The 70,310-nt window shown below is 49.2% G+C and overlaps 7 protein-coding genes across 7 annotated transcripts; 3 read left to right on the plus strand and 4 right to left on the minus strand.

Moving 5' to 3' along the window:
• Positions 1–555: 555 nt before the first annotated feature.
• PtA15_16A198 (uncharacterized protein) lies at positions 556–6,433 on the plus strand (the record flags this gene model as incomplete). The annotated part of the gene is made up of 11 exons (XM_053163864.1): positions 556–726; positions 1,018–1,277; positions 1,356–1,657; positions 1,748–1,967; positions 2,070–2,087; positions 2,162–2,262; positions 2,329–4,424; positions 4,493–5,276; positions 5,373–5,925; positions 6,007–6,133; positions 6,278–6,433. 11 exons carry the CDS (start codon positions 556–558, stop codon positions 6,431–6,433), a joined length of 4,788 nt encoding a protein of 1,595 aa, XP_053027847.1.
• Positions 6,434–27,485: 21,052 nt separating this feature from the next.
• PtA15_16A199 (uncharacterized protein) lies at positions 27,486–29,938 on the plus strand (the record flags this gene model as incomplete). The annotated part of the gene is made up of 10 exons (XM_053163865.1): positions 27,486–27,512; positions 27,675–27,780; positions 27,875–28,130; positions 28,197–28,438; positions 28,515–28,596; positions 28,660–28,975; positions 29,040–29,145; positions 29,226–29,451; positions 29,521–29,773; positions 29,849–29,938. 10 exons carry the CDS (start codon positions 27,486–27,488, stop codon positions 29,936–29,938), a joined length of 1,704 nt encoding a protein of 567 aa, XP_053027848.1.
• A 7,560-nt stretch (positions 29,939–37,498) lies between these two features.
• On the minus strand, positions 37,499–39,583 carry PtA15_16A200 (uncharacterized protein; the record flags this gene model as incomplete). Its single annotated transcript, XM_053163868.1, has 5 exons — positions 37,499–37,796; positions 37,884–38,203; positions 38,296–39,170; positions 39,241–39,475; positions 39,572–39,583. 5 exons carry the CDS (start codon positions 39,581–39,583, stop codon positions 37,499–37,501), a joined length of 1,740 nt encoding a protein of 579 aa, XP_053027849.1.
• A 360-nt stretch (positions 39,584–39,943) lies between these two features.
• Positions 39,944–41,482, minus strand: PtA15_16A201 (uncharacterized protein; the record flags this gene model as incomplete). The annotated part of the gene is made up of 2 exons (XM_053163869.1): positions 39,944–40,967; positions 41,040–41,482. 2 exons carry the CDS (start codon positions 41,480–41,482, stop codon positions 39,944–39,946), a joined length of 1,467 nt encoding a protein of 488 aa, XP_053027850.1.
• Positions 41,483–41,751: 269 nt separating this feature from the next.
• PtA15_16A202 (uncharacterized protein) lies at positions 41,752–45,812 on the minus strand (the record flags this gene model as incomplete). The annotated part of the gene is made up of 21 exons (XM_053163870.1): positions 41,752–42,119; positions 42,190–42,289; positions 42,357–42,659; positions 42,736–42,788; positions 42,860–42,917; positions 42,993–43,074; positions 43,172–43,213; positions 43,301–43,467; positions 43,545–43,682; positions 43,761–43,827; positions 43,921–43,996; positions 44,075–44,229; positions 44,289–44,315; positions 44,382–44,522; positions 44,590–44,759; positions 44,823–44,912; positions 44,994–45,011; positions 45,080–45,316; positions 45,396–45,460; positions 45,544–45,592; positions 45,687–45,812. 21 exons carry the CDS (start codon positions 45,810–45,812, stop codon positions 41,752–41,754), a joined length of 2,532 nt encoding a protein of 843 aa, XP_053027851.1.
• Positions 45,813–46,103: 291 nt separating this feature from the next.
• Positions 46,104–47,158, minus strand: PtA15_16A203 (uncharacterized protein; the record flags this gene model as incomplete). The annotated part of the gene is made up of 2 exons (XM_053163871.1): positions 46,104–46,597; positions 46,678–47,158. The coding sequence occupies 2 exons, from the start codon at positions 47,156–47,158 to the stop codon at positions 46,104–46,106; spliced, it is 975 nt and encodes a 324-aa protein (XP_053027852.1).
• Positions 47,159–47,473: 315 nt separating this feature from the next.
• Positions 47,474–52,587, plus strand: PtA15_16A204 (uncharacterized protein; the record flags this gene model as incomplete). The annotated part of the gene is made up of 13 exons (XM_053163872.1): positions 47,474–47,858; positions 48,168–48,239; positions 48,308–48,598; positions 48,875–49,240; positions 49,361–49,408; positions 49,482–49,736; positions 49,816–49,899; positions 49,989–50,075; positions 50,188–50,295; positions 50,373–50,474; positions 50,563–50,649; positions 50,712–52,313; positions 52,490–52,587. The coding sequence occupies 13 exons, from the start codon at positions 47,474–47,476 to the stop codon at positions 52,585–52,587; spliced, it is 3,585 nt and encodes a 1,194-aa protein (XP_053027853.1).
• Positions 52,588–70,310: the final 17,723 nt, after the last annotated feature.

Raw genomic sequence — 70,310 nt, forward strand, 5'->3', positions numbered from 1 at the left:
TCCCTCAATCGCTCTCTTCTACAACATACACCCAACCCGACGTTCGCATACACTCGCATACACACAGACACCCAGAAACACAAGACGGAAGAGACGAGCTCAAAGTCCAGTTTCAAAGAGAAACATCCAAAAAGCACAGATCAAAAAACAAGACTCCTGGAGCCGAACAGAACAGAACTAGCAGGCTGCAGAAGCCAACCCCGCTCCGACGCGCTCGTCCAGCTCCGAGCCCATTCACACCTCAGCTGGTCACTATCCTCATCTCCACCAGGGTCAGGCGGCCCCGTCGGCTCGGACCCATTCGGCCCCCCCCCCCCCCCACACGCTGTGAGCTCCGAACGCTGTCCTGGCTCTTTTTTTTTTTCCTTTTTCTTAGCAGCTGGCTTACTTGCCCTTTTCAGCCGAAGCTTACTCAGATTCGATAATTAGATTAAACTGCTCAATTAATCCGATCCTCTTCTCCGCACCCAGCGGCCCACGCTAAACTCAATTAGCCCGTCAGCCCCAGGCTGACACTCTGCCTGACGCAGCCCCCACCCTCGCCCCCCACCCGCCATGGTCGTCCTGCTCTCCTCCCAGCCACCCTCGAGCTCGCCCAGCAATCCCGCCCTGCCCAGCACCCCGAGCAGCCAGCTCCTCCTCAAACAGCCCCCGCCCCCGCCACAGCCACCGCCACAGCCGCACCTGTCACAGCAGCTGTCACAGACCCAGCCCAGCAGGCCCTTCGTCTTCGGCTCCAGCCCGCTCCACCCGAGCCCCACCGGCACCCCGAACCCGAGCCTCTCCGCCTCCCCCGAGCCGGCCGACCCGCCGCCGCCGCCGCCACCCGGGCCGCTGCTCCAGCTGCTCAACCGCACCGGCGCCTCCTCCCACACCGGCCGGCACCGGCGCAAGAGCAGCGTCTCCATCAGCCCGCCCTTCTCCCGCAGCCCGTCGCCCATCGACCCGAACCTGCTGCTCATCGCCGCCCGCGCCGACGCCCTCCCGAAACACGCCGGCCTGCCCGGCCTGGTCCAGCCCACCCAGATCGAGCAGGATATCCTCAGCCGGCCGCGCGCGGTTCCCTGTGCATCCCTCTACGCGACCAACTTCAAGCTGGAGCCGCCCAGCCCCCACGAGGCCGCCGCCCCGCCCCAGCTCCACTTCCAGTCCCTCCTCGCCGGCCACCCGGACGGCAGCCAGGCCGACCAGCCCACTCTCAGCAGACGCTCCAGCGCAGACTCGCTCTCCCACTCTCGCCTCCAGCTCCTCAGCCTCACCCGCCAGCGCTCGCTCTCGCCCTCCATCTCCTCCACCTCCTCCTCCTCCTCCTCCGCCTCCTCCGCCTCCTCCTCCTCTTCTTCTTCCTCGCACAGAGTCAGCCCAGACCAGGAGGACCATCCAGCCGATGCCCCGAACCACCGCGACCATCCTCTGGGTCTAGAACTCGACCCGGCCCACCATCCCCCCCTCCAAGTCCCCGCCCTCATCGTCCCGCCCCAGTCTTCACTCTCCAGCCATCGCACCCGCATGCGTTCCCGCTCGATCTCCTCCAACCAATCTCCCTGGCCGATTGATCTCGCACTCTCCACTCCTGAGCATCCCCACCAAGATGGCGCCCTATCGGCACTCAAGCCGCCAAGCAAGAAACCTATCCCCCCTCCACTCGATCTCACCCGCTCAATCCAACCGCCAGCCTCATCAACCACCACCACCACAAGCACAAGCACGGCCGATACTGCACGACCCGGAACCCCTCTGTCCGCAGAGTTCGCAACCACCTCTCTCGACCCCGCCACCCAACTAGCGCCCCCAGACAGACCCACCTCGCCCTCCTCACCCATCGAGAGTGCCCTGAAGCCCAGCAGTCCGCTCATCAAGCCCGAGCAAGACCTGGTCATCGAAGACGAGGAACGGAAAGCAGCAGAATGGATGGACACCTGCTCGACGTTGGGCGGAAATCCAAACGAGGATCATCATGCCCATCCGTCCTTTAGTCCTCTCCAGCTGATCGGCGATAACGATCAAGAGGATGACGATGAGGATGACAGATTGAGCACAATGGAGAAGATCTTCTTGTTTGCAAACAGCGAAAACGCTTATCACCGGTCAGTCGCACCCTCATACCATCCACACACCCACACATACACAGTCCAAGAAACTGAAATCCTCATCTCAACAGCATCATCGTCTCTCAACGGCTGCCTGAACTCTTGGAAGAAGTGGATATCTCCGAGGCTGTTGAATATGTTTTGCCGCTTCTGAGCGGACTAGCACAAGATGGTATTTTATTTATCATTTTCACCCCGCAAGTCCTTCCAGTACTGATCCGGCCGGTTTGACATACAGATGAAGCAATTCGTGAAGCTCTTGGCCCATCACTATGCAACATCATGTGGTACTACTTCAGCAAATGTCCATTAGTAGAGACTGAAGAGCCACCCGTGAATGACGTCCAGCACCGCCCAGCCACTAGTTCATCTTCCAGGGCTGATGCGTCGAGTTGCAGCTCGGAATGGCCTACTGAGGAACGGCGCAAGCGACCCCAGATATCCATCGGTTCTTTCACCGTCTCACTGATCAACCTGCTCACTGATACCAACCGATCAATAGGACTGCTCTCACGCTACGGCTTGCTAGCCTTTCTTTGCCGACTCTTGGATTGTCCTTTGCCTGAGTGGTCCGAAGACATCAGGTTGGTTGCCGGCGAACCCTACCTGCCGACCGAGTATCACGGAATCGATCGCGAAGACCATTACGAAGGATATCTGTTCAGTGACTCGATCCGAAGACGCATCGCCTACGAGCTTGTCAGCTTGGTCATTCATGAGCTCTGTCAGCCCTCGAAGCCTGATCCTGCCCTTCTGCGACGCGACCGAAGCGAGGCAAGCGAATCAGACGAATGGGATACTGTCCCTCTAGGCGGCGATGAAGCTGAGCAATCAACCAGACAGGGCTACTATGCTCTCGATCCATCCAATCCTTCTTCCAATCTGCCTGGAGGATCCAATTCCCCCTCCAACTCATCTTCAGCTCTGAATCTGCCTCCCGTCGACAACTTCTTTTCCCGACACCTCTCATCACAATACTCGAGCGAGAGCCTGAACCCCAATGAGTCTCTCGACTGCATCCATCGGCAGCAAGTCGGCCTGGTGGTCATCGAGTCAATAGCCCAAGCCCGATGCCTCGACGCCGGTTTTATGCACCGTAAATTGTTGCGACAGGTGCTGGATTTGACCCGCGATGAAGACTGTCGAGCGCTGCGACAGCAGGCTGCCTCAACCTTGACCACATTGATGATCAGTCTACCGTCCTCACTCTCAACCAGCACTTCGACCTCCCCCCCGGATACGTTTGTTGAAATGGATGAAGACACGGAGAACCTCCTGATCAATGCATACCGCTCTTTTGCTTCCGACATGGACCCCGAAGTTCGAAAGCAGATCTGTCTAGGTTTACCCGCCCTGCTAAAACTGGTCCAACATCGACCACGAGCTGAACTCTCCCTCGATCTGATCCAACACTTCAGTCGTGATGATAATCGGGAAGTGCGGATCGTCGGATATCAGATCTTGGGTGAACTGATCTACGTATTCCATCTAGAGAAGTCCGCGGTTCCCAAAGAAATTGTACACTACTTTCTCAGTGGGTTTGAGCCCCATCACCAATCGATGTCCGAGGCCCTCGGAGACCGAATGTCAGATCGAATGCGATCGTTTGGCTGCTCGATGGATTTCGATGACCCGCCTTCACTGATGCTAGGCCCATTTGACCAACTCAACGATCGTTGTCAAGATCAACTCCCGCAGACCAGTTCGTCCTTCGGAACATCTGCAATCACGGTCGAGGACACCGAGCGAGCCATGTGTTGCTCCTACAACTTCCCCGCAGTCTTACTCACCTTGGGCGTTGGAAGATGGCAGGATCTGAGAAGCTTGTTTCTGAAGCTGGCGATGGACGTCTCGTATCCACCGAGGATTCGGCGCTCGCTAGCTCGCTCGATGCACGAACTCATCAAGCTCATCCGGGCCCCCGTCAAGCAAACCTGCTCGGTGGTCGTCCATGATTCAATCGAGAATTCGACTTCACTGGCCACCGAAGACTGGCTCCGCGTGCTCAAGTTCTTCTTATTTGAGGACCCCGTTATCAGTAACACTGAGTCAGTCTTGGAGACGCTCGAGACCAGTCTCGGCGACATCGACGTCGAGGGAGAGTTGAGCTCGATCATCTGCAAATTGACCGAGTATTTCTGCGCTCCTGATTCCGACTCGCTCAGAACTGTCGGCTGGACCGTCAGGGAACGTGTGATCCTGTTGCTGCCAAAATTGTTTGATCACTTGAGTGATTACTTCATCGAAAGAGAATGCGATGGCTGTTTGAAGACCCTCCTTTTTGCTGGACTTAATGATCCCGCTGCGGCTGTAAGAGAAGCGGCCCTCCAGTTTGTACGTATACTTCTTACGATTTTGTTGGGCCCATCTGTCTAACGAGTGTTTATTTTTGGCGAACACAGGTTCCAATCCTGTACAACTCCGGACGAAATCCTGATAATCGGAATTTCCAATTGAGGCTGTTGAGCTCATTGAAAAGACTCAGCCAAGACGCGAATTATCGAGTTCGAATGATCTACCCACGAGCAATTTTCAACTTGGTAAAGCTACAGCTGCCTATTGACGTCCTCGAGTCGGTTGTTTTAGAAGGCAGCAGCTTGACGGAAATCAGCCAGGATCGAGTTGGTGGAGTCCGGATAGGCTTGAGTCGGTTGGTTCATGAACTGTGTACCTCGAATGACTACTACGGCTGTGAAAGTGGTCGACGGATCCCCAGACTGCTGAGAAGAGTGATCGAGAAACTTTCCAAGGATCCGGAATCGGTGGTCTGTTCGTTCATTGATGATCTGGCCAAAGTTCGAAACCCGGACAATGAGCCTCTACAAGACACCGAGCCAGCCGCGTTAGCCCATGCTCAGAGAAGCAGTTCGACTGACAGAACAGTATCCCACCTTGGTCGCTCCTGGGATGGCAGATCGAATGTGGACGATAGCAGTGGGAGCGTTCGTATGGAATGCCTGGAGGAGGACTCCGAGGATGACTTGTCGGGCTCAGGGATCCAAGTGGACGAAAGCCGGCTGAGCGAGGACGAGGGAGTGAAGATCAGCATCCACGAGGATCATAGTGATGACGACGAAAGCACAACACCGCTTGGAGAGCGGCAGGCCCCTCTCCAAACGAGTATCGATGTCGCCGATGAAAGCTTCGACTCTCCTAATCTCTCACTCTCCTCGGTCTCTACCGACGGCGAAGAACTCAAAATCCTCGACCATCAGCAGCAGCATCATCACCATCATCAAAATTCACATGCGCCATTTGTGAAACTGAATTCCAGAAAACTAGCAAATCTTGGATCCTCTGAAGAGGACGATGAAGAGGAAGAAGACCGTCTGGTTGAACAACTTTGTGGACTTCGCTGCGACGACATGGACCGGTATCATGCCACAGCTTCCTCCTCCTTTACTTCGTTTCCTTCTCCCCCGCTGCAATCTTCCTCATGTCTCGACGAACATCCGGAGATGATCGAAGAAAGGTTTCAGAACTCGACTTCTGACGAAGCCGACGTGCCAACCCAGCTCGGTAGGAAAAAAGGTCCAGCCGGGGTCCGGTCCGAGCGCTCTTCGTCCCGGAGGAGCGGCCCGATCCGCCGAAGCGTCTCCGAGCCTGTCGGCCGCTTCCTGACCGCCTCCTCGTTCTCTTCTTCGCCTCCCCCTCAACCTCAGTCAGTGTGGTACTTGAACCCGAACCCATCTTCCGCCCACCAACTCTCCTCTTCCGGCTCATCATCGTCTCCCAAAACATCTACGCCGAAAAATGCGGCTGCTCGGTCCCGCAACGGCTCGCCTACTACTCCCACGACCCAGTCGCGATCTTCTCGCGGCAAAAAAGCGAGCCCGTCCATTGGGCTGCGGCCGAACGGCTTCAGCACCCATCATCCGGAGGAGGATGTGGAGGAGGAGGAGGAGGACCATTCAAGAGCCGTCAACGGGCGCCGGTCTGACGGCACAAATCGCTACGGCGCAGGCCTCGGCTCGTCGTTCCCTCTCCGTCCGGACCACCCCGATCCGGATCACCAGTCGGCCCAGAAGAGCACGCGCCGGAGCGTCAGCCACCATGACGCGCTCTCCTGTCGTCAACAACAGCAACAGGAGGACTGCATCCTCTCGCCCTCCCCGATCCCCCCTGCGTCCCGATTCTTCGCCTACCACCATCACCACCACCACCACCGGCTCTCCCATCCGGGTCAGACTGATCCTGCGTCATCTGCTCGGTTCTCCTTCATCAACTCGGCTTCTAACGCCCATTCGTCGATCGCTGCTGCTGATGGGGCTGGCGCACCCGTGGGTGAACAGCTCTGGATGCGCGAAACTGACGGCGGGTTCGTCGAGGTCGGCGAATACTGAAAAACTTTGATCCTTTCTCTCTTTTTGCTCTATAATCGTCTAATACGTTTTTTCTTTTCTCTTCTTCTTTCTTTCTTTCTTTTTTTTTCTTCTCTTTCTTTCTTCTTCTTTTCTTTCTTTCTTCTTTTTTTTTCTTTTTGGTTATGTTATATACGTCTGTCTTTTTTATCTTTTTGTACCACCAATGGTCTCATTACGTACATTATCTTTATCATTGGTCTGTTTACTTGGTGGCTCTTATAAACTATACACATCTAATTATCTTATATATTTCTTTTTTCCTCGCTGCCTAAATCACTTCTGCATTGGCTGTTTGAGCCTCTGCTGAGAGGCGCAGCCGTGTAGAGAGGCTTTGGTCAAGCAGCAGCTGCCCGATGACCCTGGTTTTCACAGGCCCTGCGTTGCAATGAGGAGGTGAACACCATCGCATCTACGTGATCTCGCTGAGGGAGTCGAGAAAGTTGGAACAAGCTTCGCAGTCAAAGAGCCAAGTACAAGAACGAAGCTTCCCCAGAAGCAGTACAATGAATCTGTTGAGTCATGTAGCGGAGCTAACTTAACTAAGTCCCTCTCTATGTGGAGGGGGGACTCCGTCCCGCAGGGACCTTCGGAGGTCGCTTCGCTCCCCCGAGGAGGGAAATTAGCTAAGTTAGGTAGCGGAGACTGTACCAAGCGAAGTCGGGCACGGCATGGGTGTTTCGAATTCAACCCCCTCAAAACAGGTAGGGACATCGTTATATGAGGATTGGCCCGACATGAGTGGTGCATGCAGTATAGACGTTTGCGTGCTTGTTCGAGGTTTATCGAAGTCAACGAGGTTAGAACGACTCAATCAGACTGGAGGCATGGATACAACTTGTAGGAAAAGAACAGCAGACAAGTCTGCTGCAAGTTGATTCTCCCCCCACCTCTCGTTAAGATCTAACCAACTAAAAGCTCAGAGAGTGAGCTGGCCTTTTGCACTTACCGAAATTAGTTAGACCTCATTGTTGTTGCACACTTCTTCCTAGTGGCTCATTTCCACCTCATTTATTTTTATTCCAGCTCCAAGAAGCACACAACACACATAAATACTTGGGCTGATGATGTTTTTTCATCCCGGGGCGCTGGTTGTCTGTGGCGTACTTGTGGCGCTCCTTCCGGAACCAACATGCCAATATCCGTCCATGGAATTGACAAAGCGGATGCTCGGCCCCAAGCTTACGGTTGAGCAGGGCCCAGGGACTGAGTGAGTTTTCCCAAAAGACAGTGATCCAGAAATTTTTATCTGACCTTTAAATTTCCTCTGACATGGTGGATTCTTTTCCAATCAGATGCACAGCGTATGTAAATCTTTTCCACAACAGAGGATAGCAGCAGCTAAGATTGCAATTTTTTAAAATATATAGTGATTCACTTGCGGACATAGCAGTGCATCAGCAACCCATGTAAGCTTTCTTGATTCCTTGGTTTCAAATCAAATCAGATTGCTGATCCCCATTCTGCTTTCATCTGATAAGAGGATCAAATGCATTGGCAGGTCAAGACAGTGGATTGGGATTGTAAGTGAATTCCAGCTTTTAATATCTCTGCCAATTATTCAGGAATTGAACCACCTTGTGATCCTTTTCTGATTGCAATAGTCAGACAGCCAATGGGTTTAGCACACAAGAGAAGAAGATATATGAGCATGATCCATTCAATATTCCTAAGGATCCAAAATCACATGATCCTGGAATGTGTGTTGACTGAATAAAATGAATACATCATTCCATAAAATGCTTTATAACTGACATGACAAAATTTAATTGTAGCTCATTGATGCAATTCCGTGCGGTTGGAATACGGAAGGGTTTGGTTCCTCATGAGACTTCAATGGATGCCTTTGTTGACCATTTCATGTGGGTTGACCTTCAAGTCCCAAAAATGTGGAATTCATGCTAATTCCTACATAGATTACTATACTGATTTGGCCCTGGTTTCAGAGAAAACATTTACAAAGATGAATTCAAACATAAGAGTTTTTCTTATACAGATCTGCTTTCCAAACACCTCAAGCGGATTGGGCAGTGGAGAAAAAGGTGTGCCCTTTCTTCTTCCTTACTTTTCTGAGTGCTCTTTATGTTATTTGAATCTTGAAACAGATTTTATTCCCTGTTGATAGTATTTATGGGGAAAGAGAATTTGCAGAGGAAAAAACATTGAAGAATATATTAGGGGCCCACATAGAGTATGATCAAAGAATGTGTGTATATTATCACCACTGCAAGTAGGAAGAATTGGATGCTCATTTGAATTACTTGTTGTTTCAATTTGGAATCAAAGAATCCTCATGTAAGTTTCCCAAATAAAATAAATGAATCTGGTTTTACTCTGAGAATTGAACTAATTTAAAGTTGTTAAAATCACCTAATTTCAGTAGAATGGAAGAATATTTTCAAGTTGTTGGAAGAATATTTAAAAACCATTACTTACTTCAACTAGATTTGCGGGAAGCATTTTATGAGTGGGCTTTGTGAGTGTTTTTTATCTCAAGAATAAAAAAAAGAAGATACTCTTCTCCTTGTGGGGTTTAGGAACTCCCTTTATTTTGAAAAAATCATTGTAAAATTCCACTGATACATTTACCAGAAATGAGTGGAAGAGTCAATATACAGATACTATAAAGTTAGACACAAAGAAGCTTGTAACTGAATTTTCCAAGTGGTCCCAAAATAATTTTCACCCAGGACAGTGAGTTATTTTTCTTTGTTTCTGGCTCCTCTTCAGATGAAAATTGCTTGTCTAGCCTGACTATTCCCTGTTTTTATCAAACAGTCATTATGCTTATCCACCAAATCAGGTTGAAAACCTTGTTTCAATTGTGAAAGACCTGTTTGTATATTTTAATTTCTTGCAAAGCAAACTAAAAAAACAAATCCATTTGTATAATGAGAAAACTAATAATAAATTCAATCAAATAGGGAGCTAGAGGACTACATTCAAGCACTGGACCCAACACTGAAACCAGAGGATGTGGAGGGGTTCAAAATGTTTTTATTCCATGGAGGAGCAGATGATAAAATGGACTTTACTGGAGAGCCTTGGAAGTTGAGTCATAAACATATTGAAAATGATCTCAAAGATTGGAAGGCAAGAAAATTTGCAGAAGGTGTGCTTGTTGTTTCCTTCCTACCATTTCACATGATCTTCTTGGAAATGATGATTGTTTCACAGATATCTGACAAATCTGTCATCTTAACCTTCAAAATATTTCTCATGATCAGTCCCACAGGAAAAGGATGAAAGGATCATGTATGATTCCATATTTTTTTAAGAATAGAAAAGTATACAGTGTAAACATTAAACTGATAGAAAAATGTCCAAAAAATACAGGTCATTTGAGCAATTTAATCTCATTGCAAGTGAACTCTTTGGCAAAAATTACATAAACAATTCTCCTTTCCTAAAGCAATACCCTTATAGGAAACATATCTGGATGCCACAAGCTCTTTCTGCTACGATCAGTGCTCTAGGACCCAAGGATAAATTATTGTTAGTTTATTTTCATTCATATCTTAGTTCATGCACAAAACCTATCTATATTCATCTTGAAATTCAAAACTCCTCATGCAGAAATTTAAGAAGTGCTGAAAGCTGCAAAGATCTAAGAGTTATGCACAAAAATCTACAAAAACTGTTTATTCTGTATGTATCTATCCCATTTTCTGTCTTTAAACCAAGGGGAAAAAATGGACCCAATGAATACTCAAATAATCACTCCCAAAAAAGTAACTTGGACAAAGTACTTGCTTTTTTACCTCAAAAATTAACAGCTGAAGAGAGAAGAAGTTTCAAAAGTTATGCAGTGGTAAAATATGACAGAGCCGCAGATGAAAATTGGGGTCTTGAAGAAGTCCGAACACTTTTTGCTGGTTGGGAGAAGAGCAAAAGTGGGTGGAACAGGGATTTTTTCAAGCTTTGAAATATTGATTCTTACAATCTTCTGTCTTCTTGCTAACCCAAAACCAAAAACTCCCAGAATACCCAGTTGTACCACAGGCCAGTACCCATGAAATCACAACTGGTATTATCCCAAGCAAGGCCACTGAAACTCATGGAAGCAGAGATTCACAAGGAATCCAAAAAGCAACTGGTTCTAATTCAAAAGAATCTTCTGGTAATTCTGGAAATGTAGAAGCCCAAGCTTTTCCAGAAGTAGGAAAAAAATCCAAGACCAAGCTGGATTCAGGGTGCAACAAGATTTATCAAATTATTCCCAATCTTTCAGAACAATTGCGAAAGCTCTGCGGAAACAAAAAGGCTGTATGAAATTCTTTGTTGCTAAAAATTCCAATCTGTCTTTTTCATCATTTAAATTTTAATAAGACATCAGAATATTTACCTCTGAAAGCTGGTTACAACTATTGGATTAATTGATAAAAAAAATCTTTCAATTTCTTTCTCTGTTGATATGCATCCCTTTGTCTCTTTTTGTATAGCCCCTGCGCCGCGGATGACACGGGTTTCACAAACCATTCACACATTGTTCTTGACTGGCCTTATCTTATGTTCCTCATCTCATGTCTTAGCTCAGCAGAGAATCCGACTGACCACTCTCTCCGCTGAGCTAGGTGAGTGATTTCCCTTTCATTCTATTTTCCTTCCCTTCTACCTCCCTCTTCCCCATTTTTGTAGATAGCAGAGAATCCGACTGACCACTCTCCACTGAGCTAGCTGCAATACCACCCCACCTGTTGGTATCAGAAGTCTTGAGGCCTGCCTTTCAGTGCCCATGCCGTACGCCTAGTGATGAGCTCAGTCTCTTACACTTTTTTTCCTTTATTCCTTTCCTTTCCTTTCCTTCCCGGCCAATCTGTTATTTGCACTTCCATCTTCCCTTAGTGTCAAAGATTCACTTAATTTTTAATTAGAGGTTCCAATTTTCCTTAATTTTTGGGTATACTTGCCTTTCATCAATCAACTTTCATTTCAACTCAAATCAAATTAAATAGTTTCCTCCCTGAGCCAAATCTCTTTGGTTTCATTTCTGGTTCAGCCTCACACAACCAGAACACTGGTGATTTATATTGATGAGTTTGGTAAAATTTCCACTCAGCAATAGCGCGGGCAGGAATGCACAAGCAGCTGAGCTTAAATTGCATTTGGAGACATAAGCACTGAGGATGATGTCAGAAAAGCATATGGAAAGTCACACGCACAAAGAAAGCACGGATTGGATGATATGCGGATTTTGGATTGGGAGGCGGACAGGAGTGGATGGTTAGAGCTGGACTGCAACGGACCAAAAGCAGTGGCACGTTAGTGGGTGAGCCAGGGAAGCTGGGGCAGAGTCCCTGGTGAGAGACGGACTGACGTGGGAGGTCAAGCGTTGGAGAGGAGCCAAGCCTGTGTTGCAATGAAGACACTGGAACAACAGATAGCTGTGATGATGATGGTTGTGGAAGGATTACATTGCTTCAGAAAAGAAAGAAAAGAAGAGAAGAGAGAAAAAGAAACAAACAGAAAGAAATCACCTGGAACAGCAGATAGTGATGATGATGGTTGTGGAAGGATGAGGAAAGCGCCTTCCACGTCTGCTGCTCCAGGTGACTACAACCATGGGATGTCACAGACCATGAAGTGTACATGAAAGGTTTGAAGCAGACACAAAGAGAAAAAGAAGGAACACACAAAGACACACAAGAAACACACAACCTCAAAAGCCTGGGAATGTGATGTGTCCAAGTCAGGCGGAGATGAAAGACTAGTGGATGGGAACAGAGGCAGACGTGCGTGGAGGGCTCAAAGATTCTCTTCTGTTTTTATTTTTCATCATCTATCTTACTACTCATTATTGTGCTTACACTTACAGACATCACTATGAAAAAAACTCAAGAAACTGCTGTCAGTTGACATGCAGCATACGTGAGTCCATTTATAGTTGATACCAGTACCATACAAATGAATTCCAGGAATATTTGGAGGTTTCTCAACTTAATTTTAGTGCATATTGCACTTGACTGAGGTTGACAAAACAGAAGACTCTGAGCCCTCAGGCAAACACTCAGCTGGGACACCCAAGGTTTGCCAAGCCAGCTGGGCAGCCTAAGCCATATTTTGTATACAAGGGGTTGATGATGTAATACCGGCCCTTGTCATGAGTTGTCCATAACACAGTCAACAAGGAGGGATCCCTCCCAGTTGACATGATAATAAAAAAAAGTTGACCGGGAGGGATCCCTCCTGGCCAACAACTACATACCCCAGCCGACCGGATTCCTCCAGGTTGACAGCTATTCACAACAGTTGACCAGGAGGAATTGCTCCTGGTCAATGAATCTATACTCTAGTCATCCAGGAGGAATTGAGAGCTATTTGCAACAGTCAAGCGGGAGGAATCCCTTCCGGTAAACAACTGTACACACTTGTTGACTGGCCTCCCAGTTGACTGTTGCAAATAGCTGTTGACCGGGAGGGATTCCTCCTTGTCAAATTGTTTATAGATTCATTGAATGGCAGGGATTCCTCCCGGTTGACTAGTGTGTATAGTCATTTAACGGGAGGCATTCCGCCCAGTTGACTAGAGTATACAGTTGTTGGCCAGGAGGGATTCCTCCCGGTCAACTAGTGTGTATATTCATTGACCGGGAGGCATTCCTCCCGGTATGGAGCTTTGTCCGGTGCTAGGCCAGCGACAGCGCTGGGAGGGGAAAAGTGCCGGGTGGCTGCCCTCACGGATGGTCCGAGGATGAGGCTGGGGATTCAAGGTGATAGCTTGTTGTTGGGTGGTTTTGAGAGTTCGCCGAGGGTTGGATTCTTGGCGGCGGTTTTGTTGAGGATTCCGAGATGATTTGAGTGGCTTGTCGAAGGGAAAGGGATTCGTAGAAATCGGACTACGGACTCTAGACTCGAGATGGCGGATCAGAATGCCATGCCGCTCCCCTCCTCCAAGTTCTGCGAACTTGGACTCGGGAGGCAACATGTCACGTACATTTCATCATCTCCTTGCGCGCCGTGCGCGCGCACACAACACAACACACAGAAAAAAAAAAACAAGAATCAAAAAGAAAAACAAAAAAAGTAGAACCAAAAGAAAACAGCACAACAGATCACACAGCCTAAGGGATGAGAAAGACATGACACACACCAAAGAGAAGAAAGAAAAGAAATAGACCAAAAGCAAAAGACAGAGAATAAAACCCACAGTGCAAGCTGTGTTAGGACCAAGAAAAAGGAAGGAGGAGGGAGATAGAGAGGAGAGTGGAGAATAGGGAAAAAAAAAGAAAGGAGAAATGAATGAACTGAGAGCCTTGAGCCTTGAGAGTCTTGAGTTTGAAAGCCTTGATCTTGAGAGGAGTGCCGGTGAAATTGGAGAACTGAGAAATGATTTGACTACCAAGTTTGACCACCACATCCCACCACCACTTACAGTCTGTCCCTAGACTGCGCGGTCTCCGCCGAAGATCCTGTCGAACCGCGCTGTCAAAAAGAAACAGAAGGGGGCCCGCAGGTGGCTCACGAGAGTGGCGAATGTAGAGCTACAACAAAATTTTCGGTAGTAGATACCCGAGGCGCATACTGAGGAGGGGGAACTTACTTTTGGTTTCCAATGCCCCCACAAGGAAAATATTGCTTGACCTGGTCCGCCGCAAACCGGTGTTTGAGTTCTGTCCCATCGAGCTCGGCGAGAACATACGAGCCGCCTGAGACTTGTTGAACGATCCGATAGGGTCCATTCCACTTGTGGGCAAAGAGCTGCCCCCACTGAAGCTCCAAAGATTGGTTATACGCCAACACCAGGTCTCTCGGACCTAGTGGTCTGCAAAGTCGACTAGAGTGCTTATCCTCCCAATAGCGGATGGACTCGGCTCAAGATTTCATCATCCGCTCGTACGCAACTGCCCGCGCCTCTTCACTACGCTCAAGCTGTCGAGAGCGCGCTACTAGTAAATCAGAAGTACTGCGCACCTCCTCCCAATCGACCCCAAGGAAAGATTCTATGTCCAAATCGATGGGAAGAGCTGCGCGCTGACCGAACACCAACTCGTAAGGAGAGTAGCCCGTCGTGCGCTTTGTTGAGATTTGATCGGCGAACAAAACCAGCGGCAGGAACTTCCGACAGTTCTTGCCCAACTCTCCCGCTAACTTGACCAAAGCTGACTTAAGGGGTGCATGCCCGCGCTCGACCATACCCTGAGCTTTGGGATAGTACGGCGTCAAGACTCGATGTTGACCAGGCAAAGCTCTGAGCATCTCTGCCAAAGCCCCGCCGAACTCTGAGCCCCCATCAGTTGAGTAGGAGCGCGCTAGACCGTACCGCATGGTCCAGTTTTCTTGCAGGAACGCCGCAACCGCTTCCGAGGTGATGTTGTTGAGAAATTTGGCCTCAACCCAGCCCAAGAAGTCATTGCGGGCCACAATTAGGTATTTGGCTCCGCTGGCTTTGATGTGAACAGCATCCATAGAGACTCGCCCAAATAATGTGGCCTCACCCGTCGGGTAGCGCACTTCCATGGGCCGGCGCAGATCGCGCTTCTGACAGGCTTCGCAGCTGCAACACCAGAGCTGAACCGCTTTCTTGAGACTTGGCCACCAGAACCAATCGGCAACCCGGCAATATGTTTCTGCTGTGCCTCGATGGCCAAGTTCTTCATGCAAACACCGAAGGATTTCATCCTGCTTGCTCGGAATAGTGATCACAATCCGTGGCAGCGGACTTCCCCTTCGCAGGAGTCGACCCTCCTGAACGAAAAAATCTGCTGCCTTCCTCCTTAAAGCCTGAAAAAAGACTGAGTCCATGTCCGCGGGTCGAGCGAATGTCATGAGGTACTCCTCCAATTGCCGCCAAAACCCTTCCTGATAACCAGTGTACGCCGGCGCTGCCTCCGCTGAGAAAGAGGTCAAGGGCCTAATGAGCGGTGCTTCCTCGTCAAAATCTGACGCAGGTGGATCCGACTCGTCATCTCCCTGCGGCCTGCGGGAAAGTCCATCCGGCATCGTGAACGATTTGCCCGGGCGGTGAGAGATGTTGAAAGAAAACAGATGTATGAAAGCAACCCATCGCGTCATTGGAGCATTGGGAAGGCTGGGCGCGTTGATCATCTGAACGAGGGACTGGGCGTCAACAATGAGCTCGAAATGTTGCCCCCACAGTACAATCTGGAGCTTCTTTAGGATTCTTGCGACCCCACACACAACACTGGGTTGCTACGCTAACCATAGCGGTTAGCGTAGCGTAGCGCAGCGCGAATGCGCTATTTTTTAGCGTAGCGTTAGCGCAATTGCACACATATGCGCTAACGCTATGCGCACGCGGTGCGCAGCTATTTTAGCTGATAGCGTAGCGTTAGCGCAGATGCGCGCAATTGCGCTAACGCTACGCATGCAGGGCGCAAAAGAGCGCGCGCTACGCTGCGCTACAGCACTTTAGCGGGAAAAAAGGGCTTTTTTTCCGCTAAAAGCGGTGTAGCGCAGCGCAGCGTAGCGTAGCGACTGTAGCGGCGCGCTAACGCTAACAAAGAATTGGCGCGCTGTTAGCGCCGCTGAAAATTAGCGCAGCGTAGCGGCGCTAACAGCGCGCTAACGCTATGCAAAATAGATGGGCGGGTTTTTTTCCGCTACGCTAACGCGTAGCGCTGAAATAGCGTAGCGACCCAGTGTTGCCACACAACTCGAGTTTGGGCTGCGAGTACCAAGACTCAACGTCGGAGAATAACAAAGACTCGTAAAGCGCGGGTTGGTCGAGGCCGTTTGCGTCTGCTTGAGTAAGAACCGCCCCAACAGCGTGAAAACTGGAATCTACGGCGAGTTTCAGTTGCCCCGCATTCGGCCCATAGTCCACCTTGACCAGAACAATATCTTTGCCCACAAGATTTTTTAGTTGTCAAAAGGCCGTTTCACAATCCTCGGTCCAGACAAATGGAGCGTCCTTGCAAGTCAGTCGCCAAAGCGGAATACAGATCTGCGAAAGAGACGGAATGAATATCCGCACGTACACAACCACGCCGAGAAAACCGCGAACTTCGGTCGCATCTGAAGGCGTTGGCCAGCTCAGAATTTTGTTGATTTTAGTCCTTGCCATCCGTTGACCTTCCTTGCACACGACATGGCCCACGATCTCCAACGCGGGAACGCAAGCTGCCAGCTTGGACGCTGAAACAGTCAACCCCGCCTCCTTGATCCAAAACAAAATCCTTTCAAGGGTCGCGGCGTATTCCCAAATGAACCTCCTGACTCCGGGATGCCAAGACAGGACCTCTCCATTGTAATCTGAATTCGGGCCCTTGATGCCTCCATCATCGATGAACACTCCCGCGTGGTCGGGGATCTTGTCCTGCAGGACCCACATCATCTGCGCCTGGTAGACGGCGACAGAATTAGTGGCGCCCTGCGGGAGCCGGGTCAGCTGGAATCTACCTAGAGGAGTATTGAACGTAGTCAGCGGTCGCGAGATGGGATCCAAGGCGCGTTTGTCATAACCGCCAAGAATGTCTCCCAGCCCATAGCAAGCACTACCCGAGAATGATTCCACAAAGTCCTTGGTAGCCGGCGGAATTCCCGCATCCTTCACCGTAACCTTATTCAGAGGCTGGAGGTCGTGGACAATTCGGAGTTTGCCGTTGCTCTTCAGGACGCAGAAGACCGGCGAGGAGTACAACAAAGTTGATTTTTCGTACAGCCCGTTCCGCACTCGCTCCCTCAAGATCCTCGTGTATTCGTCTAGCTTAGCCGCGGGTATGGGAATTTTCTTCTTTTGCCACGGCTCATGCTCAATTACTGGGATGATATACGGCATTCCGTAGGACTCTTTCAGCAGCCCTCGCTCGGATTTGTTGAAGGCGATAGCTTGATTCCGCTCGGACAACACGTTCTTGATGACGTTCAACTCGTCAGGCCAGAGCCAGCCTTCCGGACCAAAATTTACCGCAGTAAGGCGCTCTTTGGTGACGTGCCCTTTTGGGGTGAAGGGGCCCGTCAAAGAGCGGGCCAAAGGACGGTAAGGGTCCCTAGAGAGAGGCGGACATTGGAGGGGGGGATTTAGCCCTTGTGGCATCGGCTGATTGACGGGCTTGATTTTCCGAGAGACTGGCTTGTATTTTGCTGCGAACACCGCGAATTCACTGGCTTTCCAGGCGCCCAAAAGCGCGGATTGAGATTGAGCGCCAAGACCATTCTGGAGCAAACATTACGTCCGTAGTTCCAAAAAATCCTCAAAAGGCACCTTATCTGCGTACAAAAACCCGGACGGTGAAGAGCGGCTCACAATAGTGGCACAAGGTAGAGTTTTGACAATATTTGGAGCATCACGCCTGGAGGTGCATAATTGGAGAAAACTTACTTTTAGTCTCCAATCCCTCCGCAGAACACCTTCTTCCACCTCATCCACCCAAGCCTCTATTTTTGACGGAAATAGTTTCACCTCATTGCGGAGGATCATTAGTTTATCCTCGTCGCGGAGGCTCGGAAGTTTAGCCTTGTTGCGGAGGGTCTCTGCAGACATGCCTAGTTTAGCCTCATTGCAGAGGGTCACAAAGGACAAGACTAGTTTATTCTCGTCGCGGAGACGAGAAGCGGACCGCAATGAGCTTCCTAATGCGGAAGAAAGGAGGGATTCCAAAGGGCTGCTCACGAGCGTGGCACGTGATAGTGTTTTTGATGAAGTGGTAGAATCTACCCTGAGGTGCATACTTGGATGGGGACTTACTTTGACACCTTGTGCCCCTGCCGGACACCCATTCTGATCGTCACAAACCAGCCGCTCCCCGTTGGAATGATTGGGGGAAAAGAGCCAATCAAAATGGAGAACTAGAGAGCTGACAGAAACAGAACCAATGTTTTTAGGGTTTTTTGGATTTTCTTGATGTTTTTGCTCTTGACAATTTTTGTTGAGTTGTCTGTTAGTCTGCTACCATGATGTATCACCACAGTATGGAGGGCTGTCGGATCGACCCATGAGCACTACCAACCGACCACCCAGCTGGCAGCCACAAGCGTCTGTAGCCTAGTTGGTAAAGGCAGCACTCTAGTATGTGTCTAAGCATAGCTGAGGTTGTGAGTTCGACTCTCACCAGACACATCTTCATTTTACAGTCTCTACAATTTTTGATTGAAACTTCTGAAGAAACTGAGAGTAGTGAAGCTGGGTGAGAGGAAAGTTGAGGGGTCGATGAGCCAGAAGCCGATCCGCCGGTGAAAAGTCGCGACCCTTGATTAAGACTGCCGGCTAATGGATTGGCTCCATTCATAAAAAATGCTTATCCACATGTGGGTCTTTTTTGAGGCGCCCGCAATGAACCAAGACGCCCTTCCAACCATGAGCGGGGAACTCTCGCTCCCATCTTCCTTTGTCAACTGGACAGAGTGTGACTTTGATATTTCTTCTGTTCGAGTCAGGCAGGATGATCCGCTCGCCAGCCGTCGGAGAAAACATAAGAGTGGCTCTGAAATCCATCAAAAACGGGCGTCCTAAGATGAACGGCCCGTCCGCCCGCGTAATCCAGAAATGACAAGTGCCCACAATGGAACGACCCACGCGAATGGGCACGTCCTTGGCGATTCCGATAAGCTCACATGCTTGGTTGTTTATCCCATAAACTGCCGAGCTGAAGTTGACCCTTCGCGTGAGATTCAACTTGACTGCCATGGAATTGGAGATCAGATTGAGTTGCAAACCCGAGTCAACCAACGGCAACGAGATTGCCTCCTCATCTCCTACGCTACAGTTGAGATAACCGAGGGGGCAGGAGTACAAATTTGGATTGAAAACTCCGCTTGGGTCAATTCCTTCGGCCAGAGTTCCCGAGTTTACCTTCAAATCTTCGCAACCAACCTCCACGCGGCGGCGTGAAACCCACTTCTTTACCTTGTCCAAGACGGCTGGCGACACGGAACAGATCTCCCCAACAGTCGTAGTCACGGGGAGCTCGAAAATTTTCTTAACCAGCCCCTCAACGGCGTCGGGATGGTTGCGAGAAACCTCGCGCTCGAACCTGACCTTAGACTGGGAGCCGGGGACTTTAGGAGGGGCAGCTGGACGCGCTACGGACTCCTTTGGTGGGAGAAACTCCGGATCTGGCTCGTTCATGATTCTATTGAAAAGCTCCGGCTCACTATCTTCTTGACGTCGCGAGGGGTCCGAGACACTGACTGGCGTCTTTCGCAACGGTCTTTTTGCCTGGGAAACTGGAACCTGCGGCGCCTTAAAAGGCCGCGCCTCTTTGTGGCGCTTCCTTGCCGCGGGGTCGGACTCATATGCACCTGCAAAGGATTGGGAAGAAACAGCAGGAGGGAACCAAGGGTCTAGCGACCCACAGCTCGCCTTGTATTTGGTAGAGATGACACCTGAAGCCCGTTGAGTCGGAGCATTAGGTCTAGGCGCGGAAGAGGACTGAGTTGGCTGAAAGGAGGCCACCACGTGCCTAATTGGCCAACTACGGTCGAACGGAATCAGAGCCCCATTTGGGAGGAAAAAAATTGTTCCCCTTTGCTCCACCAGCCCAGCTTCCTTGTCCTTCACTAGCTCCTGACATCGCGAGGTCCCATAATTTTCCCGATGGCAGTAGTAGCAGACCAGCGGAGGGCGATCCGCAGACGTTGACGCTTTTCCCGGTATGGCTGCAATCTTCTGATCAATTTTATTTTTGAAAGCTTCCAACATCCTTGAAAGCTCATCCATGGTTGTGGCCGGTTTTGAAGGCACCTGGACTTCCTTGGGTCGACGCTCCTCGCCCATCTTCTTCATAACCAAATTGCCCTCCTGAAATGGAGGTGATGCGACAGGCTGGCCAGTTCTTGACTCCTCAAAAGTGAGCGCCGTTTGCTCCTTCATCACAGCGTCCACCAAATCTTTGAGAATTTTGAAGGTTGGTAGCTTAAACCGATGGTCCAAGGTTGTTACCATTGTGCCATCGCGGATCAGCTTCTTTTGAATCTCGTCCTGAATGGCGGTCAAGAAGGCTTGATAGTAGGAGTTCCGAATCTCCTCCACCGAGTCAATATGAGCCATGGAGAGCAGATAAGAATGAATTGGTTCCCACGTCTGCCAAAATGTCTGATATTCCACCGCCGACGACACGTCGCCCTTGGCAGCCCATTCTTGAACTAGCGAAGTAAGATCTTGTGTTGTGAACCAAGCGGTGTCCACCTGGCCCCAATAAGCTATCATGGCCGCTTTGAGTTTCGTCCAGTCGGGAGGGCTGAATCCTTCCAAGGTCTCTAGGATGTTGAGCAGCTCGTCTGTAGCAAGGAAGAGCCAGATCTGCTTGGCCATGTCGAGTTCGGTAGCCTTGTTCAAACCGGCCACCATCTCATAGGTTTCGATAAACCTCTCAACCTTGGTCCCGTCAAAGCACAGGCGCTTGTTCGGCGACTTAATCTTGACCATTGTGGCGGATTCTAAGGAGAAAACTGACGGACAATGGGGTGCGGCTCACAGCGTGGCTAGGTGGCTTTTTGACGATGTGTAGAAGACCCCGGAGGTGCACTAATGGAAGGGACTTACTTCTACCCCTCCTTTGCCCCGCGACTGAACACTAAAAAAAAGAAACAATAAAGAGAAGAAATTGATGTCGATCTTGATCCTGAAACAAGAATTTGAGACGTTGACGCTCCAAATCCAACAAGAGCGAAATTGAGGATTGGAACCGGCCAAGCGCCGCAAATGATTGGATGGATAGGACTTGATGAGCCAGAAGATCCAAATTAGGTTCAGTAGAGATTCTTGGAGATTTGATGGATGATAGAAGAAAAAAAAAAAAAAAGAAAGAGAGAAATATAACCGCCAGAAGCCTCAAAACCACAGTACGAGACTGTAAATCTTGAGGTCGCTGGTTTGATCCCGGCTCGGGGGACCAAATATGGAGCTTTGTCCGGTGCTAGGCCAGCAACAGCGCTGGGAGGGGAAAAGTGCCGGGTGGCTGCCCTCACGGATGGTCCGAGGATGAGGCTGGGGATTCAAGGTGATAGCTTGTTGTTGGGTGGTTTTGAGAGTTCGCCGAGGGTTGGATTCTTGGCGGCGGTTTTGTTGAGGATTCCGAGATGATTTGAGTGGCTTGTCGAAGGGAAAGGGATTCGTAGAAATCGGACTACGGACTCTAGACTCGAGATGGCGGATCAGAATGCCATGCCGCTCCCCTCCTCCAAGTTCTGCGAACTTGGACTCGGGAGGCAACATGTCACGTACATTTCATCATCTCCTTGCGCGCCGTGCGCGCGCACACAACACAACACACAGAAAAAAAAAAACAAGAATCAAAAAGAAAAACAAAAAAAGTAGAACCAAAAGAAAACAGCACAACAGATCACACAGCCTAAGGGATGAGAAAGACATGACACACACCAAAGAGAAGAAAGAAAAGAAATAGACCAAAAGCAAAAGACAGAGAATAAAACCCACAGCGCAAGCTGTGTTAGGACCAAGAAAAAGGAAGGAGGAGGGAGATAGAGAGGAGAGTAGAGAATAGGGAAAAAAAAAGAAAGGAGAAATGAATGAACTGAGAGCCTTGAGCCTTGAGAGTCTTGAGTTTGAAAGCCTTGATCTTGAGAGGAGTGCCGGTGAAATTGGAGAACTGAGAAATGATTTGACTACCGAGTTTGAACACCACACCGGTTGGCTAGAGTACGTAGTCATTGATTGGGAGGGATTCCTCCCGGTTGACTAGTGTGAATAGTCATTGACTCGGAGGCATTCCACCTGGTCAACTAATAATGCCTCCCAGTCAACTAGAGTATAGATTCATTGACCAGGAGGGATTCCTCCCGGTTAAATGTTGTGAATAGCTGTTTACTGGGAGGGATTCTCCTGGTCAACACATTTGTATATAGTTTTTGACCGGTGTGTATGGTTATTGGAACATCTTGAACTCACCTGGACAACATAATGCGTCCAGCGCCATGTGGACGAGGCCACCATGCATGTTCCCGGATCTCTTCTGGTGAAGCCACCACTTGATCGGGTTCACAGGTTCGATTCCGTCAAGGATGAGTCCTCCTCCTAGCCAGACATCCAATGCATCAGTTGGGCAGTTTCCTCCTTGTGCGGCAGCAGCATCGCCCAAGCCCGCAAGCATACTTGTCCTGGGCTGTGATGAGATACAAGAGAAATTCCAAATGAGTAAGCAGGTCGTTCATGGAGTTCTAAGCAGAATTTGACCTACCTTGGAAGTCGAAGCTGGGACCGTCCCGGGATTAGTTGGTTGTTTGGGCTTGTAAAAGGAAACCCACATTTCCCGCGCTAGTTGTATGGCTTCGGCGATCCATTTGGGTTCCCATTTCGCCAATTTGAAGTACTCGTCCTTGAAAGATGGGTGCATCACTTAAAGAGAATATCATATGTTAGAAATCTAATAAGAAGGAAAACAAAAAAGAGAATTGTACTTACAAATAGCAATTCTGTACAGAGGGGATGAGTCGGTTAAGCTGTAGTACTTGTTTGTAATTTTTAATCCATGTCGACAGGCATTTCTCAGTGCCGGAGGATAACTTTGATCACTGATAATAGTTGATAGGTGTTCAGTGATTTGGTCGATGTAGATAACTATGTTTGATAGGCGAGCTGAACCCGCATTGGAAACTTGGAGGGTTAATTCGTTGAAAAGACCAAGGACATGCACCAAATCTTGTGCCAATTTGAAATCCAATCGATCCAAGTGATGTTTGCGCTTGAGTCCATGTCGTTTATGGCGCTGCCACTCAAGACTTCAAAGTAAGTCAGTTGATTGAATCCAACTCAAACGGAAAGAGTAGAAGCGAGAACATACACAGCAGCTTCACAACGAACAATACTTTTGATTTGGTAGAAAGTTGAGTTCCATCGCGTTCAAACGTCTCTCTCCACATTATGCGGAGTCTCACACTGTTTCTCTTGACAAATCTCCACGAACTCGGCTTTTGAATTCGGGGAGAATCTCAATTTCTTAGCAATTCTACGAAACTGCGGAAGAGATGTGAAGGATATTATGTTAGTTGATGCTCAATGAGTTAGAAATTGAAAGGCTGACCTTAGCCAATGTTTGTTTGCAAGAGTCAGTTGTATAACTGTCTCCTTCATCTTCTTCGCTAGCTTGGTCAATGTTGGCTTCACTCAGGGAATCATTATTGTCAAAATCTTGTCCAGGAACGCTTTGAATATCGCTATCTTCGTCTATTAAGGCGGTGGAATCAGCCCTGTTGGCGTGGGAAATGCTAGAAGGGATTTAATGCAAGAAGAAAGAGGTCAATGAGTGAAATGGAAGGAGGTCTGAGGGGAAATTCAATTCGGAATTACCCTCTGATTTGCTCCTCAATATCTACATCCTCAGAGCAAGAATCATCCGAGTCACCATCAGCAGAAACGCAGATTTTGTTAGTAGAAGTTTGTCGCTTTTGAGTACCAAACGGCCGGAGGATCGCCTGGACTATTAAATTGAGTATGTGCGCGAAGCACCGAATCCAGCTTGGCTCGCCCCTAAACCTTGGCCATTTGAGCTTCTTGAGCTCCTTCACCATAACCTCGTTGTTTTTTGCGTTGTCGCTCACAAGCCCGCAAATCTACAGAGTCAAGTTTTGTTATATCAGCATTCAAAATTAGAATATATATAATAAATCTTGGCTCACCCGATCCTGAATTCCAAACCTATCTGCAACTAAAGCTACTGTCTTAGCCAAGTACTCACCCGTGTGTCTTTGAGAAAGCCTAACAAAGTCTAGAGGCATAGCCTCTAGACTGATATCCTTGGGGCCAGCTTCGGCTAATCGGTAGACGACTATTCCCAAGATGTCGAATCCGTTTGGCGACTGCCAAGCATTGACTCCAAGATATAAAGCGCCTTTGTGTTCCTACCGATAGAATAATGATTATCAGAAAGCAATAAAAAAACGAAATGAATGAAAGAATAAAGAGCAACCCACACTTAAGACACCACGGTAGTTGCTTTGAATCGCTGAATAGAGCATATGAATATGCTTGGAAACGTCCTGAGGTCTTGGTAGATTCTTGAGGACCGTGGGATGGAGGATAGCCTTGTGGCTTGGATCAGTAAGCGCCGAGAACGGCCTTGCTGCTTCAGCACACCATACTGCGCAGAGTTGAGGAACCTGAAGCCTAAATATCAGCAGCTGAGATTTCAGTTCTCCAAACAAGGACCTCTTGACGTACCTCTTTGGCTTGCAAGTCGCCAGTTCCGGAAATCCCGAGACTACCCAGCGAGTGACTAGATTTGGTTTCACGTTGTTTTCGGATGCAGAGGGACGCATGCTTGTTTAGATTGCTACAAGAAGAGTCCGCGGTCGGACGATTAATTTTAATGCCGCACCTAGACAAGGAATAAAATAGATTCAGAATTGAATAAATATTGTTTATTATGAATAAAATACTCACAATTTGCAAGGATAGGCAATCATTCGCCTTCCATGCTTATCCAATTGATTGGAAAGCTCGGGCACACCATACGAAGCGTAACTGGAACTGTTCGAGTTTGAAGCGACTTTCTGAGCTCGATCTATACAAAAGAATAATATTGAGTCAGAATTGTATATGAGAGAAAAAATGAGGAATTAAAGATACTCACATAACTCTTCCTTGTCGGTGTCGGTCATCATTTGACAAAGTTCAGAGGGTGGGATGCTGGTGCTCTTTGGAGGATGGACATCTGTATTTACTTCTTGGCTAGTGGTTTGACTTAATTCTTCTTCCGGATTACCTTGGATTGATGATGCTTGAGATGATTGTGGTTTGTGTCGTTTGCGGGTGGAAGCCATGGTGGAGATGTCCGGTTGAGCTAGAGTAGGTCCGGTCTGCAAGGTGAGGATATAACATATACATCATGACATCCGCTACTGCTTTGATGACAGTGCTGTGTATGTCATATGTCACAGGCTACCCAGCTGCGGGACTATAATAGGTGGTGGGCGGTATCTCTGGGAGGTACCCAGGTACCGCACCGCTTCTCTCCCAAAAGCTTGTACCTCACACCGCACCCGGCACCGCCTGGCGGGTGCGCAACGGGTGCAAGGGGTACCTGCCAAGCGGTGTGGGGTACCCCCCAACAGGTACCGAATGTTCATCTCTACTCAAACCAGAAGATGTGATGAAGTTCAAACAATTTTTACATGATGGAGGAGCAGAAATTAAAAATGACTTTACTGGAGTACCCTGGAAGTTAAGTCATAAATATATTGGAAATGACCTCAAGGATTGGAAGAAGAGAACATTTGGAAAAAGTGAGCTTCATGTTTCTCCTATCAAATCCCTCTGACCCTGTTTGTCAGTTTTATAATCAAGTGTAATAAATGTAGTGAATTCAGGTGAAAGCTTTTTGAGACCTGAGCCATTGCAGGAAATGTTTTCACATTGTTTATCACACTTGATTGTTGCACAACAAACAGGGTCTTAATCTTGTGTTGAATGATTACACAGATATCTGACAAATAGACCATTCTACTCTTTGGAGTATTTCTTATCACCAGTGCCCCTGAAGCTTGAGAAAAGGATCATGTAGGTACTTTTTGATCATAAATCAAGGCCTTCTTTGGACAAACCTTTTATACGCAATAAATTTTGAAGTTTGCCACTGATTGTGTTATATACATATATTGTATATTGCACAATTTAGGGCTGAACTTAGTTTATAAAGTATAAAAAGGTGTCCATAGGGGGAATAAAAATACAACATCATGATTTGGAAAGATTAAATTGACATTCAAAATGCCAAAAACTTCACAGGTCATTTGAACAATTTGATAAGGTCGCAAAGAAATATTTTGGCCAGGATTACAAAGACTATGCAACTATTGTAAAAGCGTTTAAAGGGCAGCATATCTGGATGCCACAGCTTCTTTCTGCTACCTTGAAATCTCAACTTCATCACGGCAACTTGTGAGTATTTTTAGTCATGGCTAAGTTATTTCATGCCCAGAAAGTATTTATGCAGATTTTGACATTTGAATTTCTTCATAAAGGCCCAATAGATATTCTGTTCATCCTGAACTTCTAAGAAATCTTCAAAAAGAATATGAAGCAAGATTTAGCCTGTATGTATCATTGCATTTTCTATATTTCAAACCAAAAGAACAACACTAAACTAATGAACACTTCAAAACCAACTTCCAAAAAAAAGCAACTTGAACGAAGTACTGGACATGTTCCAAGCAGAATTGAAAGGTGAACAGAGAGAAAGTTTTAAAGAGTATGCAGTGGTGCAATATAAGAGAACAGCAGATGCACATTGGGTTCCTGAAGACGTTCAAACACTTCTTGCTGCTTGGAAAAAGAGCAAAACTATTTGCCAAAGGTTTGTGCAAACCTTTTGGAACTACTGATTCAACTCTTTGGAAATGCAAAGGTGGTGTCGCCATTTTTGTTGCTGTAACTCCCCATTCCAGCTTTGTGATCCTTATAATACCAAATGTCTTGATCTCAGGTCACATTGAAGCTGGTTGAAATGATTTGATTCATTGATTAAAGCACCTGGCAGTTTCTTCCCTTGTTAATGCGCATGGCTTGTTCTCTCTTTTATTTTTCCTTGATTGATTTCCTTATAATTTTCCCGGTGCATCTATTATTCCAACTTCCAACTTTCCTTTAGTGTCACACAATCACCAACTTCTCACTTGGCACAACTGGTTATCTTTAATTCACTTTTTGGGTATATTTTTCTTTCATCCATCAAGATTCATGCTGATTGAATCAAGTCAACAGTCTCTACACTGAGCCAACTCTCTTTGATTGCATTTATGGTTTAGCCTCTGGCACCCGGCACCGCCTGGCGGGCAGCTGAGGGCAGATTACAATGCACGCTGTCTGGTTATTAAGACTAGTCTGGGCCGTCCGTCAAGACTGTATGTACGGTTTCAATGATCATCACTCCTGGCCATCGAGAGTGCACAGTTTCGATGACCAGGGGGATTGTGTGATGTTCCAGTCCGCGCTATTCGAGCCCTGTGGCCATTGTTTTTTTAGGGGCTCTTTGCTTGTTAAGTTAGCCTAACACCGGTGCTATGTGTGGTGCGGTTAGGGTTTGTGTAAGTTGGCACAGTCCATCGCCCTCGTCCTCGATTTCCTCGATTTCCTCGATTTCCTCCTCCAACCACGAAAAACGGAAAAACCCAAACAAGCATGGCCACCGTCGCCCAGGACTTCTCCGTAAGCGAATCATCAGCAACAGCCATCTCCCAGCCAACACAACCCAGTCACACTCATCCTCATCTATCTCTCCATCAGTCCATCTGTTAACACTTCTCTTCCATTTTCTTTCCTGTTTCTTGCTTGCTCTCCCCGGCCCATACCATCCCATACACGCCGCAGAAACTTCGTTCGTTTTTACCCTCGCTGAGGGTCGAAGAACTCAAGGGAATCATCCGAACCATCAACGGATACTTACACACCGTGGCCAGACTCACCGGCAAGAAAGGCTCGTTTGTTTCCTCGTTCTAATACAGTAAAAATTAATAGCAAAAGACTCAAACTAAGAATTATGACATGCCTATTTATTTGCATATATGCAGACGAATTAATCGTTCGGATCGAGGGTTACCTCCAAGAGTCCCTTATTGGAAATAAACTCGACAACTACGATTATATCAGAGCAGCCATCTACCGATACTGTCGCGAACCATATACACCAACCTACCTGCGGAACACCCTTAACACTTACCTGCAAGCCCATCAAACCCACCCTGCCTCAACCGTGCTCCCCTCCTCATCAGCAGCCTCCTCATCTCTGCGAGTGAATGCTCCAGTCGTTGACCAGGGTCCCGCCCCGTTAGCACATCAGCATCATCCTCATCATCATCCACCAAAGGCTGATCCTGTCTTTGGGAGCACCAGCACGCCATCCAACATGAGGTCGGGCTTTCCTATCAAACAGCCCAGTAACCACAACCAGAACTACAGCGCCAACTCCGGTATCAACCCTAACCCTCCCAGCCAAGGATTCCCCCCCAAGCCGCATCAAGTTCATCCTTCCTACTCACACGCTCCCTTTAATTCCCGCGCTCTGCCCATCAGCTTCGAAAAATCTCCATTCTATCGCGTTGATTCTGCAGCCTCCGGAGTGGCCATCTGCCATCGTCAGTCTACTCCCTATGTCAGCGATTCACTGAGCCAAATGTTGACTGTTTCCTCCCCTTCTCTTGATTCTCTTAGGAGCGGCCCAAAATGACCGCAAATCGGTCCCATTATCGCTCATTCTGTCGGCTGACCAGAGAGCCAAAATGTCACAAACCCAGTAAGCGAACGTGATTGGGTTCTAAATCTGAAGGGAAGCTGATCCAGTTCCTTTCCTGTATAGCATGAACGCAATTGGGAGCCAATACCAGCTGCGCCTGTTTGCCACCTCGGAGGCCTTCTACAACCATCCGAGCTACGCCACCGGACCCCATACCCAATCCTTACCCCCCGCACTCATCGAATTCCCTACCACAACCGACATCAAATTAAACACCTGCTCAATTACCTCTAACCTTAAAGGGATCAAAAAACAACCCGGTACCGCTCCCCCTCCTGATCTCGCTCTCGTTCCTGGTAGAAATGGCAGCGGTCAGGCCCTAGACCTCAAAGAGGGTAGACCTAACCAAATCGAAATTGCTTACTCGAATTCTGATAAGGTATCTTGCTCTCTTGTTTCCAGTCTAATCGTTTCGCCTACTTATTGTTGTATGCTCTTTATAGAGGTTCTACTTTGTGATTTATCTAGTCGAGTATTTCGGCGTCTATGGACTGATGAAGAACTTGAAAGCCAATCGAAAGCGGGGGCACGACCAAGTTTTACAAGAGAGTTGAGTGGAAGCGGCTACACGTTTTATGGAAGAGAAGAACAACACAAAACTAATGAAATGACATCCGTCTCATGTGAAGTTATCGCAAGTTCGGGAGATGAGGATGTAATGACCTCAGCCTCGGAAGTGACGCTGAAAGATCCTGTGGTGTTTTCGCGGATCAAGACGCCGATCCGGTCGACCCGATGCAAACATCTCCAATGCTTTGATGCGGAGATGTTCTACACGATGATGGAGCAGACGCCGACCTGGCTCTGTCCGGTGTGCAACTCAAAGTTAAAGAACGACGACATTGCGGTGGACGAGTTGAGTTTGGATTGGCTGTCGTCGACAATCATGTTTTGAACATGACTGACGTTCGGAGGCTGCTTTAGATACTTCGAGTCGATCTTGAAGGCCGCTCCGAGTTCGATCGACACCGTGGTGATCGAGGCGGACGGGAAATGGCACGATGAGAAATTCGAGCACGGGACGAGTCTCAAGAAACGAGCTTCGCAGTCCGTGATGAGTGGCGAGAGTGGCGCAAGCGGAAGTCGGCCGTCGGGCGGCGTCGGTGGGGCGCACAAGCAGGGCGCCCCATCGGGTCTGCACGGCCATCCCGACGGGTCTCTGCACCAGAAACGTAAGGTGACCGTCTTGGAACTCGAGTCCGACGATAACGCCGGAGAAAATGACGACGATGATGATGACGATGACGACCAGGAGTCTTCCAGGGCTCAGCCAGCTAAACGTCATAAGGCTTTCGGGCACGCAGCTGATTGCGTCATCGATCTCACTCTTGATGACGATTGATTCTTCTATGTTGCATCTCTTTTCATCACGAGCCATCCCCTCTCCCCCACAAAAAAACTGTGCGCTTCTTGGGTGGGTGGCAGGATGGGTTGATATGTCGCTATCACCATCGAAAAGCCAGAGATAATACCATACCATTTGATTTGGCAGTCGGTTCTAATTCAGTTCTCTTCCTTCATACTCATTAATATTAAACTCTCTTTCGATTGCCCAGAATAAACACAATAATATCTAAAATTATTGGCATAACGAGGGAATTATATTTGTACTCAAACGTGTCTACATCTTTCGTTTTCTCTCTGTTCTTTATTCGATCCACTCGATCCACTGAATCTGTTTTCGATTGTTAAATTACACCGAACCAAAACCACATGAACAGAGTTTATATCCTTGGTTATATTTGTTTTCTCTCCGCTTTATTTCTTTTTCTTTCTTTTCTTTTTTTCTTTTCTTTTCTTTTTGGACACGTTTGGGTTGTGTACCTTGTACAATCTTTTCAGATGATTGCAGATTGATCAATCCAGATAAATCAATAAGCTTGTGAGTTGTTTTTGCATTTTTGTGTTTTCCAATGTCTCTATGTATGCACATGCATGTGAGCTTTTTTCCACTTTTCCAATGTCACCTTCGTGTACGCGCGTACATTAGGGTGACAGATCACTCCAGGCGCCTTTCACAGCTCCATTCCAAGTAAAAACTGGTCAAAACGCCATGAAAGCCCCAGCAGGTCACATTTACGTTGTTTGGAACCCCTTTGACATAGAGAAATTGATCAACAGAAATTCACCATAAATAAGTAATAATTGGGCATTGATTAACTATGATCTCATGACAGATTGTAATTAAGTTATAATTAGAAAATCAAATGGTTCTATAAAACATTGCACAAGGTCCTGTGATGATTCCGCGTCACTTCTGACACACTTCCCATTGACTTCTGAAGAATTTATCAATCATTTCCTAATCCACATCTGACTCACATCAGACCCGGAACAACATAAAATTAGACTCTGGCACTCTCTGGGGAGTGCGTCAAAGTCTCCCCTGGTGTATTACAACATTGCACAAGGTCCTGTGATAATTCCGCATCACTTCTGACACACTTCCCATTGACTTCTGAAGAATTTATCAATGATTTCCTAATCCACATCTGACTCACATCAGACCCAGAACAACATAAAATTAGACTCTGGCACCCTCTGGAGAGTGCGTCAAAGTCTCCCCTGGTGATGGGACTTTTAAAGATTGTTTCCTACATGAAGAAATGCATAGCATTTTATGGTAATATTCAGATCCTCAAAAACTACATTCTTATGGTATTTTATTTTGACACCCATAGGTACATACTAAGAGAATAACTTTTTTGTTACATGTTCCAGAACTTGAAGCACAAGATTTTGATTTCACAAAAAATTGTACACAAGCTACTTGCCATGAATATATTAGGGGGGTTCACAATTGGATTTCACCAGCAACATTTTATCACCTCACCAGTAGAGATGCGCACGCTGCGCAATTAAATTTTTAACCTCACACCAGGAGGATTTTATGCTGGCTGAGCAACGGAAACGTACTGGTGCCCATCACACCATGAACCCGGGCAGGTCAAGACTGGCCATCATGTATGTATTTATCATACACCTCAACTGATGAAAGGCCAATCATTGGGTCAACCAACACCCATATGCACATGCACTCCACTCAATGACCAACCCGGTCATTGGGTGGATACATACCCCACTCGATGACCCAAAGGTCATCAAGTGGATCACCACTACTGGTCATTGAGGATAACTACTCCACTCAATGGCCGGACCGGGTCATTGAGTGGGTACACACTCCCCTCAATGATCCAATTGAGTCATCCATACTGACTCAATGGCTGGACTGGGTCATTGAGTGGACACATACACTCCACTCAATGACCAACCCAGTCATCAAGTGGATAACTACTCCACCAATGACCAGATTGGCCATTGAGTGGATAACTACTCCACTCAATGGCCAGAGTCATCAAGTGCAGTAGTTATCCACCCAATGGCCAGACCGGGTCATCAAGTGGAGTAGTCATCCACTTGATGGCCATATTGGGTCATTGAGTGGAGCAGTTATCCACTCAATGGCCGGATTGGGTCATTGAGTGGAGTAGTTATCCACTTGATGGCCGGATTGGGTCATTGAGTGGAGTAGTTATCCACTCAATGCACCAGGGGGGAAAGTGTTGCACTCTCTAGAGAGTGCCAGGCCGTAATTTTGTATGTCGTGTTGTCTGATGTGAGTTCAATGTTGAATTTACCTCTATGTTCAATTTCTTCCCAATACAATTGTAACTGTAGTTCAAGTCTTTGTGAAATGATGTGTAACTCAATGCCAACACACAAACATCTCTCTGCTGAAGTTTTGTGTTTGTTTCATCATGATTACAATTGCAGAAGTGAGCTTTATTGCACACAAACTTTTCAAAGAATGTACCTATCTTTATGCTCAAATATATTCTTAGCCAAGTGCCAGGGAATATATTGATTTGCAGAATTTTTCATTCAAAACCCACATAAAATCACATTATGGAACATACTTGTAAGAAATAGCAAATTCAGAGGATCTGCCAACCAACTGGAACGTGGTTGAAACCACTAAGACACAATGGCCACAATCAAATCATAGTTCAATTTGAACTGCTTGGTGATTGAGATGAATTATTGGGGTTCAATTCATATTATTTATGTGCGCATGAAGGTGGTCATTTTTTTCACTTTGCTAATGTAACTGTCATGTGCACGTGTGTAAGTTTGTTAAAAATTGCAGTTTGGGCCTCCTGCAGATCAGCAACATGTACACCCCTGTTAGAATGATGTGAAAGGCCCATCTGAATTGGCATATTTCCCTAAAGAAGGTTGGTATTAAAAATAGATAATTGCGTGGATATGACTTTTTTTTTTTTTGCAGCAGTCTCCCTATGGAAGCTCCAACCAAAAAAAGTCAAATATCAACGCAATCACCTGTCTGAAGGCACAATTGCAGGGGAGACGATAATTTGGTCGGAGCCAATCAATACACCCCAGCGGCCTTGGGATATTGCTGGTCTGTGTCGCCTCCTTTTATGTCATTTGAAAATGCGCTCAGCATGCCCGTGTCATCTCGCGGCCACACAATCTGTTGCATTCTTCCTAAGTCCGGTACCTGGCTTTTGGTGCTGCTCAGTTTCCTTTTGTGCCTTGTGCATTTCCACCTGCTAAAACAGGCAGTTCACACTTCCTTTTTTTCTGTTATCTAAAGAGTCGATGCTTCCAGTCACCAATCAAATTTCCTAAATAATAACCTATTTTGTCCTACATCCTGAAAGCCTGATCTCTTCATTATTCAAATTTCTTTATACGGCTTGGCCTCAGTTGCTTTGCCAGTGCTATCGTCCGCCCGTAAGAAATACTAGCTGTTTTTGTGTTCATGAACTGCTGCATTTGCTTTATTTGTCCCGGTACTGTCTGCTCCATTTGCTTTATTTGGCCCGGTACTGTTCGCTTTTCCAGTAGTGCTCGTGAATTATGCCTAGGGGCTTTTGTTTTGATCTCCTCAAGCGAACGGGTGCCATTTCTTTTCCCGGTTCCTTGATCAGCATAAGTCAAGATACTTCTGGTGCTTTTCAATAAGGGTGTTCAAAGTTGAAATCATATTTTTTTCAAATCATAAAATCATAAAATCATAACACTTTTGAGTGATCATTTTTTATGTACCATTTTAGAATTGTTGCTCTTTTTTGAGTGATTGGGTGTTACACATTATTTTCAGATTAAAATTTTATGAATTTATGGTGTTATAATTTTATGCAGTCAACTTTGAACACCCCTAATCTATAACCTCGGCTGTGCATGTGACCGAAGCTACATATCCTTGCGGGGGAACGAGCTGGGCACCAAGAGTTCCCCTCTGTCCATTGAGGCAGCTAAGTGGGTGGCCCTGAGTAATCCAAGCTGGGTAGGGCTCAGACCGACACGGCGGAGCCCGACTCATATATTTACCGTTGCTTGTTGTCCCTTTGTATCACATCCTCGTTTTTACTCTTTGTGTCTCTATTACGTTCAGCAATTACATTTGTTCCTTGTCGTCCTTATGCCACTCGCGCCATGGCACTCAATCCCTCAAGCTCGCTGTTTCCCTTCTCAAAGATAATGGAATTCTTATCAAACGGGTCCATGCCCCACACCCCATCACTAGTAGACCTCGTGATGCTTGGGGGCTGGAAAGAAGCGACTCTGATCAGCTACAATTGTGCAATAAATGAATTCTTCAAATTCTGTGACTCTTGCGACGAGCCCCTCGGCACACTCCCCACCTCGGGAGAAACTCTTGAACGTTTTTGCGTGGGGCAGGTCACAACTACTACATAAAGAACGGTGGGAATATTGAAATCCTCATTGTTGCGCAAGTAAATATCCAGCCTCAAGGCCTGGCACATCTTCCACTCCGCGACGTTCCCGACTTGGAACGAAGCCTGGATTGAACTAATTCTTAAGTCGTCGGCACGGGTCAACACCACGTTGACCAAAAGGGCAACAAAACCCCCTGTCATATTGTGGCAGCTTATTGCCATAGCAAACATCCGTTTTGGGAGTAGCAATTTCGACCGTGCCGTGGCAGATTTGGCCTTTGTAGCATTCTGGGGCTTGGCCCGCCTGGGAGAGCTGACATACGCAAAACAACAGGGCCAGCTCTCCTGGGCGACGTCTCTACTGACGACGGAAGTCAGCTTTTTGGTAGACGACGCCGCGGGAGAAGTAGCAACCCTCACTTCGCGTTTGGCGAAAACGGCCAAGCCAGAGACGGTGCAACTCATTGTCCTCGCCAAACAGGCAGGCATATTATGCGCCGTAGACGCGCTGAAGAGACTCTACCAACAAGGCCAACTTTGCCTCCACCTCACCAGATGCGAAGTCCTCGCCCACATCCAGGCCGCTCCCATGGCAAGTGGGCACTCGAGCGTCCTAGGCCACATTTTCCGAGTAGGCAGAGCTTCCCCAAGGCACCCGTTGGGCATGACCGCGGAAGAAATTTGTGCCCTAGGCCGCTGGAATTTCAGATGTTACAAGTTGTATATACGGCCATATGGGCCGTGGGATCTGAAACGCACATGTTGTGTTCTCGCAAACTTCAAGGGAGATGGGTTGGAGATTGCTGGTTTTTGGCGCCTTCTTTTCATTCCTGCAGCATTTTTTCCGGAGTTTGTGGGTTCATGCGCGGCTCAGGCTCCCTCAAAATCCCTGAGTGGTGGGTGAACACCTGAAACCCAATCCTTTCCTTTGTTGCAGTAGGTATGCTGGTGGTATGCCACAAAAGCCTGACAAAAGGGACAGGCCTGTGCAATGGGACTTGACTGCTGGTTACCAGCGTTCAACCACATGTTTTAAAATTTCATGTAATGACGGGCCTAACTGCAGGGATTTAAAATTGCTCTGCCAAAATTCACCATCATCCATGAACCAGATGAGGTGTTTGCTACCAACTTTTCACAATATCAATTCCTGGTGGCCCTGGCTTTTGCAATGACTTTAAACAAGGCTCAGGGTCATACCCTGGGGCGTGTTGGAGTATTCTTGCCAAGTCCAGTGTTTGCAAATGGCCAGTTATATTTTGCTTTGTCAAGACCACCAAACCTTCAAGGTTTAATGGTAGGCTTAGTTGAGACAAAGCCAAATTATATTTAACCTCAAATTTCATTCATTTGGAACTTTTCAATGATGCAGTTAGGAGATTGGTTTGGTATGTGACAATGGCCCTAGCATGAACAGGTGTGGGGGCATTTAATTATTTGTGGTAGATTTTTGTTGACTTCAGTTTTTTTTACTGTATTTGTACTCTTGTTTTGTGAGGTTTTTCTGTGAACTTTAGCTATATGCATTTCCAATTGGTGTGCACTGGAAAGAGTGCGGCTTGGGTGTGGCCCGCGGCAGAGCCGCGAGTTCCCTAGTCATCTAGAATTGAGCAAAAAAAGGATGAAAGTAGGGTGAAAATATGAGTCAAATCAAGCTTGGATTTCAGATAGACATCCTGGCTTCTTAACATATATAAGCTTGTGAGTTGTTTTGGTGTTTGTTTGTTTTCCAATGTCTCCATGCACATGCATGTGTGTTTTTTTCCACTTTGCCAATGTCACCTTTTTGTACGCGCGTACATTAGGGTGACAGATCACTGGAGGGGCCTTTCACAGCTCCATTACAAGTAAAAACTGGTCAGAAAGCCATGAAAGCCCCCGCAAGTCACATTTACGTTGTTTGGAACCCCTTTGACATAGAAAATTGATCAACATAAATTCACCATAAATGAGTTAGGGTGACAGATCACTGGAGGGGCCTTTCACAGCTCCATTACAAGCAAAAACTGGTCAGAAAGCCATGAAAGCCCCCGCAAGTCACATTTACATTGTTTGGAACCCCTTTGACATAGAAAATTGATCAACAGAAATTCACCATAAATGAGTAATAATTGGGCATTGATTAACTATGATTTCATGACAGATTGTAATTAAGTTATCCTTAGAAAATTAAATGGTTCTATACAACATTGCACAAGGTCCTGTGATAATTCCACATCACTTCTGACACACTTCCCATTGACTTCAGAAGAATTTATCAATCATTTACTAATCCACATCTGACTCACATCAGACCCAGAACAACATAAAATTAGACTCTGGCACTCTCTGGAGAGTGTGCCAAAGTCTCCCCTGGTGAACTATGTTGGCATGATTGACCTGGCTATTGGGATAGAGGTCCAACCCATGTCAGCCTATCTACCCTGTTAGATCCACTCCAGGGCAATCAAGGTTATCTGAAATCAGATTCAAGTGGTGTTATACTGGTGCTCTGAGAACACTGGGTGACTTCCAGTCAGGATCTGAGGGCCTCCCAGAAGTGATTTAGAGCCCAAAAAGCTATATTTCCCTGCAAAAATCTAGACTTTTCGGGTCTAAACCAACATCTGCTGGGGTCCCAGATTGCAGGAGAAGTCCTCCACTCCCCTTGAACCACAATGCTCTTCATGGAAGCATCAGGGATGTCCATCATTTTGCATTAGCCTGATGCATGTTGGCACATTTGCAGTCCCCAACTAAAATCACAATTGCTGATTGTTGAGATGGGGAGCTTGAAATAGCCACAAAAACTGATTTTTCAAGCTAGAAAGAAGTGAAGTGTGTTTGATTAAAATGAAAATCTTGCTGGTCAAGGCCCAACTCAAGCCATGCTATTGAGTGTACATGTCGTTGGAATAACGGCTGAGGGTGGCTTCACAAAACCTGCTACGTAGCATGTCAGGTTGCTTGCTTCTAGAAAAAGACAATCGTAAAAAGAGAATGTAATGAAATTTGATATATGCACAACAAGACCCATCTATGTATAATTCATCGCACACATAACATCCAAAGATAACTAAAAACACACAAGTAATACATCTTTTGCAGTTAATACAATGCATCTCCACTTACAACTCTATGTATCTATTTGAGGAAGGACCGGCACTAAATATGCAATACTGACCCTCTGTAAGAGAAGGGGAGGAGAGAGAAATCTAGAAGAAGCGTTTGAAATGAACGAGGAGCTTTCCAGGCTGGATAGACTCTAGCGAGTCTTGATGGTGGTGGGCTTCATGGTTGCGGTAGTTAGGGTCAGGCTTGTGGAGATCAAGAAAGCGCTCCAATCGACTCTTCTCTCCTTCTGAGCCCCCTGCTGTGTCTTCCTTCTGGGGGACTTCTTCATGAGCCGTAACCTGGGCATCGTCATATTCGATAAATTCAATCGTCAGATCGGTCATGATTTGAATAGCTTTCTGGGAATCCAGCTTCAGCTTCTTGGTGACCTTCCAAAGCCTGAAAGAGAAAGAGGGACGAGATCATATCAGAATAAGCAGGAGATCAGCGATAAGAAGGATGACAAGTTGAGAATCAAGAGAGCACCATTCAACCAAGACAGGAAGATCGGAGAACGAGCTATGGATGATCCCACCGAGAGTAGCAAACAAGCACAGCTGATTGGACTTATTACGATCGATGATGAAGAGTTCTTGGAGGCGTTTGAAGTGCTGTTTCCAGATTGTAAAGCCGGGCGAATTGACGATCAAGCATGGGAAGTCCTTTGGGACCGGGCCTTCGCCGGGCGGGGTGTTCCAGCTACGTACAAACTTGTCCGAGCAATGGGACAGGGTCTCTACCCATGGATCATAGAGGATAAATCGCTTCCATCCTTTCGGTCGATCGGGGTGTCGTGCGGCTGTAATCTACCGCGAGATCGAGACGTCAGCAAGAAAAAAAGTCAAAACGAGCCCTCAGATTGGTTAGTTTCAGAAGGGGGAGGGATATTGCACTCAACCACATTAGCAGCACCGAAACTATGACCAGCAAGGGTGACGTCGCGATCCCAATCCACCGCGCTGGCGAACTGATCCCACTGTTGATCGGACCAGTGTGCGCCATCATCAGCGGCCCATCCGGGGACACCACGCACTCTGAGGTTCGCGTCTCGGAGGGCCTTCCAGCCGGGAGTCGGGCGCGAGAGGGAGGCAAGAGATTTGGCAGCGGCCAGGAGTTCGATGGTCCGGAGCTCAAGCTGGTGGGCGCGTGCGAACAGATAGTCGTCTGGCCGGGTGTCCGGACTGACGTCTACCATATCCACATATCCCACCGACTTTCCCACCGTCCTGCCGCCAATCTGGGCAGTTGCCAGGCTGTGCGAGCTCGTCCCGTCCCGATGTTCGACCGCGGCAACCACGTATCCCTGTGCGGCCAGCCGACCACAGAGCTGGGAGTAGCACGTCCGGTTCCCCGTCAGGCCATGGGAGAAGATCACCAGCTTGTACGGCCTTCGTCCGCCATCCTCTGGGGCATCCTTCTTGAGACAAATCGGCGCGCCTCCGCGGGTCGGAAGCTTGGTCGATCCGAGGGCAAGCAGCAACGGCGGGATGGCCAACCAGCGCTTCCAGGAGGTGATGCTTGCGAACCGCAAATAACCCTGGATCTGGGCCAGAGTGATCCACCGCAACCGAGGCTCCGCGCCGCGCATCCGGCCAATCGGTAAGACCCGCCGCCAGAACGGCTCCACAGGCCGCTTGTGGACCGGGTAGAAGATCGTCATCAGTGTCGGGTGGAGTTCTAGGATCGGCCGGCCATCGTGTCTCTGCATCGGACTCGCCAGTTCGTATCTCGAATAGGGCTCAGGGAGCGGCAGTTCGAGAGTGAGAGTGCCCACTAAAATATGATGCATGGCTATCAACAAGACTTTTGCTGTACGTCCTGAGCGGGGGGTACAAGGACTGACCATCATGAGGGCCGTCATAGGATGGCAAGTAGCAGGCGAGATAGTCGGTCCATTTCCACGGCCCCCGTCTCGAGAAGGCGGGTGGTTCGATGGCAGTCCCAGGTTCGAGGGGCGGCAGGACCGAGGGAGGATGGGTGGTCGTCGACGGCGCTGGCTCGGAATGGGCTGCTGCTGCTGCTGGGCGTTGCATGGTTGATGATGAGGTGTTCCTGGTGTGGTTGGGTGTGGTTGGGTTCTGGGAAAGGCCCAAACTCAAGAAATCATGTTGGGAAACTCACTTCTTGTGTGTTTCTTTTTTCTGGCAGTTCTCAAGCTTCAGGAGCTCCATCACATGGCACAACATACCGTCTTCTATCTAAAACTTTGCAACACTCAAGATCGAGGATACGAATGGCTACACACGCAGAACCTAACAATCTACCGATAGCTTTCTTTGGGCCATTGATCAAAGCTCGCCAGGAGATAGCTGAACAGAAAGACATAAAGCCCGGGAAGCTTCTCCGCTGATGAGGGAAGAGGCTCCCACAGGAAAATTACAGTGATGAAAACTTGATTAGATGGATATATGTGTTGCATTTTTCTGTGGGGTTAATTTGAGCGAGCATCGTTAACTAAGTTGGATACAGATCTGCAGGATAATTTTGTTTTTTTATAGTGGAGGAGAAACAACAAGATGGAAGAAACAATGTGTCTATCCAGCACATCAGAACGCGGCCGAAGTGCCCACTTGGCTGTGCTCCTCAAGTGCAGTGGAAGTCGGGACGGACGAGAGGGGGTGTGGTTGAGCTGGGACACTTGAGGAGCCGATGGACATTGACACTAGGGGTGGTAGGTTTTGGTTTGGGTTATGCTGGTCTGAAGGGGTTGGGGGATGGAGATGAGGCATTTGGAGGATAGCGGAGGCGGAGGGGGGGATGTTGAAGTTAGGGAAGGGGGGGGCATTGTTGAGTGGCTGCTGATTGTTTGCGCTGGGCTGGAAGAGGGCGAAGGAGGACGCCTTGGAGAGATCCCAGAGCCGGCCCATCATCTCGAGCTGCCCCTGAAGACACTCGGCTTTAACGGTCTGTTGGAGCAGGTTATCGCGCAGCCTGCGGTTCTCGTCCTCCAAGCTCTGGAGCCTCGAGGCCTGGACCTCGTTCCCCCGTCTAGCCTCGTCCTGGAGCCGGATGATCGTCGCATTCGCCTCATGGAGCCTCTGGGAGTAGAAGTCCACCAGGCTCCTGTCGGTATCCCGCTGCTGGCTGCTGCTGTTGCTGCTGCCCGGCTCGGGCTCAAGACAGTCTCGCATCGTGTTCGAGCAGCCGCTGGTCGAGCCCCTAACGCGTCGGCCGGTCACGCCCGTCGATGAGAAGTCTTGTCTGTCCCTCGAACCCATCGGCGAGAAGTGATTGGAGCGGGGTGGGTGGGTGTTGGTCGGGCCTGGCCTTTGGAGGGACCTGGCCGGTGCAGAGCGTGCGGCAGACCGGAGGGGACTGGTTGCAGAGCGACGGACGGACTGCAACGAAGCCGCCGAGAGCATCTCCGGCGAAGTTGATGATTGGCTCCGCTCCTCCGAGGAGCGCACCGGCGCCGCTGGATTGGCGGCCGGGTTTCCGTTCGGCTCCACTTGTATCGATGGATCGATTGGTCTCCTTTCCCGCGAGTCGTCGGCAATCTCTTCAATCGGGCCGTCCTCGATCCCTGTTAATCCCGTGGAGATTTGCATGGGCGTGCCGGTCCCTTTTTCACTGAGACATGCGTATATAAGAATAGTGATGGCGTGAGAAACAGGGAGGGGGCAGGAAGGATTATTTACATACTCGTCGGACTCCGCCCAGTTAGGGTCTTGGGAAACGAGCAACTTGGAGCGTTGGTCGATAGCCTTGGCGGCCTGCTTAGCGACGCGGATGTAGCCGGGGGAATCGTCGACGACAGGCTGATGGACGAGGTTGCGGAACTTGGTCCTGAGGGAATGGGACTGTCGGAGCGCGCGTCCAGCCTTGCCCGCGTAGCTGTTGTACTTGTCGAGCACCTCGTTCCACTCGGTCGTTCCCAGCGGGAGGACCGCCGAGACGCATTCGGCCAGCACGGTCATGTCTGCGGCCGAGTATCCTTGCGAGCCCACTGCCCGCCCCGTGCGGTTCTGGCGGATGACGGGCGGCGGACGAGGCTGGATGGGGTTGTCCCGCAAGGCTTGGATGGCGAGTTCGCTGGCCGGTTGCGCTTGGCGTGGGCTCGTGCTGGGCGGCTGGGCGGTGGCCATCGTGGATGGTGGCTGGTCACTGGTGGGTCCGGACAGATAATAGATGGGGCGAAGTGGATGTCGGCAGCCCCTGGAGGGGGAAGAGGCCCATCTTGCATACCGACATGCAACTTTCTCATACATAAATATGTATGTATCCCACAGCTCACAACTCCAGACAGATTCATTGGCACATCTGATACAGCCCAGAACACTGGTTGAGGGCATGGAATGAGCGAAGACAGTATGGAGTACATTTCATGATATCTAAGTGCTAATTTACATAGAATCTACTTCTTCTGGGATGGACGGGACAAGACACTCTTGGCGCGTTGAACATCCAACCCAGCGCTGTCAACAAGAACTTCGAGCCGGCTGAGCTCCTCCAGTATCCTGCGGACCTTCCACTGGATCTGGCGAGGCAAAGTGGAGCCGAACAGCCAGCTCTGGCGGTCGCTGCCGACGGTGTAGATCGTCGGAAACAGCTTACCGAGCTCGACGAGCTCGTGCAGCTTGCTTTCGATCGCCGCTTCCGCCCGCTCCATCCGCTGCTTGGCCCAGCCGAGATTGTGCGTCGCCGCGAAATGCTCCTGCGAGAGCAATCGCTGGATCGCCGTCCGGTAGACCGGCTTGCCCACCCGGATCATCGTTTCCCCGTCTATCATGAATATGTATCCGTGTAAGCTTCCCCCCCCCCCGGGAATCAGAAGCTGATACATCGTGCTTACTCTCGTGGGTGGATAGGGTGATCAGGTCGGTCGATTCCAAGGCCGACAGCACTGACAGATCATCCTCAAAAGTTTCGCTCAAGATTGGATGCAATGGGACCTAAGCAAAGTGTGATGTGATGAGCAGACTGCAGATTGTTGAGCTGGATTTTCGCAAAGAAACTGACCGCATCATGGGATGATAGGCGCTTGATGAGATCCCAAACCTGGTGATTAGCCCAAGGCAGATGCTTGGTCTGACCGTGCTCGCCATGGACGAAACATTTCCGCTTGATCTCTTCCATCGACTGGCGCACGATCTCTTCAACCGCACGCTCCACATCCAGACCACTTTCGATCTTCTGAACCAACAAGTCCAAATCCGTCAAGCGCCCGCCAACGATCTCGATCAGGCTCGAATCCTTAGCCAACACGGTGCTCTTCCGGCTGGAATCAGGCGATAATCGCTTCGAGACATATTGCAAGGCGCTCTGAAAAGTAAACCCGCCCAAACAGTTAGCGATCCAGAGGAATTGGCTGTCATATATCAGTGTGCAAAAAGCTTACATCGGCAGTTGCATCAGTCAAGACGATCGATTTGACCGGTCGAGCTGAAAAAGCTACACAACGTAAACCAAACACTTCTTGTAAGATAAAGCAGGAGCAATTATCCAGGGGAAGGCATGCAGACCCTGGGCGAGAGGTTTCAGTGCCCCAGAGTTCTCGCTAGTAAAGACCACATGGGCAGTCTAGATAATGCATAACCTTTAGCCGTCAAATTTCGATGGATGGGGGGGGGGGGGTCATAAAATAAGAAGGCTTACTCCATTTTCCGTCAGTCGACTTGCCCAACTAGCAAGACATTCCCACAGGACCTGATGTTTGGCGGAGGCGTTGGCCGAGAAACTATGTGATGTGTGTGTGCGTTGAGAAGGAATACATGGGATCCATCTGGATAAGCGACGGAAGCCTTGTAAGACGTGACAAACCGTTTTCACTCAACTCTTTAAGAACTACAACTGGTACATCTGAATCATTCAAATGCCTACCCAAGCAAGAAGGAAACTGATTGTCATTTCTTGGCCGCTTACACCTCTATCATGCTTTCATCGTCAACTTCATAGGTACTCACCGAATGACAGGGACACTTTGAATGACCTGCTGCAACATATCGACGATGCTCTCTTTCTCCGACTGCGAATTGCCCGCTTCGGGTTGTTGACTGGCGTGGCGGTACTGTCGATTGATGGAGGCTTGCTTGGCCAGATCTCTCAGAGCCTTCTCCGCAGTATCCAAAATCTGCAACAAACAAACAAACCTGATTATTAGGGAGCGACACGTATATCAATCAATAGGAAATAGTGATGGTATCTAACCTGATGGATCTGATCTTCTGGGGAAGACGAGAACCCGACTTTCTGGCCAACTAGGCCGGCAGCAGCCATATCGATAGCATTATTGACCGAGGCAAAGAGCGAGAACTGAGGAAAATATCCTAATGATTTGGCCAAGTTCTGTGCAGGGGTTATTAGAGTCTATAGGTATATAAATGAAGATAGAGGCTGTTAGCCCCGGTTGAGCGGTGGACGCACTGATGTGACGATGTTATCGTTTGTTGCATCTTGTACGAGACTGGCACAATCAATCACTAGTGAATTCCTTTTTTTTTTTTTAAAAAAAAAAGGTAGATAAGACGGGCTTCTCAGCAGATATGCCTTGAAAAACAGAAGCATGTACAGATATAACACATACTTTCTTTCGCTGAGAACAGACTGGACAACTTGGGTTTTGCCACTCCCTTTGGGCCCGAGGAGGATGAAAAAGGTGCCTAAAATAGATATATGACGAGTTGGAACTGACTGACGGGAGCGAATTGCCACAGAGAAGGGAAGGATATGGGACATACCGGGTGTGCCGGACAGCCCCGCACTCAACTCTCTCACCGCATCGCCTCGTTCCTTTTCCACCGCACTGCCTGCTAAGTCAGTCGCGCCTCCACTCAAGCCACGCCCGAAGCCCAAGCGACCGACAGTCTCTTTTTGCAGCCAAGAGAAGACCGGACTGGAAAAGAACAGTCAGCCGAGCTGGACAATCCAGGAGTAGCTTAGTTTGATGCGCACTTCTGCTGGAGATCAAATGTTCCGATTCTGTTGAGAAAGAAGCGTGTTCAGCGTTCGGCGGGTTCTCCGAAGTGGAGAGGGAAGGGAACATACATGTGTGATTTGATGAAAAACTGCCGAACGGGGTCGAAGAAGGTGTAGCTGATACCGCCGAGCAGGAGGGCCAAGATGGGGAGGACGATCTTGGGATGGGAGCCGAGCCAATTGCGGGCCGTTTTCGCATGTACTCGGGGGCTGAAAGGGAGGGCATCAACCGGGGACGAATCGGAGAGACGAGGGTGGAGGCGGGAGGGAGGCTAACGAGTACAAGATTCTGATCCGTGTCGAGCTGCCCGCTGGGCCTCCTTGGAAGACGAAGCCATGTAAACAGCTACGGGCAATCGCAGCCGACCGAGTCCCGTCGAGTGTGACGTGTGCGATTTGGATAGGGTCCTTGGGAGTGGGCATATGAATCTCCTTAACCCTGCCAAGCTGGCTCCCATCACTTATATCAGTCTCGTGCTTTAGGGCAATAATAGCACGGGTGCCACCTACCGGGCGGAACAATGTCCACAGGTCTTCTTGGGTGGGGATCGGGCCGTCGAATTCGACTTGCACCTTCCGGTTAGGAAACATGTTCATGTCCTACTTTGGCAGTCAAAACAAAAAAAAGGGAGAGCTATGAGCAACTGGCCAAGCCAAGACCAGCCCGCAAAAGGAGCTTACCTCCAACCAGGGCTTTCCCTGAGGAACAGATGAGAGCGGGTAAGTGCGGCTGAAGATATCCGATGACTGTCAATGATTGAACATACTTGGACGACGTGGACGTCAGGGCGTGTGTTGAGCAGCCAGAACGGCTTGAGATTGAGATGGCCAATTTTATCGAGAAGGTGGGTGCGCAGGAGGGCGGGGTTGAGGGGAGCAGGCGAGGCGAATCGGACGAATGCGCCGCCCTCCTTGACGCGCGGCTGGAGCTGGACGATCTCGAGCGGAGCCGGAGAAGGGTATCCGGCGAGATCGGCGAGGGCCCGGAGGCGGCGCTCCAGCTCCTGCGGAGAAGCCGACATGGCGATCAGTCCATCTCTCCTCCGGTCTCCCTGTGAGTCAAGCCCTAGAGCGAGGCGGTACCTTCGGGGTCGAGCCTAGTAGACGGCCTCGGAAGTCCAGCCGTCCCAGGCTGATCGGATAAAGACCTGCACGGAATCCAAGATTGGGTTTTGCCGGACATAGTGCTCAGCTCCATTGGCCGTGGATATGGCCGTCCGGGAGCACTCACCGCTGAAGAACATCCATGTGCCCGACGAGTGAGCCGGCGTGCGACCATCCTGCACAGCCCGAGGAACGCCACACCGTGATCAGACTGCAAGACATCCTAGGGATTCCACAGCAAAGAAAGAAAGAAAGAAACAGGGTGCGTACGTTGGTAAGCGAATGAGACGATGTGCACACCCTGCGGCGAGCGATGAGGGGGGTATGCGCGCGAGGGAACCCGGACGGACGAAGGGTGCTAGGAGGGGTGGGGTGTGGGCGGACCGGGAGGATCATCGTGGGTGGCGTGTCATGTCCTATGCCGGGGCCACTGCCGGCAAGCGCTCCCCGGGAGCGGCCGCTGCACGGGCCGGGCCTCACGCCACACTGCCCGCCGGCTGGAGGACCAGCTCACTAGGCATTGCCTGTCTTTTAACAACTGCCATCCAAGCTCACAGCTCAATCGATGGAAACCATGTTTGTATATGATGCCCCCGTGTGGCTCTCTTTGGATTACGGAGTTGTAATGTTACAGCACATATATATGTATAAAAAAAAAAAAAGATGTCGACTGGGAGGAGCTCATGATTACCCCAGCTTGATGGCATTGGCGCCACTGGAGTGGGGTTTGAACCGGGCGGTAGCTTGCCGAGTGGATTTCTTGAGCGGATTCGGGCGGCTGCCGCGCTTGATGGAGACGTCGAACTGGGGGTCGGCCGTGCGCTGGCCGGAGTTGGCTTTCTCGAGGGAGGAAGATTTGATGCGTTTCTCGAGGATTTTGTCTCTCTGCTTGGCGAGTCTTTGGAGGGAGTTCCGGATCTTGAGCCGCCTGTTCTCCGAGCTCCCGCCGCCGCCGGCCGTCAGCTCGATGTTGATCTTCCGGGCCTTCTTCTCCACGTTCTCCCTCGAGTTCGCCGGCCCGCCGGTCTCCGCACTCAGCGGGGTGTGGTGCAGCCGGAGCGCCTTCTGCAGGGCCGCCGAGCTCTCGAACTCGATGAACCCACAGCCTTTCGTCGCTGGCGGCTTGCCGTCCGTGGACTGGCTCGTTTTCGGAGTCATCAGCCTCACCGACGGCTCTTCCCCTGCCAGATACCCATCAGAAATAAATAAATGAATAAAGCCAAAGGCTGCGTGTCGCGATGGGCTTGTTGGGGGCACTGACCACAATGTTCTGAGAAGAAGCTCTTGAGCCGCTCGACGGAGATGTCGAAGGGCAGGTTGCCGACAAACAGGATCAGTTTCGAGCTCTTCCGTTTCTGGATCTCTTCCTTCTCTTTCAGCTTGGCTGCGTTCTTCCGCTTCCTCCGCTTGGATGCCGTCGTGACGATCGTTTCGGGCTTGGGTTTTTCATCCTCGTTCTCCTCTTCCTCCGGCTGTGTTTTCTCTCGTTTGCGTTTCTTGGATGCTTTGGTGTTCTCTTCTGGCTGGTTGTCCTCCTCGTCCTGCTCGGGGAGTGCCTGGCTCTTCTCCTCGAGGAGCTCCTTGATCTTCTTCTTGCTCCTGAATGCGCTCGTCTTGAGCTGTTTCTTCGTCGGTCGCTTCGCTGTCTCCGCCATCCTGCTGCTGGGTCTTCCTGCTGGGGGTCTGCTCGCTTCCCCCGGGTGAGTAGTGTCTGCCATGTTGCATATCCGCCCATATTGCATATCGCATGCCCCGCGGCTCCTCCGGCCCGCCCGCCGGCCCGCCCGCTCCGGCCCGATGGGACAAAGGACCGATCGCCAGATCCGCCAGCCCTGGACCCATATTTACTCCATAATGGAGATGGAGATGGAGAAGAATGTTGATGAGCAAAAAGATATATATAAATATCTATCTATCTATTTATTTGTCCGGGCATATGCAGCAGGCCAGATCAGCAGCTTATTTATGCACACTCTCGCAGGCATCGGACATCCACCCATCTCGTCTTCGCCCGACTCCCAGCAACCCAGCCACAGAAAACATTAATCCATTTTGTCATGGACAGGACACTGCTGCCCTTCCAGTCCCGGCCCCCTCTCCCCTCCGGCTCGCCCTCCGCCGCCAGCCGGTTCGCCCGCCACCCGCAATCGCCGCTCTTCCGTCTCGCCATCGCCCGCCGCCCGCCCCTCCTCGCACCCGGATCGACCTCCTGCAGCACTGGCCTCCATCCCCGGCCACCCACCCCCTTCCATGCTCGGCGTTCCGACCATCTGGCCCAGCAGCCGTCTGCCTCCCACACCCGCTCCTTCTCCTACGGTAAGCAGCCACTGCCGGCCCATTCCCAAACTGACCCTCGCCTGCTCAAGTGTTTGTTGTCAACAGACGACCAGTCCCTGGCTAAGGACCGCACCATGGGATCGTCAGCTTACACCGACCTTGACGGTAAGTCGTTATATATACAAGATTGGCTCCACCCATCAGCAAGCTTGGCCTTCCTTCCCGGCTTGATCTCTTATCTCTTCTGCTGGAAACTCTGAGCCTGCCCATAGAAGAAGGGCACTGTGTAGATTCTGTATGCTTCGTGTACTCCCCTATGTTCCCTCTCACCAGTCAGTGTCTGGGCAGCTGTCCCTCTGCACTCCGCAGGGGAGAGCGTCATAGCTCATGGGCTGTTGATCATGTCTGCGGCTTCCTTCGTTCCTTGAATCTGTTTGTTCATGTATTTATGTGTTCAAATGTGTGACTTGCAAGAAGATATCATCGGTCGGTCGGTGTCCAGTCATCGCTTGGATCCGGCTTGTTCGGAATCGAGCAGAGTGGGTGGTAAGCTGACCTCCATCTTCCCTCTCCCTAGAAGAGCAGCCTGGTATTTACACTAGTGTTTCCAGCAGTCCCCGATCATCCAGCCCAGCCCCTCAGCCTCCCCCCAGCCCACCAGCGCTCTCTCAGTGTTCCGGCCACTCCGGTCGACCGGAGCCCCGCCCGGGTGCGCTTCGAGCGAGCGATGGCCGGAGGAAGCGACCGGCTGGCTGACCGGAGGCCGCCGGAACGGCCGAGCAGCCCCGGCGCCACCCCGACCAACACCACCGGCTCGCCGGCTTCGACCGAGCTGCCCGCCGGCCCATCGGCAGGCGACCTCTACCATCCACTCCCACCCGATGCTATCGATAGCCAACACTCAGGTAACTGCAAGCCTTCTCTCCTGGATCCTAATGAAACTCTCGCTTTTGCGTCCCCAGAGTCAGGAAGAGGATATCCTGAATCGAGAATCGATGGGCTTTGTTTGTTTGGCCATCGATCTTGAAGGAAGACCCTTTCCCCTTGTTGAGCGCGCCATCATATCCAGCTCCACCCTGTCCATGGCGGCCATCTCCCTCGCCAGAGGATACATATTTTATTTGTTGTACATATGTAATATCTTGAATTGAACCATCTATCTTCCCTTCCGCCCTCGCCAGCCCGGCCATCCAGTCCTCACCCGCAGCCACCTCCGCCGCCGTCGGGCCCGAGTACCACCACCCTCGGCGACAATCAGCAGCCGGATGTGAAGTCTACCCATCAGCAGCTTCCCCCATCTACCACGCCCACCGACCTTCCGCCGCAAGTGTTCCCTGGAAAACTCAATCCCCTGCTGCCGCCCCCAGCCCCCGCACCCAGATCAGCCCGCCAGATCAGCTTTCCACGCCCGTTCAGGCGCAGCTTGTCCCTCGAGCCCTCCGCCGTCCAGCTCCCCCCATCCCCACCACCCGAGTTTGACTTCAGTTCATTCGACAACCCGCCCGCCCACTCTGCTTCTTCCTCGCTGCTGTACAGCCTCTTGGACGGTTGAGTTCACTCTCCATCCCCATCCCCATCCCCCCCCCCCCCCCCCTCCCCCATTCCGGCTCGCTTAACATCCATACATACATACCAAACAATAAATAAATATTTTGTGTTCCATCCAGATTCACCTTGCATGTCTAATCATCACTCGACCAATCACGACCTATCCGGTCAGTCCCTCCCTCTCACGTGCTGTTAGAGCATAGTAAGCTAACCCCGCCCCGGCTTGAGGACTCTTGATAGGCCGCCCACTGATAGATCTGACTGATGGGCCAGAAGAGCCGACCGGCACCGGGAAAAGCCAACGCGCTCCTCATGACCGCCAACGCCCCACTCGAACACCATTCAGCCATTTCACTCCACTAAGCTCCCCAGTGATCTCTGAAAGACCATTCCTCTCCTCTGTCCTCTCCTCCCCTCCAACCGAATACATTCCTAGCCGGTATCGGAACAGGCCTGAGGAGCTAAGCCAGCATTCCCCGCGACAGAATCAGAACGGTTTGTGATGAGCTCCCTGCCACACTTGATCCCGATCATTCTTATTGATGATCGAGTTGGGTGTTTTGATGCAACAAAGAAATAGGTTCCGAGTTATCCGAGATACTCCGAAGCTTAGATGAGAGTATCTCCAATCGTGAACCCACACAGAAAACAGCACCAGGTCAGCCTCTGAAGTTTCACCCATCTCCCCGGTTCCTTACATAAAACCAAGAGGAACTGATCATGTGTGGCCTCTCTGAAACCGACAAGTCGGGGAGCATTCTCCCTCCCGCAGGTCGACTCCTCATCAACCATCTTCGGACCACACTGCTTCAGGGCCAACTGAGAGACAAACTGGTAATGCGCCACTCATCATAATTTTTTTTTTCCAAATGGCGAAGACCCGGAGACTCAGACATTCTTGTTTTGCTCTATTTGCTATCCCGCCCTTATTATCCCCACCTCCAAGCTCATCGCTCAGCTAGTCATACTCCCCGCAACCAATCCTCTTCTCGAGGGCATTCGAAGCCGGCCTCATTCCCCCCCTCCCCCGCGCCAGTGGACCGTGCCCCTACTGGTAAACCAGTCCCACCTTTTCTTTCAGCCTTGAACTTGATTGCACATCCTGACACGAATTATTGTGTGTTCCTTCAGCAACAGTGGCTTCCTCCAAGCGTTCCCATAGTCGGGCGCCCTCAGTACATTGGTCGGTCCACCACTCCCCGGCCGCTAGATCTGGAACCGAGCCATTAACAGGTCAGTCCTCCCCTTCTCACAATGCTTCCTTCAGAGGGAGGGAAGCCTTAAAAGTCTTTGAGTTTTTTTTTTTTTTTTTTTTTTGCAGAGGAAGCCCTTCGACTTCATCAGTCGAGTGAGCAAATCCTTTCGGGGAAGAGTCTCCCCCGCTCACAAGCGGGGTCGGGAAGACCAGGTGAGGGACACTTTCTGTGCTGAGCTATGAATTCGGCTCTGACGGTTGATGTTGGGTCGCAGGAGGAGATGTTGCAGCCTCGCCGCGACCGACGGACGTCGAGAGTCGAGTGACCCGATGGGAGGCGGGCGAGCCGAAGGATGAGGAGCTAGCCAGTCTGGTCGAGTCCATCAATCAACGGAACGAGGCGCGGAGCCAGGAGCTCACCGGCCTGCTGCGTGCCGTCTCGCGCGGAATCCAGGAGCACGATCGGCTGGCCGAGGCAGAGACGGCGATGGTCCGGGAGCTGAGCCGGTCCCGGCAAAGCCAGCTCGGCCGGGGCTCGCCGAGAGATTTGGGTGAGTTGGCCGGCGAGGAGTGTGGGGGATCACAGTTCAGTGCGCCTTTCGGCTCTCCCGTTAGGACCTTGCACCAGCCGACCAGCATCCGGGACGGCACCTTCTCGCCGGCACTCGAGCCGCTGAGTCATCTCCATTCACACCGACCTTCCCTAGCGGGTGACATGACGACCAACATACGCGAGGCTTCGGTCGCTGCTAGTCTACATGCCCAGTCGCTCATGGACAACATCCGAGCCTCGAGGGCTTCAAGTATACGTGCTAGTGTCAGAGCCGCCGAGATGGCTTCGAATGGGCCAGCCGGGCAGGATGACGCTCCGAAGCCTGGCTCAGTCGCGGGCACGGCTAAGGCGGCATCGGTGGCGGGAACGGCCAAGGCGGCATCTGTGGCGGGCACGGCTAAGGCAGCATCGGTGGCGGGAACGGCCAAGGCAGCATCGGTGGCGGGAACGGCCAAGGCGCCTTCTGCCGCAGGAACAGTCAGGGCGCCGTCTGAAGCAGGAACGGTCAGGGCGGCATCAGTGGCGGGCAGCACAAAGGCACGCTCGACTCGAACGGCCGCCAGTCTGCACGAACCCTCGGCCGCCCCACAACCCTCCGCACCGGCAAGCCGTGCCCAATCCATCGCACCCAGTCAACCGGGCACTATGGCTGCCCCCAGCAACCACACGCAATCCCGCGCTCCAAGTGTACGCGACCCCTCCCGCGCAGCAAGTTTACGCGAGCCATCAGTAGCCGGCAACTCTCAGAATCCTGGGGCTGCCGGAAGCGCCAAGGCACCATCGGTCGCGGGAACTGCTAAGGTCGGATCGGTCGCGGGAAGCGTCAAAGCGCCATCAGCTTGTGGGACTCCCAAAGCCGGATCGATTGCAGCAGCATCTGTCGAAACGGGCTCGGTGGCGGGAACGGCCAAGGCACCATCCGTGGCGGGAAGCAGAGCCGGATCGGCAGCAGGAACCGTCAAAGCGCCGTCCGTGGCGGGAAGCGTGCGTCCTGGGACGGTGGCTCCGAGTGTGCGGGCTCCAACGGAAGTGGTCGAGGAGCAAGAAGCGCCGCCGGCCAGCGAGCGTGCGGAATCGGTTGCCCCTCCAACTGCGGCCGACGAGGAAGCAGCCGGTGGGGACGGCGGAGAAGGGGGAGGGGACGGAGGGGAGGGAGAGGCTGCTCCGGCTGACGATGCGCCCGGCGAGGAACAGCCGGCTGGCGATGACCCTCCCGCACCTGCCGACGACACCCTCGTCAAATCGGGACCACCCACTCTCGTTGGCACTCTTGCTGGAGAAATCATCGGTGGAGACCAGCCAGTCCAGGAAGAAGATGGACACAGTTTGAGTGCTCTCCTCCTCCTCTCCTTCCTTCTCTCTACACCCCTGATCTCGTAGAAGGGAGACTTACTCTTCCATCTTCCTTACAAAAAAAAAAACACTCGGGGTTGGGGAAAAAAAAAGAGGTAGAGCCGATGTTGAAACGTCCGATCGTTCCTACGGCCCACAATCCTTTAGGCGAATGGATCCGCTTCGGCCGCGCCGGATTCAAGTTCCACATCCTCGACCCCAGCCCTCCTCCTGAACTCGACGACGCTGCCGCCAAACTGCCCTAATCGACCATCGCTTATACCGGGCTTGTTTCTCTTGGCGGCCAGTGCAAGATACCCCTGTTTGTTGATCAGGGTTGGACATTGACAGATGGGATCGTTATCACGAGTTGTTTTTCTTGGTTCCTCTTTCGCCATCAATTAACGTCTGTTCTTTTTGTCATTCTAATCGTTTGTTGGATCTATCATCAGATTCTGAGATCTCCACTGGATCGTCAACGGTCACGATGCGCAGGGTTATGTGACTTCGTATATCCAGATCTCTGTATCTTCTGTTCTGTATCTTTCATATTTGCCTCCAAAGACACACCCACACAATCCCCTATCCATATGACGTTCAGCTATGAATAATCAAACAAATTTGATGTATAGACTTTGATTTCTTGAATTGATGATCCTCAAGACGTGAACAACCCAGAAAAAAACATAATGTATCCCCCTCTGTTTTTTTTCTTCTTACAATTTCATATACCACCGCGGTAAAATACCAATATATATTGATGTGGTTGGTGGTGCTTACATGACCCAGCTCCGGTTCTTTGGCTAATTCACTCTCCAGAAGATAGCTCTGTACTTTTACCAATCTGGCCTTGGTTTTTTATTTTTGATTTCAATAGCTGAACACTTCTGCTTGTATTTAGTGGCACATCACATGACATCCACGGGTATTAAAACTTCTCTGGATGGACTTGAGACAGCCTTGGCTTCAACACCAGAAAAAAAAACATTGATCACTTGAGGACAAGTGACATTTGGACACCTTCAGTCATCTATCCTGCACTGCTACACCTGGAGTATAACACAATGTTTCATGTATTTTTCTCCATTGCACACCCAGTAGCTGCACCTCATCATCTCTGCCTTGTGAAGTTGTGCAAAAATCAGCGCAGTGTGCCTGCTCAGCTTTACCAGATAAATAGCTCAGTGGAACCTAGAGAGTAGAGGATGTGTGAGCTTAACACAAGTCCCTCCCTGTGCTTGCAGGGCGCAAGGACCCTCCCGCTTGCACAACCATTGAGAAGAGGAACACTCTTCATGACTGGGCTCTAGTAATTGAGAGGAGTGCTTACTCTTTTCTCAATGACCTGGGGGGAGTAAACACACCTCTTGATGACCAGAACAAAACCAATCATTGAGAGGAGAAACACACCTCTTGGTGAACAGGAGCAGACCTGTCATGGAGGGAATCAAGTACTCATCAAGAGGAGTAAAGACTCCCCTTGATGACCAGACCAAAACATTCATCACTCCTCTTGTTGAACGGTTTGCTCCTGTCATTGGCGGAGTGTTTCTCCTCTTGATGACCAGGTCTGTTGTGGTCATTGAGAGGAGTAATTAATCCCCTCAATGACCAGAGCAGAGATTGATTACTACTAGAAAAAGCTGGGAGGTACCCGTGGTACCCCCATAGGGTACCTATCAGGTGGTGCCAGGTGCGGTACCAGGTGTCTGTTTTCAGAAAAAACGACCCGGTACCTGGGTCTTGCAAAGGCACCCGGTGTGGACTCCTGTCAGGTCTGAGCTGAGGCAGTCGGGTGAGGGGATTGTGCTTGAGGGCTGCCCTCGTCGGTGGTCCTGCAAAAAGTATTGGGTACGGGTCGAAGAAATTGATAGCGGTGGGGGGGGGAGGGTTGTGAGAGGAACAAGGGATTGGAATACCCTCAGCGGGTTTGGTTGAGTGGGTTGCGGGAAAGTGAGAAGAAGGAAATGTGGATGGAATTCAAAATCTCAATGGGAGGTGATCAAAGAAGGAATTGCGCAGGAAAACTCAGAAGACTCAGGGATCTACATGATCCGGATCAATAAACTCTTTGAACTCAGAAATGATGATATTCCTCGTGGTCTGGAGGTGGATACCATGCGGATCCCTCCTCCAAGTTCAGCTGAACTTGGATTCAGGCCCGCGACATGCCGCGCGACGAGCCCTTGTGCCCGCCGCGCCCGCACAACTAAGATGAGCGGAAGAGAGAGAACAACCAAAGAAACAACCTCCACGCAAAACCAAAGAAACCAACAGACATATCAGAAAGAAACACCAACCCTCCCCCATCTCATCCTCTCCAACGCGCGCAAGTAAGAAAAAGAAAAAAAGAAAGGACATAAGGAAATGTGAAAGAAATAGAAACAAAAAAGACCAAAATAAAACAGAAACAAAACCACAAAGAGGAAGGAAAAGAAGAGAAAAGGTAAGAAGAAAAGCCTGAGACTTCTTGAGGGTGCGGCACGCGTTGCGCGGTTGGATATTGAAGGTCTTGATGATCTTGAGGCCTTTCTCCTGGTGTCTTGATCCTGAGTACGCGCCAGAACTCCACACCGGGTCCACTGGAGCCATCTCTAGAATCAGCTGGGCCAAGACTGGTTCAAAGCTGGCGATGAGATATACACCAAATCTGAGCCTGAGCTGGAGATCAAAGCTGAGCATCAGCTGGGCACCAAATCTGAGAATGATCTGAGAGCCAAAGCTGAGTATCAGCTGACCAGAAATGCAGATTAGTTGTCCCCAGCCAAAAACTGAGAATTGCCTGTGGAAATTTTGGAAGGTGATTAGATGGGGTGGAGATGTGGGTAAATGGTGGGTAATCAAAACTGTTGCAAGGGATGTGGGACAAAAACCCTGAAGTTCAAAGACTTGGAGTCTTGTGACACTATGGAGTGAGAAGTATATTGCTCTGATTCACTAATTAGGTAGGAAATGTTGGTACATGTAGGTGACATGTACATAGTCCTTGACTACGCAACCTGTCACACATATCTGGTAGATACTATATAGTTCATTCCAATGTGATGTAATGAACACTATCAATTCTCTGAGCTTCATCTTCAACAGGAAACTCGATAGGCAATCTTGTGTAGACTATCACCAGGAAAAAAAAATAGTCACTTGATGGCAAGTGACATGATGCAGCTTTGGTTTCTGCTCCAGAGCTACTCCAGCGCTGCTCCAAGTCTGCTCCACCAGCACTTGTAGAGCTTGCAGTACTGCACCAGAGCACTCAATGTGGCACAGTCAGCTGATCCTAATTTTTTCCCAGGAACAGCTGAGCAGTAGGCATTGACTGAGCCTGGGCCAAAGCTGAGCATTGGCTGAGCCTGGGCCACAGCTGAGCATTGGATATTCCAAGCCTGAAACAAATCCAAGTGTCAGCTGGACCAAGAATATTCCAAATCTGAGCATCAACTTAGCCAACAATGGTGCAAAGCTGAGCATCATCTTGGAAAAGGCTTGTGCAGAGCTTAGGATCAGCTGGGACAATACTGTTCCAAAGATTAACACCAGCTGGGCCAAAACTTTTCAAAAGCTGAGCATCAGCTGAGCCAATGCTGGTACAAAGCTGAGCATTGGCTGAGCCAAGGCTGTTCTAAAGCTGAGTATCAGATGTTTTGAGACTATTGAAAAGATTAATATCACCTGAGCCAAGGCTGTTCCACAGCTGAGCATCAGCTGAGCCAAGGCTGGTCCACAGCTGAGCATCAGCTGAGCATCAGCTGAGCCAAGGCTGGTCCACAGCTGAGCATTGTCTTAGCCAAGGTTGGTCCACAGCTGAGCATCAGCTGAGCATCAGCTGAGCCAAGGCTGGTCCGCAGATGAGCATAAGCTGAGCCAAGGCTGGTCCGCAGATGAGCATAAGCTGTTACAGGAGTGGTCAGACTCAGAATCTGAGCATTGGCTGGGCCAAGATTTATCCAAAGCTGAAAATCAGCTGAGCCAATACTGGTCCAAAGCTGAGCATTGGTGTTGCGATAGACTGAGCAGCAGAAGCGAATGTTGAGCGTGTGTTGGAAGGATTAATTGCAACATGGAGAGAAAATGAAGAGGATGAGAAACAAGAGAAATACTAACCTGAGCAGCAGAAGCGAATGTTGAGCGTGTGTTGGAAGGATGAAGAAAGGTCCAACCAACACTGCTGCTCAGGTTATATAGAGACATGAGAAAGGGAGAACAAGATGTCACATGGTGTGACATAAGCGTGAAATGAAAGATTGAAGCACACAACAGATGAGACACCTCAACACCTCCCCTTGCTGAAAACTGAGGTGAACAAAAAAAAGGAAAAAGAAGTCCACAGGAAGTTGAAGAGTTTTTGACAAAGACGAGATTCAAACAATGCCAAACATGGTCCGATGTTTTTCCAGAAGAATCCTTGGAAGGGGCTTGGTGAGCATATCGGCAAGCATATCATGTGTCGATACATGGATAATCTCAATTTTTCCATCTTTCACACATTCTCGAACAAAGTGGTATCGCGCGTCAATGTGTTTCGTGCGTGAGTGGTGTTCTGGATTGTTTGCGAGTGCCTCGGCGCCTTCATTATCAACGTGCAGGGGAATAGCTCTTTGTGGTCGGAGATGGAGTTCAATTAGGATGCTGCGGAGCCATAATCCTTCTTTGCACGAGTCCGATAGGGCTTTGTACTCGGATTCTGTGCTTGAAAGGGACACGGTGGCTTGTTTCCTCGATTTCCAAGAAATTGATCCGTCGCCGATGCGGTAGGTGTACGCGGAGGTTGACCGTCTGTCTTCGCGGTCTTCAGCCCAATCAGCATCTGAGTAACCGCTGCATGTCAGATTACCACCTAGACGGAGACGCAGTGACTTCGTTGTGTTGAGGTAGTTGAGAACGCGTACGGCGGCGAACCAGTGAGCGGCAGATGGGTCTTTCAGAAATTGGGATAGTTTGTTGACCGCAAAAGACACGTCGGGACGGGTTGATTGAGCAACCCATAGCAGAGAGCCTATGATTTGATTGTAAGGGCCAGGAGAGGAAGGTTCATCGGGTTTTCGACGGCGAAGATCTTTGAATTGAGAATCAGTTGGAGTCGCTGTTGAGGGAAGACTTCCAGACAGGAATTTTTCCGTGATGCTTTCGATATAGTGGGTTTGTGACATGTAAACAAGACGATTTTTGATTTCCCTTGTGATTTTGATTGATAGGAAATGGTGTAGCTCATCGTCTGCGCTGATCTCGAAACGGCGTCCAAGGGAGGCAATTAGATCGGTGACAAAGGAGTTTTCACCAACAATAGCCAAATCGTCAACGTGTACAGTGATGGCGCCAATGAGAGTTTTTCCTTGAAGACAAAAGTAGAGCGTAGGATCGTATTTGGATTGGTGAAGACCAAGATCCAGGAGAGCCCCATGTAGCTCGTGGTTCCACTGACGCGGCGATTGCTTCAGACCATACAAAGAACGGGTTACCTCACAGACATAGTCTGGATGGACAGAGTCTTCGAAACCTGCTGGTTGTTCCATGTATATAGGAGCGTCGAGTTGTCCATTCAAGAAGGCGGTTTTGAAATCCACCTGACGACCGGTCCACTTCCGGACAGCGAGAAGACTACATATTAGCCGCAAAGTTTCCATACGTAGCGTTGGGGAGAATACTTCATCGTAATCTTGACCACGGATTTGGGAGTAGCCCATAGCAACCAGTCTTGCTTTTAGTTTTTGTATGGTTTTGTCGGGACGCCTTTTAACTTTGAAAACCCATTTGGATTTGATAATCTTCCGTTTCTCGGGCCGGGGGACAAGACGCCAGGTCTCCATTCCTAGAAGAGAGGAGAACTCCTCGGTAGCGGCTTTTAACCATCGGTCTTTGTTGGGAGAGCGTTGAAGTTGCCGCCATGTTTTAGGGGTATCAACAGATTCCGAGGTGAGAGCTGATTTGGACCACTGGCCAAAGCGTTCGGGTGCTTTGCGGGATCTGTTTGACCGTCGTACCGGAGGAGGAGTTGGCAATCTGGGGGGAGATGCTGGAAGAGGGATTTCTGCAGGGACAGGCGAGATTGGCCTGGTAGGCAGAGGGGGTGAAGGGGGAAGAGGAAGGCGGCAGGGAGAGTTTGTCCTGTGAGCCGGGGCCTGGGTTTGTTGCGGCGGCGGTAGCAAAGTGGCAGGGGGAAGAAGGGACGGCGGAGAAGATGGCCGAAGGAAAGGAGACGGGAGAGAAACCGGGGAAGGGGCCGACTTACTCTCAGATGAGGAGTTTTCAGGGGAGCTCGGGAGCGAAATCGTTGAAGGATGCCGGAGCTGGTTAAGAGGAGCATGTATGGATGCGGTTAGCCTTCTGTCAAAACGGTTTTGAAGAGGGACATGAAGTGGAGGAGATTCAAGGATGGATGGAAGGGGATTGATGACAGAAATAGGCTGGGGAGTGGAGGGAGCGACAGAAGGAGCAGAAGGAGTAGGAGTGTTGACAGAAGGCCACGGAACTTCGACTACAATGTCCGGGACTGGTCCAATGACGCGATGATTGTATGGGAATACTGTATCGTGAAAAAGGACGTCTTGTGTCTTGACAACCTGTTTGTTTTGCAGATCCCAAACGCGGTAGCCATTCCCGTCGGAGAGATAGGAGAGGAAGAGAGAGGCGCGGCCCTTGGGATCCAGTTTCTTCCGGTTTGCTTCCGGAACTTTATACCATACTAAGCAGCCAAACGGATGGAGATTGTGTAGCGGAGTATGGTCAGTGTTGAGGATCGAGTTGGGAGAGTGGAAAGGGGAATAGAGTTGTAAGAATGGAGGATATGTCGGAGAGCGTCGACCCAGAACGATTTGGGGAGTTTGGATCCAAGGAGGAGACACCGAATGAGGTTACCAAAAGTCCTGTTGGCACGCTCAGCTACTCCGTTTAGTTCTGGAGAGTGTGGCGGTCCAGGCTCATGCTTAATTCCTGAATCAAGCAAGAAGTTTTCAAAAGCTTTTGAAAGATATTCGCCACCATTGTCCGAACGCAGAGAGAGAACCTTATAGCGACCATCCTTTTCGAAGGAAGCTTTGAAGATTTTGAAACAACGAAAGACTTCGCTTTTACATTTCATTGGAAAAATGAAAACAGCCTTAGAGCAATCGTCAATGAAAGTTACAAAGTATTTGTATCCCTCTCGGGAATGGACTTCAAAGGAGCCTACGTCAGAGTGGATGAGACCACCGGGAAGGGAAGAGCGATAGGAGGAACGAGAATGAAATGGAGACCGGTGCATTTTTGCCTGAATGCATACAGGACATTGTTGAACTGAAATTTCGTTCATGTGCGTGGGCTTGATGTTGTTTAAGCAGAGAAGCTTCTTGAGAGCTTTGAGGCCTAAATGAGATAGCCGAAGATGGTAACCCATGAGAGAGTCGTCAGCCATATGAGGAGAGTCCAGAGAGGTAGCCTGAGACGTCACCTCAGCGGTCGGAAGGTAGAAGAGATTTCCTTTGCGATAGCCACGGCCCACGAGAGAACCGGACGCGTTGAAGTCCTTGGCGTTGTATATGTCGCATGAGTCCGAGGTGAAAACGACACAAAGAGAGGAGTCACACATCCCAGCAACGGACAGAAGAGGCTCGGCCAAGCTCGGGACGACCAAAGTTTTGACCGACTTCGAGATAGTGAGTGGAAGGGACGAGGTGCCCTTGTGGGTGGCGCGAACCACCGAGTGGTCGGCGAGGCGGACAGGAGTGGTTGCAGCTTTGATGTTGGCAACTTGATCAATGTCCGGAGTCATGCTCATGGAGCATCCAGAGTCAATATTGGCATCGACCGAGACTTTGGATACGTGGATGGTGTTGGTGTGGGCAGAAGCGTTGCCAGCGTATTCGGAACCAGAATAGTCTGATTCGTTTGCGGAGTCACTGCCAAGCTCGACAACTGTGGTTAGGCCAGCTTTGGCTTCGGGTTGAGATGGTTGACGACCACGGTTTGAAGACTGACGACCAGGGCCACCGCGGCGATTGGAAGCTTTGTCGGAATCCGAGCGGCGAAGGACTCCGCAATCTCAGCTTCTAAGGCCAATGTCTCCTCCTCCAACAGCAGAAACCGTCCTCCCAGAGACAACTCACTCTACTGTTCCTTCTGCCGGATCAAGGGACATGAGCTATCAGCGTGCGAAAATGCAGCTTGAATTCTGAACGATCATCAACGTTCCGTCCACGGGGAGCGAACCGAGGAGTGCTGCTGCATGAATGTCGTCGATGGTGAGGGGCTTTTTGGCGGTGATGAGAGAATTGAGTCTTTCCGCGCATAGAGCCATTTCTTTTATGTGAGCGTCCACGTCGTCGTTTGTGAGACGAAGGAGAACGAGCTTTCGTAGCCAGTAGATTCGACCTCCTGCCGTGGAATCGATATGGGCTTCTTGAAGAGCATCCCACATTCCTTTTGCATTGCTGGGGAAGGCTCGGATGAAGCGGAAGTTGTCCTGATGCACCGTTCGCACAAGGAATGAACACACATCAGAGTTGTCTTTCGCCCATCTTGCTGGTCGGTCCTCGGGTTTGACCTCCTCGAGGAGATAGCCAAGATTGATTGAGGCAAGATGAACGGAGACGGCGAATGTCCAGTTCAAGTAGTTTGAATCCGGGGCGGGAGCCTGAAGTTGGGGGATACCGGTGACTTTTAGTGAGGAGGGTTCCGAGATGTCGGGAGCAGCGATGTCTGCCATGATGAGAGGTGTTTTACTGATAGCAAGTGAAACAGCTTTGAGATTGATCCTAGGTTTGGTTGTGAACACACCACGCTTCCGAGAGTCTTTTTCGCTTTTATAAAGAGGTTGCGCTGATTTAAGTGCAGCTGGGACTCATAACCTGTTGCGATAGACTGAGCAGCAGAAGAGAATGTTGAGCGTGTGTTGGAAGGATTAATTGCAACATGGAGAGAAAATGAAGAGGATGAGAAACAAGAGAAATACTAACCTGAGCAGCAGAAGCAAATGTTGAGCGTGTGTTGGAAGGATGAAGAAAGGTCCAACCAACACTGCTGCTCAGGTTATATAGAGACATGAGAAAGGGAGAACAAGATGTCACATGGTGTGACATAAGCGTGAAATGAAAGATTGAAGCACACAACAGATGAGCCACCTCAACAATTGGCTGGGCCAATGATAGTCCTAATCTGAGTCTAAGCTGAGCCATGACTGGAATAAAGCTGAAAATAAGCTGGGCCAGGACTGGTTCTGATCTGGGCAACAAAGCTGAGCATGAGCTGGGCACCAAAGCTGAGCATAAGCTGGGAGCTAAAGCTGAGTATCAGCTGACCAGAAATGGGGATTAGTGGTGCCCAGCAAAAACTGAGGATCTCCTGTGGAAATTCTTAAACTGGTTAGATGGTGGGTAGATGGTGGGTAGATGATGGGTAGATGGTGGGTAGATGGTGGGTAGCCCGCTGGAGCTGGCATGATGTCACTTGTCATCAAGTGACTATTTTTTTTTCCTGGTGTATATACAAGATTGATTTGTGTTATGTTTGAAGAATTAGAGAATGTCAACTGGTAACCAGCACCTGCGGGTGGGTACAGCCTGCACCCACCAGGCGGCTTCAGATGTGGTGCTGGGTGTCCATTTTTTTGGAAACAGTGGTGTGGTACCTGGGTACTGCCCCCAATTACTTCTTTTCCCCGCCAGGTTAATCAGCTAACCCCCGGCCACTTTGAACTGCCCTCAAGGACTGACAATAGACCGGTCATTTGCCAGGGCAGGTCATCAAGGACGGTACTGGTGCAATCATTGAGGAGAGTAAAATCTCCCCTCAATGAAAAGTGTGTGCTGGTCTTTGGGGGAGTACCCTCAATGACCATGAAAAACCTGTTTGATGACTAGAACAGGTTGGTCATTACTGTTCTGTCATTGAGAGGTCCTCCCCTCAAATGTCCAACCTGTTCCAATCATCAAGGGGAGGACCTCTTGATTACACATGCATTCTGGTCATTGAGGACACCTCTCAATGACCTTTTTGATGAAAAGAAAAATGCTGGTACCCGCCCAAAAGACCTGTGGTATGCACCAGGCAGTGCCGGGTGCCCGCTTTTGGCAAAAACTGTGTGGTTACCAGTGGTGTAAATGGTACCCAGGTCCATTTTGAAATTCTCTATAAACTTTATAGATTCTTTATTAGAGATGGCCGTTTTGAATCCGGATACCCACTCGTGTTCGGGTATCCGAGGACGTTTTTTGCCCATTCCTGGCATCCGCATCCGCTGGTGGATGCCTCTGTGTGTGAGCGGATACCCGCGCGGGTATCAGCGGATACCCAACCCTCAAAAAGCATTTCAGAGAAGAAACAAACATGTATTACATAATTGACATGTGGTGACAGCTGATCACTCAACTGTCACCACATCCTGTACAACAGCGTGCTTGTTTTTAGCATTGGCCTCGTGCTTGTTTTTAGCATTGGTCTTAGATATATTCTTGCACTTTTTGAGGTATTTGTGAAGAGCAAGAGGTTTGATCTTGTTGTTCTTTGAATAGAACAACAAGGCCATACCTCTACTTACTGATTTTGGATGGAGGTTGTGTCTCCTGACGGAGACATAGTCTTGTCCGAAGCTGAACGTACGCTCCACATTGACCGTGGTTGCTACATAAGAAATGATCAATCAGCAAGCAAGCAGTTTCTTTAATGATTGATTGGAATCTCACCTGGGCAGCACATGACATCCAGGGCCATCTGTAAGAGGCCATTATGAGTATTGCCGCTTCTCTTCTGCTTGCTCCACCACGCAAGACCGTTTACGGGTGCCCCGTCATCCAAAAACAGGCCGCCTGAGAGCCAAATATCCAACAGGTCTGTTGACAATTCGGCCGATCTGGCAACAGCCGCCGCGCCTAACCTTGCCAAAACACCAGTTGGCTGGAGGGAGAGTAAATCAGTAAACTTTTGTCCGTGAACATAACATGAGGCTTATACTTACCTTTGCCAACGCTTTTTTTGGTGGTTTCGGGGCTGAAACTGAACCTCTAGGCTTGTACCACGTATTGTACATCTCGCAAGTCAGTTCGATTTCCTTGTCGATCCACTCCCTGCAAGGCCATTTGGCCAGCTTAAAATATTTGTCTTTAAAAGACGGATGGAGGACTGGGATTTCAGATAAAAGGTTGTGATTAGTTCAAAATGTGATTTGCTGAAACATTAGATTTGATTGGCAAAAAAACACACCCATTGCTATTTTGTAAATAGGAGAACAATCAGTTAGTGAATAATACTTGTTTGTCAACCCAAGCCCCGCACAACATGCATTGCGTAAAGCGGGAGGGTAATTTCCATCCTCATTGGCAATAAATGTGGAAAGACCTGCAGTGACTTGATTGATCATCACCACAATGTCCAAAACACAAGCCAAGGAGCCTACTGAAACTTGAAGGGCCAGCTCGTAAAACGGCTTGAGAACCTGTACTAGGTCAGCCGCCAAGTCAAAGTCCTCCTGATTTAAATGCACATTGCGGAGGGTTCCAAACTCCTTATCGCGTTGCCACGCGAATCTGTCACAAACATTAAGTCAGGTTTTTTTGCCTTGAAAACAATTATGAAGCAAATACTTACATTGCCTCCTTGTATCTGATGATGCTCTTAAGTTGAATGTATGTTGAGTTCCATCGAGTTGGGACGTCGCGTTTGATGTTGTGCGGTTTCTCACATTGTTTTTCTTGGCAAATGGTGATGAACTTGGCCTTAGAATTAGGTGATTTCTTCAGTTTTGTTGCAATTGCACAAAACTGGATAGAAATAGAAAAATGTGTTGTTATGCAACATTGAAACAAGATCAACGGAGGAATGTTGTGCAAGTGAAAAAATTGAGCTGACCTTTGCGAGCGATTGACGACACATTTGAGAAGTATATGCATCTCCCTTGTCTTCCTCCTTGATGTCTTTGAGATCATCCAAAGTCAGTTCGTCCTCTTTTGCTAAATCACCATCTTGTGCCGCAATGTTGTTTTCCTCCTCCTCTTCATTTGAATCACTCTCATCGTCGCCAAAGCTGCAGACACACAAATTCACGCAAATAATCATTGGATAAGCTGATTTGTGGTCTGGAAGGCACTTCGTGCCAGTGAAACACTTACCTTTCAATAAGATCATGTGCCTTGTGCTCTTCATCTGAATCATCCAACTCGGAAGCACCGGGAATCAATTTTCTTAAATGCGAAAACGGTCGCAGGATGGCCTTGACAATAAGGTTCAGGATATGTGCAAAGCACCGCATCCACTGTGCCTCGCCTGTGAAGCGCTTCCAGTTGAGCTTTGCCAGCTCACCAATCATCGTACCATTGTTTGCCGCGTTGTCGGAAACAATACCACAGATCTAATAAGATCAAAAGGGTGGAGTTAGAAGACAAAATGAAAGAGATACATTGGACAGAAGGGAAAAAAAGAGGCTTGTACCCGGTTTTTCAAGCCAAACTTGTCAACAATAAACTCAACCATGCGAGCCAAATACTTGCCTGTATGTTGTTCTTTAAGCTGAACAAAGTCAAGGGGCATTGCGTCTAATCCAACTTTACCTGCGCCATTGTCTGAAAGACGGTATATCACCGCTCCGATGATGTCAAATCCATTCGGAGTCTGCCAGGCATCCACCCCCAAGTACAGTGCTCCTTTGTGAATCTGAATATTAAAAAACAGGGATCACAATCAGTATTATTTTATCCTATCCAACTAAATAGCTATGAAAAAGAAACAGGTATACCTCTAATTCACAGCGTAATTCCTCCTGAACGCACAAGTACAACATGTGAATGGCCTGCAAAACCATCTTTCAAGTTGGGAGATGCTTGAGGATTGTTGGATGAAGGACTTTCTTGAAGCTGGGTTCTTCCAAATCTGAAAATGGGTTTGCCCCCTTGGCACACCAAATAGCACATCGTTGTAACACCCAAGGAGAGATAAAAGGTCAGATCAGTGAGAAAAATTGAACCAAAAAAAGACCTGCCTCCTGCGAGTCAATTTCCCCAGTGCCGGAAAACCCAACCTCTGCAAGGGTCTTGTTATGTGAGGGTATTTGCTGCTTCCTCAAACATCGGCCGGCATGAGCAAGGAGATTACTGCACAAGGATTCTTATGCGGGTCTATTAATAGCTTTACCACACCTGAGATTGATTGCTTTAGCTGTTGTTACTTTGCAGAAATTAAATCATAAAACACTTACGTCTTGCAATTCCAAGCAATCATAAAACGGCAGAATTTATCAACCTGATTGGAAAGCTCTGGCGGATGATAAGCAGAATATGCCAAACTGACTTGATTACATGCAAGTCTCTTTGCATGTTCTAAATTCAGAGAGGTTTTTTGGTAAGAAAACAAATATGTACTAAAAAAAGAAAAAAGAGAAGTTGTTATTCAAACTGACCAAGACGCTGCTCATTGGTCATATTGGTTCCCGCAGGTGTAGGACTTGGGGTTGAGTTGTCATCATCCTGTTCATTGTTTGATTCCACGGACGGCCTTTGAGTTTTGTCTTTGGAGCGTTGTGGGTGGAGCCTCTTACGGCGGTTCATGATGTGGCTGCTGAGGGATATGTGGATATGTGGTGTTGGCAGATTTCCGGTCGGGAATTGAGAGACGCAGGATATTGGGCAACCCCCGGTGAGGAACTCCGCTTGGTGCTAGGCCGGCGGCAGTTGGGGGAGGGGAATGGAAAAGAAAAGACTGAGAGTTGCGTATGCCCTCCGGTGATGATTGGCCGTGAGTGAGCGCAGTGATTCGTGTAGCGTTGGGGGGGATTGATTTTACGACGGCTGGAATTGCGCGTCGGCGGTGTTTGAGTTCAAGAAGGAGCCGGGGATACTGCCAGTGGGGTTGTGATCTAAACCAGATAGTTGGAGGAGATTGGCGTTGCGGGGAAAATGAACCTTGAAGACGTCAGAGTACTTTGGGCAGACCGTTGCCAAGACTTAGAACTTTGAATTTGATGGAAGACTGAATTTCTGGTTCAGAGTAGGTCCATGCCGCTCCAAAGCCTGAGTTCAAGCTGAACTCAAACCTTGGAGTTGGTGACATGTAGCAGACATCTCATCACAACCTAGCGCGCACGCGCGCGCTACAACAACTAGACAACTGAAACAAAACAAGACAAAAAGAAAACAAAACAAAACAAAACCAAAAACATAGAAGAGAATAGAAAGAGGAAGAAATCCTGAAACGCCTTGAGGATGCGCGCCACGCCGTTGAACTTGAGAAGGCCTTGAGGGCTGAGAGCTTCGCCATAACTATGATTGAGTCGCGGGAACCAATCAGCATTGATTGAGTCGCGGGACCCAATCAGCATTGATTGAGTCGCGGGACCCAATCAGCATTGATTGAGTCGCGGGACCCAATCAGATTACCTAATCAGCATTGATTGAGTCGCGGGACTCAATCAGATTACCTAATCAGCTTTGATTGAGTCGCGGGACTCAATGATGGCCGCCAGCGCGCGCAATGCGCAAAGAATCCTGATTCCCACGCGTGTACCCATCTGTCCACCACACCGGGGGTGGGGGGCCGAGGGCAGGAAAGCGGGTTCAGAGCTGCGCAGCTGCGTGCGGCTCACACAGACTTTAGGATGAGCGGATACCCGTTCTGCTACCTGGGTATCCGCCAGATTCTCCCAGGATCTCAGAAATCTGCATCCACTGGCGGGTATCCGCCAGGCTGGGTGGATACCCGCAACGGGTTTGTTGGGGCCATCTCTATGCTTTATGATAAAGCATACTACATGTAGATATAAGCATACTGTCTTAACAAACACTGATCAGAATCAGTGAAAATATCAAGGTCTTGTCTGAGGAGATGAATATGGAGTCTGGAGCCTGGGATTCTGGGGTTCTGGAGGTTTGGTATCCTAAGAGAATCTGCATTGGTTGTGGATTAGGAGGATTGGCTTAAATAATCCTCCTTGGAAACCACATTGGGTCCAACTTAATTGGACTAAACTCTTTCTGGGTGTATGATTTGGACTAAGCAGGAGTAAATTTACTCCTTGCTATTCCTGGGAGTAAGTGCTGCATGCAAGACTTCTCCCCAACCAGAAGTATGCACCAAACACAGCTTAAATAAGCTGTGCTGTAGGTGCATACTGTTAGATTTCACAAGACTAGGATAAATTACTAGTGTTAGACAATGATCTATCTATCAGACACAGAGAGATAGAAATAAGAAACAAAAAAGTTACCTAGGAGAAGATCCACTTGGGTACTAAGAAATAGAGAAGTAGAACAAAACCTGAGGCTGCTGAGCAGCTGGGGAACCCAAAGATCTTAGGCTGATGCAACTGTAGTCTGCATCAGTGAGGTGAGCTAAGCAAGAATACTCTTCCATTAGCTTGTCTGGCCTGAATCTCAATGATTTCCAATACAAGCTGTGAGATTATCGGAACTGCAGTTTTCTGTCATTTAGTACAGGAAAAACTGTCAGTTCAGTATAACTCTGGAGGGGGAACTACAGCAATGGACTTACTGACACTTGCAGGGTTGGTGATCCTATTGTGGAGGCTTAACCCAATTTGGTCTAGGATGGTGTTGGATGTGAGTGAGCTAAAGAATGGGAAAGAATCCCTGATTAACTTCAATTGTCCTAGCTATGATAATCCCAACAGACATGCTTACCTGGTAGGTGACTTGTTGTGTTTGGGTTGCTTGGGTGCTTTGTTGATTGATGACATGGCTAAGGAGAGAGGAGCAGAGGAATTATCCTTTGCATATTCCATCTGCCCGGGAGCCACATGCATTCACCAGGGGAGATATGTTCCCACTCCCCAGGGAGTGCCAGAGCTGAATTTTATGTGAGTTTTGGTTGGATGTGGGCCTGATGTGGATTAGTAACTCATCACTAAATGAATTGTAAAGTGGATGAAGAATTGATTCAGAAGTTAGTCAGAATTGATTTGGGACTCAACACAATGTTGTGTGGAATTCTCTTGTTTTCTAGGTACGACTGTAGGAAAAAATATGCTGAAATGATATTTCACCCAAATCCAACTCATCAATTGCTCCTTTTTGCTGATGTTGAAGGATAGAAAAGCAAAATTGACATTCTAAAATGTAATTCCTCTTGAAAAATGGGCTTCTTGTAATTCACATCATATGCCCTCATGTACAAAATTAAAGTAAAATTCAACTTGGTATTATTGGGTTTAGAATTTTGGAATGTGGTTATAATGTTGCAGTAAAATTAGTCAAACCCATTTTCTTGGAAATGTGGGAATTAATTTGAATTTGGCTAAAAAAAATGGTGAAAAACGTTTTCAATAGGGTGAAACTCTGAATTAAGTCAAGGTTGGACTGCAGTGCCACTCCAGTTTGGCCAGATATCTTTGCCTCCTCACAAAAATGATCTGGTGAATTTTTCTTTTTTTTGCTTTTCAAAATTCACATGTTGTGATGCTTGCCTGTTTCAGGTGCTGGAAATATACAAGCGAACTAAGTTGGGCTCTCATTGCAGGGAGCCAAAGGGCTATTTATGTTGTAAGAGAACAATAGGAAGTGATGGCTCGGTGAGAATAAGAGAAAGAGTGATGAGTCCCATTAGATGGGGCTCTTCGCGAAGTACGAGGACGGACTTGGAGAAGTCAGTCCAAGTAAGGAAATCTAATATACAGGATTCAAGATATATAAGGTAGCGAGGATCTACAAGATAACCAAGAGCGGCGATGACAATATAGAGAGGCCGAGAGCGGCGGTCATAGATAACAGGAGACATAGCCAAGAGCGGCTTATAAGTGTGTAAGGTGCCGTGTCCGGTTCAGGAGGAAGGAGGGAGAGTAGACAAAGGTGGTTGGAGACCAAAGGAGATAGCCAACGGCTATTGCCTAGAGCAGAGGTATGGTGGAAGTTACCGTACCCGGAAGCGGGGGACTTCACATCATCCCCTCCCAAGTTTCAAGCCTCCGAGCAAGGGTGGGCAGTTACGTTATCAAGTTATCCATTAATTTCATTTGTAATTTAGATTTTGGTGGCCTATATCTTGGTTTATTGGCAATTCAAATAAAACAAAGCTTTATGTGGTTATAACGAATCATTTTTTCAACTTTGGAGACACAGGCTTTACCTCTGTAAAAAATTATCCCCAAAAAGAAACCTGAAATTAGTTATCCAACCAAATAGTTACGGATAACTGAATTTTTGACCTAGATTTAATGATTAAAAATCAGCCAGTGAGCCAATATGTAAATACAATGAATATATGTTAGGAGGACTATCGAGCAACACAAAGATACAATAAAAACTCTATTGCAAATCTCTACAGCTTTTTACAGTCAGTTGCAGCCAGATTTTCATCTGGATAACTGCCCACCCTTGCTCCGAGCTTGATTCAGGCGATAGGGATTCATCCACAAGAGTGTTGCCGAGCTTTGTTGTTTCTGCTGAGGGTACCGGTGGCTTTATGGACGTTGCCGTTGAAGTGTAGCCTCTCAATGTTCCCGTGGTATTGCTTAAGGCAATCTCCATTAGTAGTAGATTCATGAATAAATCCGTTAGGGGACCGTAACCTAAAACTTCCATTGGAATTGGTTGAGTGTATGAAAAAAGGGCCGTCCCATTTGGGATGTAACTTACTGGGGCGGTTTTTGAACTGCCGTAAGACTAAGTCACCGGGGCGGAGGTTGTGCTCGAAGTATTGAGCTTCACTAGCAGCCAAGCGGCAAGTTGCCTTTGTATTGATCTTATTGATTTGGGTGGCTTGTTCTTCTTCAAAGTGTTTAGATCGGTGAGTGCGAGATTCTGGATGATCTTTTTGATAGTTTACCGCAACTCTTGGTTCTACACCGTAGCACATGCAGAATGGGGAGCGTTCTAATCCAGCGGTTTTTGAAGATCGATATCCAAGGAGCGCAGTGCTGAGATATAAATCCCATTTGTTTTGTTTGTCTGGTACACACATTTTACGTAAGCTGTTAGCAAGAGTACCATGGAACCGTTCAAAGAGGCCGTTGGATTGTGGATGATAGGGAGAAATTTTATTGTGTTTGATTTTGTTTTGAGCAAGAAAGTTCTGGTAGACC

This window comes from Puccinia triticina, chromosome 16A (genome assembly GCF_026914185.1).
Source record: "Puccinia triticina chromosome 16A, complete sequence".
Lineage (NCBI taxonomy): Eukaryota > Fungi > Basidiomycota > Pucciniomycetes > Pucciniales > Pucciniaceae > Puccinia > Puccinia triticina.